The sequence below is a fragment of the Apium graveolens genome, chromosome 11 (genome assembly GCF_009905375.1).
Source record: "Apium graveolens cultivar Ventura chromosome 11, ASM990537v1, whole genome shotgun sequence".
NCBI classification, from domain to species: Eukaryota; Viridiplantae; Streptophyta; class Magnoliopsida; order Apiales; family Apiaceae; genus Apium; species Apium graveolens.
Genome location: NC_133657.1, coordinates 132443817 through 132515905, shown reverse-complemented (window position 1 = coordinate 132515905; position 72089 = coordinate 132443817). Strand labels below are relative to the sequence as shown.

Below are 72089 nucleotides of genomic sequence, written 5' to 3'. Positions count from 1 at the left end.
CCAAGAAACCAACCTGCCTCCAAGAAATTGGCAGCTACCACTTGTGCTTTTCCTGTCAATTTTGCAACCTGCAAAATCTGCATCTGAGTAACCTATTAGTTTAAAATCTGATTCTCTGGGATACCACAATCCCAGATCAGCTGTTTCTTTAAGATACTTGAAAATTCTTTTCACAGCTGTTAAGTGAGGTTCTCTTGGATCTGCTTGAAATCTTGCACAAAGACAGGTAGCATACATGATATCAGGTCTACTAGCAGTTAGATAGAGTAGAGAGCCAATCATACCTCTGTAATCAGTAATATCTATTGATTTACCAGTATCCTTATCCAGTTTTGTCGCAGTGGCCATGGGAGTGGATGCACTTGAACAATCTTGCATTCCAAATTTCTTCAGCAAGTTTCTGGTGTACTTAGTTTGACAAATAAAAGTGCCTTCTTCATTCTGTTTGACATGAAGGCCCAGAAAATAGCTAAGTTCCCCCATCATACTCATCTGATACCTTGACTGCATCAGTTTGGCAAACTTTTTGCAAAGTCTGTCATTTGTAGATCCAAAAATGATATCATCAACATATATCTGGACCAGAAGTAAGTCCTTTCCATGGTTGAGGTAGAACAGTGTTTTGTCTATTGTTCCTCTGTTAAATCCACTTTCCAGAAGAAACTGAGCTAAAGTCTCATACCATACTCTAGGATCTTGCTTAAGTCCATAAAGTGCTTTATCTAGCATGTAGACATAATCTGGATATTTGGAATCAAAAAATCCTGGAGGTTGTTCAACATATACTTCCTCCTCCAATTCTCCATTGAGAAAAGCACTTTTCACATCCATTTGAAAGACAGTAAACTTTTTGTGAGCAGCATAAGCCAAAAATATCCTTATGGCTTCTAACCTAGCAACTGGTGCAAATGTTTCATCATAATCAATTCCCTCCTGTTGAGAATACCCTTTTGCAACCAACCTTGCCTTATTCCTTGTAATTATGCCATCACTGTCAGTTTCGTTTCTGAATACCCACTTTGTACCAACAACAAATCTATTCTTTGGTCTTGGTACTAGGGTCCAGACTTTGTTTCTTTCAAATTCATTTAACTCTTCCTGCATTGCTTGCAACCAATCAACATCTTGAAGAGCTTCTTCCACTTTCTTTGGCTCAGTCTGAGAAAGAAAAGAATTATAAAGACATTCATTTGAAGTACCTGTTCTAGTCTGAGAAAAAAAAGAATTATAAAGACATTCAGGATTTCCAATTATCAAATCAGGTGTATGTGATTTAGTCCACTTCCTTGCAGATGGAAGGTTTTCTCTAGAACTGGATGCTCCCCCATGATCCATGCTGTCTTTATTTTCATTTTCTGATGCTCCCCCTGAAACTATGCTCTCTGAGTTGGATTCTTTAGAATTTAGATTTTCAGTACTATCAGAACTTAGCTTATCAGATCTTGATGAATCAGACTTTGAAGAGCCAGATGTATGTTCTGATGCTTCTTGTGATGTGGTAAGATGTTGAGTATGCTCCCCCTGCATAGGTGCATCTTCCTTTGGCGTAGTCACCACAGTTTCAATAACATCAGAGTTTAATCCATCAGAGTTTGCAGTATCAGGACTTAGATTGTCAGGATTTTCAGTATCAGAATTTGAGTCTTCATTTTCAAATCTCAGCTGATCATGATCAATAAAATCTTCAAGTCCAGTAATTTTCTTGTCATCAAAAGAGACATTGATAGATTCCATGACCACTCTTGTTCACAAATTATAGACTCTGAAGGCTTTTGTGGAAAGTAGATATCCAACAAAGATTCCTTCATCAGCTTTTAGATCAAATTTGGATAGTTGTTCAGGATGAGTCTTGAGAACAAAACACTTGCATCCAAATACATGAAAATACTTCAGATTTGGCTTCTTTTTCTTCACCATCTCATATGGTGTCTTTCCTTGCTTGTTAATGAATGTTGTATTTTGAGTAAAACAAGCAGTCTGCACAGCTTCAGCCCAGAAATAGGTTGGAAGCTTTGCTTCTTCAAGCATTGTATGTGCAGCTTCAATGAGAGTTCTATTCTTCCTTTCAACAACTCCATTTTGCTGTGGAGTTCCAAGAGCAGAGAATTCCTGCTTAATTCCATGGATTTTGCAGAACTCTTCCATTATCAAATTCTTGAACTTAGTGCCATTATCACTCCTTATTGTCTTCATAGAATCTTTGACCAATTTATCCAGTTATTTGACATGATCAATCAAGATAGATGCAGTTTCACTTTTTGTGTGCAAGAAATACACCCATGTGTATCTGGTGAACTCATCCACTATGACCATAACATATTTCTTCTTTACAATAGACATGACATTTACTGGACCAAATAGATCAACATGTAGAAGGTGATAAGGCTCAAGAATTGATGATTCAGTCTTGCTCTTGAATGAAGATTTTCTTTGTTTGGCCTTCTGCAAGAATCACAAAGGCCATCAGGAGCAAATACTGACTTTGGCAGTCCTCTCACAAGATCTTTCTTGACCAACTCATTTATATTGTTGAAATTTAAATTAGAGAGTTTCTTGTGCCAATTCCAGCTTTCTTCAATTGATGTTCTACTCATCAGACAGATTGCAGAACCATCAGTACTTGTTGAAAGCTTAGCTTCATAAATGTTACCACGCCTGTATCCTTTCAGAACAACTTTGCCTTTAGATTTACTCACAACTTCACAGTGTTCTTCAAAGATATCAACCTGATAACCTCTGTCACAGATTTGACTTATACTCAACAGATTGTGTTTAAGTCCTGAGACCAGAGCTACTTCTTTAATGATGACATTCCCAAGATTGATATTGCCATATCCCAAAGTTTTTCCAATGTTGCCATCTCTATAAGAAACACTTGGGCCAGCTTTCTCCACAAAGTCTGATAGCAGGGCTTTATTTCCAGTCATATGTCCTGAACATCCACTGTCCAGAACTAGGATATTTTTCCTGTTACCCTGCAATCACAAAGACCACTAATGATTAGTTTTAAGGACCCAGACTTGCTTGGATCCTTTGGCCTTATCAAGTTTGTTAACATTTGCAGCGGATTTAGCATCAGAGTTTATCTTAACATTTTTCTTATCAGAACTTACACTATCAGACTTTGAATCAGAATTTACACTAGAAGGAACAATGGAAACTTTCTTTAAAGAAGGTTTTATTTGATAATAATCATAGTACAAACTATGATATTCCTTACAAGTATAAATGGAATGCCATAAACTACCATAATGAAAACAAGGATTTTGTGGCTTATATCTAACAGACTGACTCTTAACTCCTGACTTTGAAGGTAAGGAGTTTATGTTCTTATTCTTCCTGCAAAAAGAGGCCAGATGATTAGAACTTCCACAGTTATGACACATTTTCCTAGGAGCTTTAGGAACAGGCTTATAATCATTGCTTTTATTCACACCTTCCTTTCCATTCCTATTTTTCGTAGGTGATTTTACCTTGTTTGCGTTATTAACATCTTTCAGCTTATGCTTAAGCTGCTTCTTAGTCATTAAACCTATGTTTGCTTCAGCTGTCTTTTCCTGTTTAAGTTTGTTAGAAGTTAATATTTCTTTAACTTCTGATTTCTCATTATCAGACTTTACAGTTACAAACTTAACAGGTTTTAACTTTGGCTTTTGCTTAACAACAGACTTAATTTCTACAGTTCCTTTATCATTCTTATCCTCTCCATAACCTAAGCCCTCTTTCCAATTTTCACTACTTAGCAAATTTTGAGTTGTTCTGCCAGAGTTAGTCCAAGTCCTGATAATCTCTCTTTCCTTTTCTAACTCAGTTTTTAGAGATTCATTCATTTTTAGCACTTCATCCCTAACATAAAAAGCATCATCTCTATCCTTCTGAGTTTGATGGAACATAACTAAATCTTTTTCTAAGAAATCATTTCTTTTCTTAAAAGCAAGATTTTCATAAGTTAATCTTTCACATGTTAAAGTTTGATCTCTATAACTAACAAACATGGTTTTAAGATATCTTCTCAACTCATTAATATCATCAGTATGAAAAGCATAAGTAGTCTGAGGTACCTTTGATTCAGCAGCTTCAGAACTGCTTTCTGCACTTGCTTTATCAGCATTTGCCATCAAAGCATAATTCTCCTCACTTTCAGAGTCTGAGGTGTCTGTCCATCTTTTCTTCTTTGTGACAAGAGCCTTGCCTTTGTCACCCTTCACTTTCTTGCAATCAGGAGATATGTGGCCTTTCTCACCACAGTTATAGCATTTGACATTGGTATAATCTCCTCTATCAGACTTTCCTCCTCTGCCCTCAGATCTTCTGAAATTCTTCTTATCAGAACTTTTGCCTTTCCTGGAAAACTTCTTTCCCTTCCTGAACTTCCTGTAAACAATCTTTGTGATCCCTTTAACCATAAGAGCACACAGCTTCATCATCTCCTCATCAGCATCAGTCTCAGGCAAGCTTTCACAATCTGAGTCATCATCACTTTCAGAACTTGATGACTCAGTATCAGACTTTGTGAAAAGAGCTTTACCCTTGTCTTTCCTTGAGGTAGCTGCCTTGGGGGATTCTTCTTCAGCCTTAAGAGCAACTGTCCTTGACTTTCCTCCTTTCCTCTTGCTTCTTTGTTCCATCTCAAGTTCATGAGTCTTGAGCATTCCATAAATTTCATCAAGAGTTATTTCATCAAGATTGTAGTTGTCTCTTATTGTTGTTGCCTTCAAATCCCAGCATTCAGGAAGAGCTAACAGGAATTTTAGGTTTGAATCTTCAAGATCATACTCCTTATTAACCAGTGACAAATCATTCAAGAGTTTGACAAATCTATCATATAAATCAGTCAATGACTCATTAGCCTTTGAGTCAAAGTGTTCATACTCTTGAGTGAGTATTGACTTCCTGTTCTTCTTAATTGTATCAGTTCCCTGACACTTTGTGTCCAGAGCATCCCATATCTCCTTTGCAGTCTTGCAGTTAATTACCCTATTTGACATTACATTATCAATGGCACTATGCAGTAAGTGTCGTACCTTAGCATCCTTAGCAATTGATGCGATATCTTCAGCTGTATAATCACTCTTCTCCTTTGGTACTGTTAGGTCACACTTTCACTGTAGAGGGGGTGAATACAGTGTTTATTACAATCAAATCAAACTTCAAGAACTTATGTAACAGAAAATAAACTTTATTTAATCAATAAACTCTGTTACAATCTGGAACTGTTATCTCTCAGTGATGAACAAAATATCACGAGAGCTGCTAGGGTTATAGTAAATAATATTCTCGATAATGATAACACTTTTAGTGTAAACCCTATGTCTGTGTTTATATACTACACAGTTACAAGATAATCGCTAATTGATATGGAATATAATTCTGCTTCCTAAAATATATCAATCAGATATCTTATATTCCAAGTATTCCATTCTTCACGGAATTCCTTCTTCATGCATATCTCTTCTTATGTTTATCTTGATCTTCTTAACTTTAATCAGCTACTGTCCTTATCTGATCGTCCTTCAGCACTTAAGTTCTGATATCTATCTCCTGATAACATAAGTACTGATATCCCTTAAGTTCTGACTTCCAGTATAAGTACTGATCAGTTAAGTACTGATTTGTTCTGTTCAAATAAGATCTAAACATAAAACATATTAGCCATGACATTATCAAATATATCTAACAATCTCCCCCAACTTGTAAATTAGCAAAATATACAAGTTTAACAGATATTTGATGATGTCAAAAACATTAAGTACAAATGCATGAGAAATAGACAAGATAACTACAACTTACAGTCCTTAAAGTTTTTACCAATTCAACTTCTGATAACAACTTCAATCTGTATAAATGTCAGAATTTAAGCAGTTGTAGATCTTCGACTTGGCTTCATCATTTTCTGATCTCTCTGATGTCAGGAGTTGTTCTGAGATAATTCTTCAACAAACATTTCTCAGCATATCTGAGTTCATCAATCATTCTCCGTTTGACATCTTTAAGCTCTGCAGTATCTTCACCAGTTTGAAATATTGCAGCTCTGAGATCATTAATCTTTGCTTTTCTCAACTCCCGATCTAGTCTTATGACATAAGCTTTGTTAGACTCTAGATTGAATTCAAGCCCCTTAATACCAAGATATGTTCTGATCTGTGCAGTATTAGGCTTCATATCAACAATATCACCATTGTGATTTCTGTACTTTGGAACATATCTGCTGTCAGACTTAACAGAATAAAGTCTTTTCTGTCTCTGAATCTGTTCTTTTAAGTAGTTTGCAGCAGTCTCTGTTATTCTGTCATCCACTTGAAGTAAGAATAATACATGCTCCAATTCTTCAAAATACTTCAATGGAATGGCATTTTGTCTTATATGATAAACCCTACCATCTGTCATGAAATACAACATGATGTATTCTTTCAAGTAGGTATGGTAAACCATCTGTACAGATTCTAGTTGATTCAATCTCTCAGGAGTTGCTCCAATACCCGGTTCACTCAAGGAAGTTGGATCATCAGTAGTGTTGTGTATTCTTCTTTCATCAGCACTTCCCAATCCAGTTTTATCTCTAGCTTCCTTTCCAGTAACTACTCTTGCTTCAAAACCACTTGGAGTAGTCTTCAAAGATTGAGTCTGTTTTGCTTTAGTGAATCCTGGTAGGAGTGTTTTAGATTTATTTTCTGATATCAAGTTAACTTGAGCACTGTCAGAGGTTACTTGCTTCTTCTGAATATCAGAACTTACAATTTCTTGACTCTGAACAACTTGAGCCATGTCAGAGGTTGTTTTAAGAACTTTTCTTGAAGTCAGAGCAAGATTATCTTTTCCATCAGTAATTTCTTCTTCCTCAGGAGGTACATAAGGCTTGATAGGTTCAACAACCTTTTCTTTACCCTTGGATCTTGGATCTATCTGTGGTTGTGATCTAGCCAAAGTTTCTTCAGTATGTATCCTTTCTTTGATCACAATGCCTTTAGGTTTTGGAAGTAACTTTTTACCAGAAGCTTCAGATTTAGATGTGACTTTCTCTGATTTAAGTCTGGCTTCTTCTTCCTTTAAGCTTTCCAAGTCCATCCCTGGATTTTCTTGAAGAAATAACTGTCTTGACATTTCCTCATCAAGATCTAGAAGTTCATCAGAAATTATCCTTTTACCAGAAGCAGAACTCATTCTTTTCCCAGTATCAGAACTTGTTCTGTGACTAGCTTGTCTTGATGTAAACCTTCTACCTTGACTATGACCACTACCCATTCCAGAGTTTCCTTGGTCATCTTTTCCATCATCCTTTCCTTGCAGTGACTTGTTGGTTTTGCATTTGGACTTAATTACCTTCTCCCCCTTTTTGGCATCAGCAGGTAATAAAAGAGAGATAAGTAGTTCCACTGAGGTCTGGATTTCAGTAAGTTGCGATTGCTGAGAAGCTTGATTTGTCAGAATTTGATCAATCTGAGCTTGTTGCTTCTCTTGAGTTTTCTCAATATAAGCAACCCTGTCAATGGTAGGTTGGAAGAACTTTTTCTTATCAAGTTTCCAAACTTGTTCCTGTTTAATAAAGTTCTCCTGAATCTTGTGTAGCTCTGCATGAGTGTTGGAATGAAGACCTTGTAGATGTTTAGTACTCAATGCAGTGACTCTAAGCTGGATTTTAAAATCATCAGAATGTAACATTTCATCAGCTTTAGTCAAGTGCTCAGCAAGATGTAAAGCATTAGGAACACATGAAACTGAGTTCCATTCCTTAGTCCACTCCTGACCTGCAGGAGTTTCACTCCAAGGCACTGGTGCATCCCTGATAACAAACTCCTTTAGCAGTTCAGACTTAGGAAGAGTCAGTGGAGGAGTATGTCCTGAAGGACCTGCTTCATCAGCATCTATAGTTGTAGCAGCTTCACCAGTATCTCCAACATTTGCAGCATCAGAACTTAAAGAATCAGTATCTTGTGATAAGACAACTGTGTGAGTAGCAATGGAAGCTTCAACATCCTCTAATTGCTGATCTGATAATAAGTTCTGATCAACAGCCATATCCTGATGCTCACCTAAAATCTGATCATCAGCATCTTGATGCAGAGAAGGTGTTCGTGATAACTCAGGAGTTTGAACAGCATCAGTAACAGGTGTTGTGGAAGGATTATTTGCTGTTGGAGCTTCTAAGAAAAATATGTCAGGCACAACCAAGTTCTGAATATCAATTTCAGCACGTGTGCCTGGATCAACAAGAGACATAGAAGGTGAATTAGCCTTGTCAGATACAGGTGCCTGAGATGGAGTTGATGGAGAAGAAGTGACTGGAGCAAATTCCTTGTCTTGTGAGATCAGAGATTCCTGATCCCCTTCCTTAGCTGCTTCCTCCTCATCATCTGAAACTGGCCTCTGTGCCCTCTGTTTCTTGTACTTCCTTGTTGATTTGGATTCCTTGGGAGTTTCAGGAACCGACATACGTCTAAGCCTCTTGAGAAGCCTAGAACCCCCAATTGCAGCATCCTTCTGAGAAGTTGCCTTCTCAGCTTCATCTACCACAGGTTCTGAAGAGAGAATCTGATCCTCAGAATCTGAGTCATCTCTCAAAGTAATCCTCCTCTTCTTCTGAGATGTTTGAGGAACAGTCTTTGTTCTCTTTGGCTTAGAGGATGTAGGCTTCACAGTAGGTGCTGAAGAAGAAGGTTGAGCAGTCTGTGAAGTGGAGAGATAAGATTTGAGATAAGTTCTGAGGGTAGGTTGAGTAGAATGAGAAAGAGAGTAAAAGTAAGAAGAGAGATAAAGTATAAAGAAAATAAAAGATTAAAGAAATCTTCTCTCTGTTGTTCTTATACTCTGAAAAAAATGTTACCGTTGGACACCTGTCAGACATGCAGTAATAACGGATAGTTACTGGGCTCGAGAAAACAGGAATGATTACTTACCCAGTTGCCTTGTTTCAAGGAAAAACCATTTCAGTTATCAAGAGACACAGTTTTAATTCAAAATTAAAACCGTTAGCACTGATTGAATTATTTTTCACTGCAACATTAATATTCTGAAAATGAATCATGTTAAAAATGACCGAGATAATTTCGATGAATAAGTGCTGACAAAGAATCAGAACTTAAATAAAGACAAAATTTAAATGGTCATCAGAATATCAAGCAGGATTTAACAACACAGATAAAATAACTCAGAGACAAAATCTTGAAGTAAAAACAGTTTTCATTAATATATCAAGTCAATACATATATGAAATAGAAATTACATCAGTACAAGATTTTTCCCTAAGCTTCTAATTCTAACGTCAACAGCTTTAGTCCTAGCTAAGAAGCCTGACAAAGCTGAGGATGAAGAAGAACAGGAAGAAGACGAGATTAAGTCATCTTCGTCTTCCTATCTTCGACAAACAAGATGGCGAGTCGTATGATTCGCTCTTGCTGACGGATAGCTTCCCGCCTTTCCTCCTCTAGGCGCTCCAGATGGTGATGGTAATCCATCTCGAAGAATAGAAGGTGAGCCAGCACCTCCTGTGGGACAGAGTCCCAGATCTCCTCAGGAATGGCTGTGATATGCCACTCCTGCTGCCACTCGGCACAACTGAGCTCCATTGTGAAGGTTTGTGTGTTCAAAAACATGTTGTATCGAACCATTGTGTTTTTGACAGAAGAAGGAGGATAAGTGTGTGTGATGGAAAGACTAATGTGAAGTGGCTGTGTATATAGGCAAGAGAATGCCAAGAGACGCAAAGATATTTAATGCTGACAGGTAGAATTAATTCTACCTCGTCTCCCGAGACTTTGAAAAAGAATAACAGTCATTGGAAAAGGAATGTGCACATGTAACAAGAGTGAACTGTTCAAGGACGAGTGCCATTATGTTTTAACCATAGACTATTAATCTTCCACTTCAACATTTCGAAATTGAGCTGAGACTGTTACCAAATTTTACTCACAGATAAGTCAAGTAAAGGGTTAGACTGAAAAATCAGAACTTAGACCTATACCAGAACTTAACAGTCATCAGAACATGTCTTAACTCGAACAAGGAATATCTATCTTAGTAAATACTCATCCAAGTTCTTAGTTATGAACGTCAGAACTTAATCATCAGAACGTGTAACTAGAACTTGTCCTCAGAATTTGTGCAAAAGTAACACAATGACTGTTTATCTAAAATAACATAGACCACCACAGAAATTTCATCATTCATATGGAGTGATGTGTGTGTGCATTAAGCTAAATAACAGACAAAGAGTAAAGTCTGATCTACTTCAGTACATCTTAGAAATAAGTCATAATTAAAATTTTGCTAAAGAGCTGTCATTATCCTGAAACCTACTGATAAATGAGTTCATGCATGAGTCCACCTCAACTGTTTTTGTGCTAATTTTATGCATCTTTTGAAATTCTATTTTACAGTGGCTTCTCAGTGTAAGTGAGTCACGACTGTTTATCAGAATTTATGCTATTATCAGAGTATTTCTCCAGTAATCATAGAGTGTGAACAGTCACCAAGAAAATATTTTGCTTTTCTAATGCATATTTACTTAATACCAGCAATGCACTTGGGTCGTCCCATTCACATTTTTACTCTAGATCTCAAAGGAGTACCTGATATTATTCTTTGATTCTTTTTCTTTTTCTTTTGATAAGTGAGGTTTATTAGCACTTAGTACATTCAGCAGTTTCACTAGAATCAGAACTTAAACAGATGAGTAGCATTATTCTAATTTGGGACTTAGTAGTAAGATGAATAAAGTAAACTAAACTAAGCTCAAGTATCAGAATTTGCTTGTGTCATAAGATTTCCACAGAAATAATTACTTCTTTTATGGGATCATTTATTTATTGAAGACTAGTAGGTCAGTATCTAGCACAATTATCCTCATAGGGTTGAATAGTTACTGAAACAGACATATCACTTATCAGAGTTTAGAAACATATATCAGACAACAGTCAGTACTTAAAGACATTTATCAATTAATGCACAGAATATACAAAGAGATTAATTCTGTAAATACTGATCATAAAGTCTGATAACATAGAACAAGTTTAAGCAGATTTAGAGAAAGAACCTGAAATCATTCCAAGTTCATTTACCAATTTTGAAAAGGTAGCTTCACACAGTGGTTTTGTGAAGATATCTGCTACTTGTTGATCTGTGGGAACAAAATGCAATTCCACTGTACCTTCATCTACATGTTCCCTGATGAAATGGTACCTGATGCTGATGTGCTTTGTCATAGAGTGTTGAACTGGATTACCTGTCATAGCAATAGCACTTTGATTATCACAGTAAATAGGGATTTTGAAATATGTTAACCCATAATCCAGTAACTGATTCTTCATCCAAAGAATCTGTGCACAGCAGCTTCCTGCAGCAATATACTCTGCTTCTGCAGTTGATGTGGAAATTGACTTTTGTTTCTTGCTATACCAAGAAACCAACCTGCCTCCAAGAAATTGGCAGCTACCACTTGTGCTTTTCCTGTCAATTTTGCAACCTGCAAAATCTGCATCTGAGTAACCTATTAATTTAAAATCTGATTCTCTAGGATACCATAATCCTAGATCAACTGTTCCTTTAAGATACTTAAAGATTCTTTTTACAGCTGTTAAGTGAGGTTCTCTTGGATCTGCTTGAAATCTTGCACAAAGACAGGTAGCAAACATGATATCTGGTCTACTAGCAGTTAGATAGAGAAGTGAGCCAATCATACCTCTGTAATCAGTAATATCTACTGAATTACCAGTATCCTTATCCAGTTTTGTTGCAGTGGCCATGGGAGTGGATGCACTTGAACAGTCTTGCATTCCAAATTTCTTCAGCAAGTTTCTGGTGTACTTAGATTGACAAATAAAAGTTCCTTCTTCACTCTGCTTGACTTGAAGGCCCAGAAAATAACTAAGTTCTCCCATCATACTCATCTGATATCTTGACTGCATTAGTTTGGCAAACTTTTTGCAAAGTTTGTCATTTGGAGACCCAAAAATAATATCATCAACATAAATCTGGATCAAAAGTAAGTCCTTGCCATGGTTGAGATAGAACAGTGTTTTGTCAATAGTTCCTCTGTTGAATCCACTTTCCAGAAGAAACTGAGCTAAAGTCTCATACCATGCTCTAGGAGCTTGCTTAAGTCCATAAAGTGCTTTATCAAGCCTGTAGACATAATCTGGATGTTTGGAATCTACAAAGCCTGGAGGTTGTTCAACATATACTTCCTCTTCCAATTCTCCATTGAGAAAAGCACTTTTCACATCCATTTGAAAGACAGTAAACTTTTTGTGAGCAGCATAAGCCATGAATATCCTTATGGCTTCTAACCTAGCAACTGGAGCAAATGTTTCATCATAGTCAATTCCCACCTGTTGAGAATATCCTTTTGCAACCAGCCTTGCCTTGTTCCTTACAATTATGCCATCACTGTCAGTTTTGTTTCTGAATACCCACTTTGTACCAACAACCGATCTATTTTTGGGTCTTGGCACTAAGGTCCAGACTTTGTTTCTTTCAAATTCATTCAACTCTTCTTGCATTGCTTGCACCCAATCAGCATCTTGAAGAGCTTCTTCCACTTTCTTTGGCTCAGACTGAGAGAGAAAAGAATTGAAAAGACATTCATTCGAAGTACCTGTTCTAGTTCTGACACCTGCCTCAGGATTTCCAATTATCAAATCAGGTGTATGTGATTTTGTCCACTTCCTTGCAGATGGAAGATTTTCTCTAGAACTGGATGCTCCCCCATGATTCATGCTGTCTTCGGTTTCATTTTCTGATGCTCCCCCTGAAACTATGCTCTCTGAGTTGGATCCTTCAGTATTTAGATTTTCAGTACTGTCAGTACTTGGCTTATCAGAACTTGACAAATCAGAATTTGAAGAGCCAGATGTATGTTCTGATGCTTCTTGAGATATGATAATATCTTGAGTCTGCTCCCCCTGCATTGGTGCATCTTCCTTTGACGTAGTCACCACAGTTTCAATAACATCAGAGTTTAATCCATCAGAATTTATAGTATCAGGACTTAGACTGTCAGGACTTGAGGTATCAGAATATGAATCTTCATTTTCAAATCTCAGCTGATCATGATCAATGCAATCTTCAAGTCCAGTGATCTTCTTGTCATCAAAAGAGACATTGATAGATTCCATGACCACTTTTGTTCTCAAATTATAGACTCTGAAGGCTTTTATAGAAAGTGGATATCCCACAAAGATTCCCTTATCAGCTTTTAAATCAAACTTGGATAGCTGTTCAGGATGAGTCTTGAGAACAAAACACTTACATCCAAATACATGAAAGTATTTGAGATTTGGCTTCTTGTTCTTCACCATCTCATATGGTGTTTTTCCATGCTTGTTAATGAGTGTTGCATTCTTAGTAAAACAAGCAGTCTGCACAGCTTCAGCCCAGAAATAGGTTGGAAGCTTTGCTTCTTCAAGCATTGTTCGTGCAGCTTCAATGAGAGTTCTATTCTTCCTTTCAACAACTCCATTTTGCTGTGGAGTTCCAGGAGCAGAAAATTCCTGCTTTATTCCATGATTTTTGCAGAACTCTTCCATTATCAAATTCTTGAATTCAGTGCCATTATCACTCCTCAAAATTTTCACAGAATCTTTGATCAATTTATCCAGATGTTTGACATGATCAATCAGGATAGATGCAGTTTCACTTTTTGTGTGCAAGAAATACACCCATGTGTATCTGGTGAACTCATCTACTATGACCAACGCATATTTCTTCTTTGCAATAGACATGACATTCACTGGACCAAATAGATCAACATGAAGCAGATAATAAGGCTCAAGAATTGATGAGTCAGTCTTGCTCTTGAACGAAGATTTTCTTTGTTTAGCCTTCTGACATGAGTCACAAAGACCATCAGGAACAAACACTGATTTTGGCAGTCCTCTCACAAGATCTTTCTTGATCAGTTCATTTATCTTGTTGAAGTTTAAATGAGAGAGTTTCTTGTGCCAATTCCAGTTTTCTTCAGTTGAGGCTCTACTCACTAAACAGATTGCAGAACCATCAGAACTTATTGAAAGCTTAGCTTCATAAATGTTACCACGCCTGAATCCCTTCAGAACAATTTTTTCTTTAGATTTACTAACTATTTCACAATGTTCTGCAAAGAAATCAACATGATAACCTCTGTCACAGATTTGACTTATACTCAGTAAGTTGTGTTTAAGTCCTGAGACCAGAGCTACATCTTTAATGATGACATTCCCAAGATTGATATTGCCATATCCCAAAGTTTTTCCAATGTTGCCATCTCCATAAGAAACACTTGGGCCAGCTTTCTCCACAAAGTCTGATAGCAGGGCCTTATTTCCAGTCATATGTCCTGAACATCCACTGTCCAGAACTAAAATATTTTTCCTGTTGCCCTGCAATCAAAAAGGCCACTAATTATTAGTTTTAAGGACCCAGACTTGCTTAGATCCTTTGGCCTTTTTAGGTTTGTTAACATTTGCAGCGGATTTAGCATCAGATTTTATGTTAACAGTTTTCTTATCAGAACTTATACTACCAGACTTTGAATCAGAACTTACACTAGAAGGAACAACAGAAACTTTCTTTAAAGAAGGTTTTATTTGATAATGATCATAGTACAAACTATGATATTCCTTACAAGTATAAATGGAATGCCATAAACTACCACAATGAAAACAAGGATTTTGTGGTTTGTATCTAACAGACTGACTCTTAACTCCTGACTTTGTAGATAGGGAGTTAATATTCTTATTCTTCCTGCAAAAAGAAGCCAGATGGTTAGAACTTCCACAGTTATGACATGCTTTCCTAGGAGCATCAGGAACAGATTTATAGTTATTGCTTTTATTCACACCTTCCTTTCCATTCCTGTTTTTCCTAGGTGATTTTACCTTGTTTGCATTCTTAACATCTTTCAGCTTATGCTTAAGCTGCTTTTTTGTCATTAAGCCTATGTTAACTTCAGCTGTCTTTTCCTGTTTTAGTTTGTCAGAAGCTAATTCCTTTTTAACTTCTGATTTCTCATTTTCAGATTTTTCAGTTACAAACTTAACAGGTTTTAACTTCGGCTTTTGCTTATCAACAGGCTTAATTTCTACAGTTCCTTTTTCATTTTTATTTTCTCCATAGCCTAAGCCCTCTTTCCAGTTTCCACTGCTTAGCAAATTTTGAGTTGTTTTGCCAGAGTTAGTCCAAGTTCTGATAATCTCTCTCTCCTTTTCTAACTCAGTTTTTAGAGATTCATTCATTTTTAGCACTTCATCCCTAACATAAAAAGCATCATCTCTATCCTGCTGAGTTTGATGGAACATGACTAACTCTTTTTCTAAGAAATCATTTCTTTTCCTAAAAGCAAGATTTTCAGAAGTTAATCTTTCACATGTTAAAGTTTGATCTCTATAACTAACAAACATGGTTTTAAGATATCTTCTCAACTCATTAATATCATCAGTATGAAAAGCATAAGTAGTCTGAGGTACCTTTGTTTCAGCAGCTTCAGAACTGCTCTCAGAACTTGATTTATCAGCATTTGCCATCAATGCATAGTTCTCCTCACTTTCAGAGTCTGAGGTGTCTGTCCAGCTTTTCTGTTTTGTGACAAGAGCTTTGCCTTTGTCACTCTTGGTCTTCTTGCAATCAGGAGATATGTGGCCTTTCTCACCACAATTATAACATTTAACATTAGCGTAATCTCCTCTGTCAGACTTTCCTCCTCTTCCTTCAGATCTTCTGAAATTCTTCTTTTCAGAACTTATGCCTTTTCTGGAAAACTTCTTTCCCTTCCTGAACTTCCTGTATGCAATCTTTGTGATTCCTTTCACCATAAGAGCACACAGCTTCATCATCTCCTCATCAGCATTAGTTTCAGGCAAGCTTTCAGACTCTGAGTCATCATCACTCTCATGACTCAGTATCAGACTTTATGATTAGAGCTTTACCCTTGTCTTTCTTTTAGGAAGGTGATTTGGGGGATTCCTCTTCAGCCTTGAGAGCAACTGTCCTTGACTTTCCTCCTTTCCTCTTGCTTCTTTGTTCCATCTCAAGTTCATGAGTCTTGAGCATTCCATAGATTTCATCAAGAGTTGTTTCATCAAGATTGTAGTTGTCTCTTATTGTTGTTGCCTTCAAATCCCAACATTCAGGAAGAGCTAACAGGAATTTAAGGTTTGTATCTTCAAGATCATACTCCTTATTTACTAATGACAAGTCATTCAAGAGTTTGACAAATCTATCATATACATCAGTCAATGACTCATTAGTCCTAGAGTCAAAGTGTTCATACTCTTGAGTGAGTATTGTCTTCCTGTTCTTCTTAACTGTTTCAGTTCCTTAACACCTTGTCTCCAGTGCATCCCATATCTCCTTAGCAGTCTTGCAGTTGATTACCCTGTTTGACATTACATTATCAATGGCACTATGCAATAAGTGTCGTACCTTGGCATCCTTAGCAATAGATGCTATATCTTCAGCAGTGTAATCACTCTTTTCCTTTGGTACGGTCATTGCTGCTTCACCTGCAACTACAACAGCGAGCTTGGTAGGTTTGTGAGGGCCTTCCTTGATTCTATCAAGGTATTCTGGATCTGTTGCTTCCAGAAACATGGTCATCCTTACCTTCCATATGGGATATTCAGATGGTCTCAATATGGGAACTCTGATAGTCTCATATCGACTCTGAGTTGATGTCTTTGATGATTCCTCAGTTTTGGTAGGCTTAGTTGGAGTTTCTGTGTCAGACATGATTGTGTTTGGATCTTTAACTGTATGTGTGTTAACAGAAGGCTCTGATACCACTTGTTAGGTCACACTTTCACTGTAGAGGGGGTGAATACAGTGTTTATTACAATCAAATCAAACTTCAAGAACTTATGTAACAGAAAACAAACTTTATTTAATCAATAAACTCTGTTACAATCTGGAACTGTTATCTCTCAGTGATGAACAAAATATCACGAGAGCTGCTAGGGTTATAGTAAATAATATTCTCGATAATGATAACACTTTTAGTGTAAACCCTATGTCTGTGTTTATATACTACACAGTTACAAGATAATCGCTAATTGATATGGAATATAATTCTGCTTCCTAAAATATATCAATCAGATATCTTCTATTCCAAGTATTCCATTCTTCACGGAATTCCTTCTTCATGCATATCTCTTCTTATGTTTATCTTGATCTTCTTAACTTTAATCAGCTACTGTCCTTATCTGATCGTCCTTCAGCACTTAAGTTCTGATATCTATCTCCTGATAACATAAGTACTGATATCCCTTAAGTTCTGACTTCCAGTATAAGTACTGATCAGTTAAGTACTGATTTGTTCTGTTCAAATAAGATCTAAACATAAAACATATTAGCCATGACATTATCAAATATATCTAACAGGTACAGTCTTTGCTGCTTCACCTGCAACTGCAACAGCGAGCTTGGTTGGTTTGTGAGGTCCTTCCTTGATTCTATCAAGATATTCTGGATCTGTAGCTTCCAGAAACATGGTCATCCTCACCTTCCATATGGCATATTCAGATGGTCTCAGTATGGGAACTCTGATGGTCTCATACCGACTTTGAATTTGTGTCTTTGGAGGTTCTTGAGTTTTGTTAGGCTTAGTTGGAGTTTCTGTGTCAGACATGATTGTGTTTGGATCTTAAACTGTATGTGCGTTAACAGATAGGCTCTGATACCACTTGTTAGGTCACACACACACTGTAGAGGGGGTGAATACAGTGTAAAGTACAATCAAATCAAACTTTAATAACTCAAGTAACAGAAAACAAACTTTATTGAAACAATAAACTCTGTTACAATATGGAACTGTTACCTCTCAGTGATGAACAAATATCACGAGAGCTGCTAGGGTTACAATTAATAATCTTCTCGAATATGATAACACTTATAGTGTAAACCCTATGTCTGTGTTTATATACTATACAGTTACAAGATAATTGCTAATTGATATGGAATATAATTTTGCTTCCTAAAATATATCAATCAGATATCTTTTCTTCCAAGTATTCTATTCTTCATAGAATTCCTTCTTCATGCATATCTCTTCTTATGTTTATCTCGATCTTCTTTCCTTTAATCAGCTGCTGTCCTTATCTGAACGTCCTTCAGTACTTAAGTTCTGATATCCATCTTCTGATGATTATCTCCTGATAATATAAGTGCTGATATCCTTAAGTCCTGACTTCCAGTAAGTACTGATTTATCCTGTTTAAGTAAGATCTGAAAACTAAACATAAATCATATTAGCCATGACATTATCAAATATATCTAACAGGGATTGTCTTACCGATTGTCATACCGATTTTCATACTAGGGAAAACTAGGAATTTAAAACGAATAAATTGGAAAGACAATCGATAGTCATACCGATTGTCATTCTAGTACAAAATGAAAATAGAAATATATATAATATAAGTTTTATAATTGGCAAGACAATTGATTGTCATACCGATTGTCTTGCCAGTATAAAACTATACTGAAAATAAAAGTAAACAAAGTTAAACTGGAATCACTTTCAGCAAGACAATTTTAATAGTCTTGCCGATTGTCATTGCAGTTATATACATAAAAACATAAAAATGATTTTTAAAAATAAAATAAAAATACAAAAAATAACTTAAAACAATATTTACAATTATAGAATAGACAAATAAAGACTAATATAAATATGGCAAAAATGCAGAAAATATTTACAAAATTAAAATATTCAGAAATAACTATATTTTAGTCCAAAAATAGATTTCTTTTGAATTTTAGCAAATAAAATTCATAGAAAAATATTTTTAGAGAAAATAAAATATTCAGAGATATTAAAATTAACAAGTTGAATAAATAAATAAGATAGGATAACAAAATTACATAGAATAAGCAAGAAATATGGTATAAATGATACAATAAATTTGCAAATGAATTTTTCAATCATAAAAAAAATTATTTGTAAATTCATTCAAGAACAGATCTCAGATATTAACTAGATTAATCACAAAAACTATTCAACATACCCAATTTACCAACTAATATGGTAAATGTGGATTCATCAAGAGGTTTAGTGAAAATATCTGCTATTTGTTCTTCTGTTGGAACAAAAAATAGTTCAACAGTACCATTCATGATGTGCACTATAATAAAATGATACCTGATGTCGATGTGCTTGGTCCTCGTGTGCTGCACAGGGTTGTTGGTGATGGCTATTGCACTTGTATTGTCACATAGAATAGGAATTTTGTTCAATACAGAGCCATAGTTCCGTAGCTGGTTCCTAATCCACAAGATCTGAGCATAGCAGCTTCCAGCAATGATATATACAGTCTCGACCGTTGAGTTGGAAACTGTTTGTTATTTCTTGCTGTACCATGAGACTAGCCTGCTACCTAGGAATTGATAACTCCCTGAGGTGCTTTTCCTATCAACAACACTTCCTGCGTAATCTGAATCTGTATATCCAACAAGGTTAAAACCAGATTCTTTAGGGTACCAAATACCTAGATTTGGTGTTCCCTTAAGATATGTCAAGATTCGTTTTACAGCAACGAGATGAATATCTCTAGGATCCGCTTGGAACCTTGCACATAAGCATGTAGCATACATAATATCTGGTCTACTTGCAGTAAGATAGAGTAATGAGCCAATCATACCTCTGTAGCTTGTGTATCTACCTTAATGGAGTTTTCACATGGTCCAAGCTTGATAGCTGTAGATGACGGAGTCCTTGATGATGCAGAATCCTCTGGATTGTACTTTTTGAGGAGTTCCTTGAGATACTTGGATTGAAAAATAAATATTCCATCTAACCTTTGATTTACTTGTAATCCGAGAAAGAACTTCAGCTCTCCCATCATGCTCATTTCAAATTTGATGTGCATTAACTTAGCAAATCTCTTACAGAGATTATCATTAGTAGACCCAAATATTATATCATCCACATAGACTTAGACTAATATAGTATCATTCTTATGTTTTTTAGAAAAGAGAGGTTTGTCTATGACACCTCTAGTAAAGTCATTTTCAATAAGAAATTCAGAAAGAGTGTCATACTATTTTCTCGGAGACTGTTTGAGACCATAGATAGCCTTGAAAAGAAAGTAGACAAAGTCCAAATGATCTGGATCTTCAAAACCAGGAGGTTGCTCTACATATACCTCTTCATCCAACTTTCCATTCAGAAAGGCACTCTTGACATCCATTTGATAAACTTTAAAGTTCGAGAATGCTGCAAATGCCAGAAATATCCTGATGACCTCAAGTCTAGCCACTGGAGCATAGGTTTCATCATAATCAATGCCTTCAGCTTGAGAATACCCTTTAGCTACCATTCTTGCTTTGTTTCTTGTAACCACACCATCTTCATCTAGTTTATTCCTGAATACCCACCAAGTACCAACAGCTTTCTTGTGTGTAGGTCTAGGTACCAGTTTCCAGACTTGTTGATGTTCAAACTAATTGAGTTCATCTTGCATAGCAATCACCCAATCTGGATCAGTCAGTGCTTCCTCAATCTTTTTAGGTTCCATCTCAGAAAGAAATCCTGAGAACAGACATTCATTTTGAGTAGCACGTCTAGTTCTGACTCCAACATCTGGATCACCAATAATTAACTCAAAAGGATGAGCTTTATTCCAGACAGTCTATCTTGGAAGATTTGATCTTGTTGATTCATCTTGAAATACATTGGGACGTTGTGTCCTACTAGTTGATCCTTCAGCATCTCCCCCTGAGTTGTTGCCAGGTTGACTTGATGATTCTCCTTCGGTAGCAGTGGTATCTCCATTGTTACCAATATTTCCATCACCATTACCTTGAGTATCATTATTATTAACAGGCTCTTCACCAGCAGCAACCTCAGGTTCTTGATCATTTTCTGATTCTGAATCTGACATATCATCAAACTTTAGTTTCTCAGAAGGATCATCAGTTTGGATACTTGGGAGTTTAGTGTCATCAAATGTAACATTGACACTTTCAGTTACTTTGTGTTGATCAATGATATACACCATGTATGATCTTCTTCCATAACCAAAAAAAATACTCTCATATGCCTTTGCCTCGAATTTTCCACGACGATCATCTCCATCCTTGAGCACGAAGCATGTGGCACCAAATACATGAAAGTATTTGATAGAAAGTTTCTGTTCATTCATAATCTCATAAGGAGTCTTCATGAGGTCCTTGTTGATTAGAGTTCGATTCTGAGTATAACATGCAGTATTGATAGCTTCAGCCCAAAAGTACATTGGAAGACCTGATTCACTTAACATAGTTCTTGCAGCTTCAATCAATGTACGATTCTTCCTTTCTACCACTCCATTCTGTTGAGGGGTTCTAGGAGCTGAATATTGTCTGACAATCCCTTTGTCTGTACAAAATCCATTGAGAAGTGAATTCTTGAATGCTGTTCCATTATCTGACCTTATTGCTCTAACATGGATATTATAATCTAACTCGATCAACTTGATATGATCAATCACAACTTGTGGTGTTTCATCCTTAGAGTGAAGGAATAAAACCCATGTATACTTGGAATAGTCATCAACTATCACAAGACAGTAACACTTCTTTGATATCGAAAGAACAATAACTGGTCCAAACAAATCCATGTGCAATAACTGAAGAACACCAGTTATGGAGGATGTGTTGGTGCCTTTGTGACTTGCTTTCTTTGACTTTCCTTTCTGGCATGCCTCACACAGTCCTTCTGGGGAGAATTCCAGTTGAGGCAGACCTCTGACCAATTCTCTCTTGACAAGAGAATTGATTGTTTTAAAATTAAGATGGGAAAGTCTCTTATGCCATAGCCAACTCTCGTTTGACGATCCCTTTGCATAGAAAAAATTGACTTCGGGATTACTTCCAGAGTTCATGTCAGCTATGAACAGATTTCCTTTTTGGATTCCCATCAAGAAGGGTTGTTCACTTTTCTTATGCAGGATTTGACACTTCAGCTTGTCGAATAAGACATAGTAGCCCTTATCACAGAACTGACTGATAGTAAGCAGATTGTGTTTAAGTCCTTGCACAATATACATATTATCAATAATAACATTTCCAGCTTGCAAACAGCCATATCCCTCAGTTAAACCTTTGATGTTATCTCCAAAGGTAACCACTGGGCCAACTTCTCAACCACATTTGATAGCAGGGCTCTATCTCCGGTCATATGTCTTGACGATCCGCTGTCAAGAATCCACACTACCGGTTTCACTTGTTTATTGCCCTGCAATACAAATGAATTAGACCTTCTTCGAAACCCAAACTTGGTTGGGTCCGACATACTTGTAGAATTGGCCTTTATCAGGCAAAACAACATTCTTAACTTTTATGTTCTCAACTTTCTCAACGACTGGACATTTGACCTTGTAAACAGCCTTAATAAATTTATGTTTAGGCTTAGGCACAAATGTCTCCTTTCTAGCTTTAGGAGGACTAGCAGTCTTCGACCTATTATGCTTCCTATTATTCACATGCTGACGAGGAGTAGTCTTATCACTAGAAACATGTTTACCATTAAAATAAGCATACATCAAATTAAAAGCACAAGACATGCAATTAGGAACACCACATACTTTATGAGAGGGATTAACAACATGCAAATTATGCATAGTAGACATGGCATTTTTGTTATCCAACTCATGTGTGTCTGAGTTAGTTTCAGTTGCTTTCTCAACTTTGACTGGAACTTTCGACACACTTGGCTTGGAAACAACCTTCTCATTAGCAAGATCTTCAGCACGTATTTCTTCTTGAATAATAAAGGCGGTCTCATCAAATGGTTCATTAATTTATTCTTTATAGAGGGGTTTATCAACACCCTTAAGCACATGTGGTACTTCCCTACCTTTAGCACATACATGAGGAGGGGAGTTTATGTTTAATTCTCCAATAGCAACATTATAATCAAAGCCTATTCCAGATGTTTGATTAATAGCTTGCTTATTGTAGAACTCTTTAGCCTTCGGACAAGAATTGAAGTAAGCTTTAACCTTAGTCTCAAGACCGGTGATCTTTTCTTTCAGAATAGTTTCGAGTTGTCTATAACAGTTAACTCTATTCTCTAAAAAAGATACATGTTCTTTTAAATTGTCTTGATTAATGTGCACAAGTTTTAATTCATTGACCTCTTTCTCAAGGTCTTTAACCTGTTGAATTAACATTTTATTATCACGATGAGCACAATCTAAGGAACCTCCTAAATGATAAACTAATTCAACATCACTAAATTTTACCTCTTTTCTTGACGATGAAGTATTTCCATCAATAGCCATAAGAGCAAGATTCCCAACTTCTTCATCTTCACTGTCAGTATCATCCCAGCTTCTTCCCTTTGCCAGGTAAACCCTTTCAGATTTACTCTTCTGATTTGAATCATAAGAGTTCTTCCTTACTTGCTTTGGCTTCCTGCATTCTGTGGCAAAGTGTCCTAACTCATTGCAGTTAAAGCATCGAATGGTGCACCGATCAACCATCCCTGTTTTGTATCCACCACTGCTGGTGTTAGAGGATGAAGATCCACCTTTATGGAATCTGTTGTAGTTGGACTTGTACTTGAACTTGGGATTCCTCTTGAATCTGACATTGGAGAATCTCTTGACAATCAGGGCCATTGACTCATCTTCCAATTGCTCCAGCTCTTCCAAGGAGTAAAACTCATCACCGGATTGATTTGTAGTAAGAGGATCAAATTCTGCTACTATCATATTTTCCTCAGCCTTGGAAGACTGAACCATTCTCTCTGACTGTTGAGATTGTTGTTATTGTTAGTGTTGTTGTTCAGCTACTAGAGCAGTAGACGTGCTGACCACTCTACCTTTCCCGTAGACTTCTTTCTGCTGAATCTGCTCCAACTCATAGGTTTTTAACACACTATAGAGCCTTTCCAAAGAAATCTCACTCAAATCTCTCGCTTCTCTCATGGAAGTGATTTTATGTTCAAGATGAGTTGGTAGTGTTAAAAGGAACTTTTTGTTGACCTCCTTGATTGAATAATATTTTCCATTTATGTTCAGGTTGTTGATCAATGCATTGTACCTCTCAAACACTTCAATAATTCCTTCTCCTGGATTGGATTTAAAATGGTCATACTCAGAGGTTAGGATCTCTAACTTGTTCTCCCTAAATTCCTCTGTGTCTTCATTACTCACCTCAATAATTTCCAAGATTTGTTTGGAATTTTTTACAGTTCATCACATGTCTGTTCATCAAGGAATCAAGGGAATCAACTAAAATTAATTGAAGGCTGGCATCCAAGGAGGCTTCTTCCTTTTCAGCAGGAGTAAAATCCTCAGGCTCTTTTGCATAGGTTTTAGCTTTGGTAATTACAACATTATCTTCTATAACCTCTGGTTCAATAACCATCAGAATTTTTGGACCCTTCTTTAACACGTCCAGATATTTGGGATTTGCAACTTGTAAAAACAAGAGCATCTTCTTCTTCCACATAATATAATTTTCTTTATCGAATAGTGGAATTTTAACGGTTCCAACTTTTTGTGAAGTCATTATGAATTTTTTAAGAAATAAAAATTCAAGGAGTTGAAAAATCACAAAAGTCTAGGATCTTGATTTGTTCGTTAATCAGAAGGCTCTGATACCAATTGTTAGGTCCCAATATGTTTGTAGAAGGGGGGGTGAATACAAACTATATCTTTTAATCGAATTAAACGCGGAATAAAAAAGTGAAACAAAATTCAAGTTAAATAAAACTATTATTAAACTTGAAAGGTGTTACAACAACGATATCGTTTACAAGGGATTAATCTCAAATAAATTATCACAAATCTAGAATAAATTCGACATGAACTTTTTCTATTTTTGCAATAAAAAGATCAAATGCTAGAAGCAATTTGAGATTAAGTTCTAGGGATTTTGATCCGCTAGATAGTTACACAAGAACAAGATAATGATTTCTAGTGGTTTGGATTTAACTTAGATGACTAGAAATTAATGAACTTGAAATGCAGTTGAGAGATTAAATATTTTGCTGCTGCTGCTTCTTTTGTTCTTGAGTTGGTTGAAATGTATTGAATGAATATCTTTATGATTTTCTGCTGTTGACATTTTTAATTCACTCAATAGGACTGAATTGAGCTGGCAAGATAATCTGTGAATTGGCAAGACAATCAGTGAGACAATCTGTTGATCTGGCAAGACAATCGGCATGACAATTGATTATACTGGTAAGTCAATCGGCATGACTATTGAATGAACTGGCATGACTTTCGGTATGACTATTGAATGAACTGGCATGACTTTTGATATGACAATTGATTGTCATACCAGTTCAAATGATTGTCTTGCTGAATTAATATTGAATATAAATTCAAAATCAATTCTGAAAATTCATAATATTAATTCACAATGAATTAGTCAATTAATTCAGTTAATCAATAAATTAATCTTTGCAGATATAATTTATTTTCTTAATTAAATTATATGACTTAATTAATTAATAGAGAATTAATACTACTTTTGAACATCAACCATTCTTCTGAAAATCTCCTGAAAATTATGAATCAATTCCACCACTTCAATGTTGACACTCAATGTACTGTCTGGTTCATGAGTGACTAACTTCCGTGACGTTTCTTCATGTCTTGACTTTGATAACTTGATTTTCTTCAGATTAAAAACCCTGTAATTATCTGATACCCTGACAAGATCTCGGATACTTGATTAAATCCACAATCTTGATTTATATCACCGAGGCTTGATCAATTTCTTGAACTTCTTCCAGTGAATTAATTCCTCAAGTCTGTAGATGAACAATGTTTCTTAATCCTTTGATAGATGTTACTTTGAGAGATCTCTTTGACGATAGAACCACTATTTACTTGTTACATTCTTATTTGAGTTGAGTTAAATCCTCGAATAAATAAATAGGCTATGACATATGCCTTTCAGAAGCTCTTGAGGATTCTAAGAGAGTTCAAATCGGTAATTGGATGGACCATATCAGATATTAAGGGAAACAACCCTTCTTATTGCATGCATAAAATTCGGCTAGAGGAATGTAGCAAGCCTACTGTTGAGCAACAAAGAAGTTTAAATCCTATCATGAAGGAAGTCTTGATGAAGGAAATTCTTAAGTGGCTGGATGCAGGGATCATCTATCCCATTTCTGACAGTTCTTGGGTGAGTCTAGTTTAGTGTGTACCAAAGAAAAGAGGTATCACAGTCGTTGCTAATGAGAAGAATGAGCTCATTCCTACTCGAACAGTCACGGGGTGGAGAGTTTGCATGAATTACATGAAGCTGAACAAGGCCACGAGAAAAGATCACTTCCCTCTACCGTTTATTGATCAGATGCTTGACAGATTGGCTGGGCATGAGTACTAATGTCTTCTGGATGGTTATTCTAACTATAATCAAATTTGAATTACTCCAGAAGATCAGGAGAAGACAACTTTCACTTGTCCATTTGGTACTTTCGCCTTTAGAAGGGTTTTTTTTGGGTTATGTGGAGCACCGACCACATTTTAGAGATGCATGATGGAAATCTTCTCTGATATGATTGGTCAGAATGTGGAGGTGTTCATGGACGATTTCTCTGTGTTTGGCGATTCATTTGATGAATGCTTTCAGAATCTAGTTGACGTTCTCAAGAAGTGTGTTGAGACCAATCTGATTCTCAATTGGGAGAAATGTCACTTTATGGTGCGACATGGCATTATTCTTGGGCACAAGGTCTCTAGTAAGGGTCTTGAGGTGGACAAAGCAAAAGTGGGGTTCATCGAAAATCTTCCCCCACCAATTTTTGTTAAGGGAGTTCACAGTTTTCTTGGTCATGCGGGCTTCTACAGGCAGTTCATCAAGGACTTCTAAAAAAATTCTAAACCTTTGTGCAATCTTCTAGAGAAGGATGTCCCGTTTTAAGTTTGATGACGAGTGTGTGGTTGCTTTTGAGTTCTTAAAGAAGAGTTTAATCACGACACTTGTCATAACTGCACCTGATTGAAGTGAACCTTTTGAGATGATGTGCAATGCAAGCGACTATGCAGTTGGAGCAGTTCTTGGGCAGAGAAAGAACAATATATTTCATGTGGTCTACTATGCGAGTAAGACCCTAAATGGTGCTCAGCCGAATTATACTACTACGGAGAAAGAACTTTTGGCTATTGTCTATGGTTTTGAGAAATTTCGATCTTATCTGCTTGGGACGAAGGTGACAGTTTTCACTGATCACGCTGCAATTCGAGATCTCGTCTCGAAGCCTAGATTGATCAGATGGGTTCTTTTGCTTCAGGAATTTGATTTCGAGATCAAGGACATAAAATGTATTGAGAAATAAGTCGTTGATCATCTCTCTCATTTAGAGGATCCAAGTGCAACTTCGCTGGATAAGACATTATAAATGAGTCTTTTCCCGATGAGCAGCTGTTTGGAGTGCAAGAGGAAGAACCGTGGTTTTCAGACATTGTGAACTACCTTGTGAGTAATATCATGCCTCTCGACTTGTCATATGCTCAAAGGAAGAAGTTTCTACATGAAGTGAAGTGGTATATGCGGGATGAGCCATTTCTTTTTCGACAAGGAGCTGACTAAATCATCAGGAGATGTATTCCTTACAGCGAAACGGGGGGATCTTGCAAGATTGCCACTCGACGGCTTACAGAGGACATTATGGTGAAGAAAAGACAGCAACTCGTATTCTTCAAGCAGGTTTCTTTTGGCCAACTTTGTTTAAAGATGCTCATCAATTCATTTTGAAATATGATTGATGCTAACGTGTGGGTAATATGTCCAAAAGGGATGAGATGCCTCTTAATGTGCTTCTCGAGGTTGAAGTCTTCGATGTTTGGGGAATTGACTTCATGGGGCCATTTGTCTCATCTTGTAACAATCAGTGTATCTTATTGGTGGTCGATTATGTGTCGAAATGGGTTGAAGTCAAGGCATTGCCAACAAACGATGCGAAGGTAGTGCTTAATTTTCTTCATAAGCAGATATTCACAAGATTTGGAACTCCGAGAGTCATAATCAGTGATGAGGGGTCGCATTTTTGTAATCGCAAGTTCACTGCTATGATGTAAAGGTATAATGTGAATCATCATATTGTTATGACTTATCATCCTCAGACGAATGGTCAAGCTAAGGTATCTAATAGAGAGATCAAGCGCATTTTAGAGAAGGTTGTGTGTCCATTAAGAAAAGATTGTTTTTGAAGCTTGATGAAGTTGTTTGGGCGTATAGAACAACATACAAGACTCCATTGGGAATGTCTCCGTTTCAGTTGGTTTATGGTAAGGGGTGTCATTTGCCGGTGGAGCTCGAGCATAAAGCATATTGGGTTTTGAAGAAGTTGAATCTTGATTTGGTTGCAGCTCAAAAGAAAAGGATGCTTCAATTGAATGAACTCGACGAGTTTCGATTTCAAGCTTATGAAAATAATAAAATGTATAAGTAGAAAGTCAAGAGGTGGCACGATAGGGGTCTAGTGCTCAAATTATTTATGCCGGGGCAACAAGTTCTTTTGTTTAACTTTCATCTCCAAACTGTGTTTCCACATGGAGCGGTAGAGATTTTTGAGAATGATCCATGCCAAGCATTCAAGGTAAATGGTCAGAGGTTGAAGCATTACTATAGTGACACGGTAAATCACGAGGTGGTTAGTGCCGTTTTATTATCCGTTTGATCTCGCATTTCTACGTCAAGCTAACGACGTAAAATAAGCGCTTCTTGGGAGGCAACCCAAGTTTGTTTTACATTAGTAGATAGAGGAAGCAAGGAGAAAGGAGAAAAACACAAAAAAATCAGAAAAATAGAAAATTTCAGGGCCAACTTCAGAAGCTGAGCGCGCCCGCGCTGGAATTCCAGAAACCGAGCGCGCCCGCGCTGATCTAGCGCGCGGCAGCGCTAATTTGGCAGAAGGTGAGCACGTCCGCTTTGGTCTAGCGCGCGGCCGCACCGGGTCCCTGTTTCAGAAAAAAATAAAAGGCAGTTTGTGACGAGAAAATTGGGGTTTTTATTAGAAAATCAATTTCCACCCGATTTTTACTATTCCACATCCCAAATTTACCTCTCCAAATCAAACCCATTATTCCCACTATTCCCCTAATCAATTCCCACTTCTATTCCATATTTAATTATCTTTCAAGCTCCTATATATACACACACACTTATACACAAACGTCTCCACCACTTCTCAAATTATCAAACACAATTCTCTCTCAAACACTTATCTTTTTTCCTCTCTTATTCAATCCTAATGGCACCCAAAAGACAAAGAATGCAAGTAAGCAGCAACACCACTGATTCTTCGAGTGCAGGTGGTGTGAGGCCAAGGTTTTCCACTCCCAAGGCTGAAGCGGAGTATAAAAGGCTTTTCTCAAAGCCTATAGCCATGGAGCGTGGTTTTCTGCCATCTGGAAAGATGGTAAGTTGTTGGAGTTGATCTTGGAGATGGATTGGGTTGTTTTTTGTGAGGCACCCGCTGCTGTGACCATGAGTGTTATTCGTGAGTTCTATGCTAATGCGAAGGTGGAGAAGATTAGTTTTGCCGTGGTTTGGAGGATGACGGTGGAACACAATGCTAGGGCTATAAGGAGAGTGATTGAGTAGCCCGTGAGGAAGCCCGGTTAGGACACTTGGAATGAGAAGACTCCAGAGGAGTTTGATTTAGATTTGATAGTAGCTACTCTTTGTATGTCTGAGACTCATTGGAATCTCAAGAGGGGCACAACTGATTATTCCATGTTTCCTGCTTCGTGCATGAACAGGTTTGCACGTGCTTGGAATTCATTTATCTGTGCTAACATCATGCCATCATCTCATGTGCATGAGATTACTGTAGAGCGTGCTCGTCTATTGTGGGGTATTCTTCAGTGCGAGTATGTGGATTTGGGGATGGTTATCCATCAAGGTATTTTGAGGCTCTTACGAGGAGGTACTACGGGTTCTATACCCTATGCGTCCGTTGTGACGAAGCTGTGTGTGGCAGTTGGTGTTTATTGGCCCGCACATGAGCAGCTACAGCTTCCTAATGCTCCTATCAACAGTTCTACACTATTGAACATGACAGAGTGGTATGGTGCGAAGCCCGATCAAAAGGGGCTTGGTTATTCTTATGACCATCTACCAGGTGGACGGCCAGCTCCTCAGGCATATGTTGGTGGTACGGCGCAGGCAAGCAAGGCACTTTGGAGAGCTAAGTTGGGTGAAGAGGCTGGTCCATCGTAGCAGAAGCAGGAGGAAGCAAGAGCAGATGTTGGAGCTGGTTTGAGTTCGACGCAGTATAGGAGTCTAGCGAGGAGGATGGATGCTATGCATGACATTTATAACAGGTTTGCACGTGATCTTACCCAAGAATTAGGGACTGCTTTTAGAGCCAAAAGTGTTGACATCCAGTGGCCAGTATTTGGTGAGGATTCCGTGTATCACCTCCTGACACGCCCGACACTCTACCCCTTGAGGGTGATGATCCTGATTCCGAGTAGGTATGCCTGATTCCTTACTATTACCTTCACTGAGGACATTAAAAATTTTAAGTTTGGGGTTAGTAGTTGAAGGAATATATTTTGTGTGAGTCGCATATAGTTTGTATATTCATGATAGTTTAGTGCATATAGTTGCATATTTTCCATGTAGTAGTTTTTTTTATTTTTGTAGTTTTTATGATAGTTTGTTCATATAGTTTCATGCATTTGCATAATAACATGATCCCTTAGATGATTTTTTCTGATTGACTTGTGATATTGATGCCAGTGTAGTGATGACGTATTTAGTGATGTTAAGTCTTATCGAATTAATTTGCATGCTAGAGACAATTGTATTTCACTAAGTCTTATAGGTTGCTTGAAGGCTAGATCATGATCATGGCTTATTTATTTGTTGAGGTTTAATCGCTTGTTTATATTTAGAATTTAGGATATTCTCTTAATACTAAATTAGCATGGATATTTAAAAATTGGAGAAAATTGGATTTCATTGCTAGTTGTTGTGCCTAGGTGTCAAATGGCTAGTAGCCAGCTCATTTTAAATGAGTAGTCTAGGGTTGAGCGAGATGGAGCGAAACGCACTCGTTCAGAAATTTATGGAAAAGAGAAAATAAGAGAAAAAAAATAGTGTTATATATAATTGATCACGAGTGGGCTCTTTAGTACTCGAGTTATTAAGTTCTTAGGGGACTTTGTGCCTAGTGACCTAAGGCTTTTATAGTCTGGGATACGCTAACCTAACGCTCGCTACATGGGTACTATTGTATAAGTCTTTTGTGGACCTCACTCATTGCACGGTCAAATAAGTATATTTATGTTGATTATGCATATGAATAAAATCATGTATCCATATAAAACTCAAATATAAGAATTAAAGTGTTATAAGTTATTTTGAGTCTAACCTTGCGATTGCTTTGATGTGTAGTGAGTCATGATTATTGATCTAGTTGTGATAGTATATTTGTAAGAATTGGCACACACGCACGTCTCTGGTTTGTAGGTTAATTTGTGGGGTTTGATTGATCTTTATGTGAATAATTACATTTGTTGAGATGTTGCTTATTGATTGGTTTAGTTATTCTATGGGGATCGTTGCATTCATATAGTTGAATTCATGCATTTTTATTTCTGGTTCTTTGAGTCTGTTTATGCTTGAGAACAAGCATCGATTCAAGTTTGGGGGTATGTTGAGTGGCATTTATGACACTTTATAACGCTCCATTAAGCTTTGAATTGGTGTTTTTTTACTCAAGTTGTTGGTGTTTCAATGTGTTTTCTAGTATTTTTGCATTTCGGGCATTAATCCGGAATTCAGGTGAATTAGCATTGATTTGATGCTAATATGGTGTTAGGATGGTGTCCAAGAAATAAAGCTCGTGAAGACCAATTCATTGCAGCAAGAAAAGAAGAAAAAGTAGATTTTCCAGAAGGTCGGCGCGCCCGCGCTGTCATAGCGCGCGCCCGCGCCCGAAGTACAGAGACACAGCGCGCCCGCGCTGATCAGGCGCGCGCCCACGCCGGGTCAGGATTTTAGAATCCTGATTTTTGTGGGCTTTTGATTGGAGGAGTTCTAATATGCATGGGCTGCTATATATACATAAATAAATGTCAATTTTCAAAAGGAGACATACCAGAGCACAAGGAGAAGGCGTAAGAAGACCGTTTTAGCACAATTCAACAAAGGCGAAGAAGATCTAGTTTACACTTGTGATTCATTGTTATACGTTGTAACTTTGGATGCTAGTTTTCTTATTCGTGAACCTATAATCTTGTTTCGTACTTGGTTTATTATTTATTATGTATAAAGACTACGTTTATTATACCATGCTTTTATTGGAACCCACGTTGATGATGAGTCTGATTATGGGCTAATCGTTATCGTGGGGTTCTAGCGGATTTACTTATGGATAATTTTAGTTAATTTGTTTCGATGTCTTAGTGTGTGGTGATTGTATGATAACCTAGTTTTTGTTGTGCTTATTCATCTTATGAGCGTCGCGAACTTATAAGATAGTGTGTTAATTCTTTATGAAGTGAAAGTGAATTTAAGGGTTTAGAATTTACCACGCTAGCATAGGTTCATGTGTTATTGTTATGAATGATTTGTAGGTAATTTTAACCATCTTACTTGCCCTATGTAATCACGATAGATAACTTGTGCAATAAACCGTTATGTTGTCAAATTCTATATACATATAGGGTCTCAATATAATTGGTGTCTATTCAGCTTCTATCTCTTTTGTGGATGTCTGGTAGTATGGTACTCATACAACGAAAGTTGGCGTTTATCAGTTTCGTGTTATCTAATTAGTGTTATCACCATTACATGCTAAGGTTAAGAACGAAAGGGCTATTGAATGAAGTATTTAATGAAGTTAGAATCCCATATTTGTGTCATATATTATTCAACTCTCTTTAATTTCTTAGTTAATGTTCTCTAGTATAATTCTCAATTGTTAATCATAGTATAATCAAAACCCAAATTGTTATTCGTCTTAGCATTAAATAATAGCCATATCATTGTTCGATAAGTGCATAAATGACATAGTTAATTTAACCGGTCTCTGTGGGAATGAACTAGAAATAATTATATATTACTTGCGATCGCGTATACTTGCGTGAATTATTAGCGCGTGCTTAGCGACTAACAAAAAGCTGGCACATTCTCAAAGTTTAAGATTGAGTTGTTAGAGGATTAACTAAAGCAAGACAGAATCAAACTTCTAGAAGCTCTAACAGGCACACCAATCATAGAGGAACTTGAAATTCTTGTATATCTAAAGGATTTCATTAGAGAAGAATCAAAAGTCCCAGTCTTTGTCTGATGTATGTAACTGTTTAAACTCGAGAAAAAACCTAATGTATAAATGATGTATCTGTATCAATTTTTTATGTAGTAGTCTAACGTTGAAGCTTAGGGTTAGTCTTGTTAACAGGAATGAATTTGTGATAAGCAAGTTGTGCAAGACATGACTATATGATAATAAGACTAAGTCAAATTGACAACCCTCGATAAATTGTATTGTAATCTAAGTTTGCATTTTATATTGTACCACTTAAGTCTGTAAAAATGTCCAAGGGAAGACATGAGTCTTTTTTTTGTAAATAATATCAAGCCTAAGAATCCTATCTGGAAGAAGATCAAGAAGATCATGCCTCAGAGGAATTATGAAGAAGCTTAAAGTTGAATAAATTTGTTTTGGGAATAATATTCTAAGTCAAGATCTCTACAAGTCACAGATTAAGTGTTATAGAGAAGTCATTCGAGAACTCCAGAATGACTTATCGACAAGTCAGAAAAAGATACTAGAGAACTCAGAGATATCGACAAGTCAATTTGAAGACATGAAGAATGGAGATATCGACAAGTCATTTCGTTACTAGAGAACTCTGAGTTATCGATAAGCCAATTTGTCACTAGAGAACTCAGAGTTATTGATAAGGCAATTTGTCACTAGAGAACTCAGAGTTATCGATAAGGCAATTTGTCACTAGAGAACTCAGAGTTATCGATAAGTCAACTTGTCATTAGAGAACTCAGAGTTATCGATAAGCCAAAATGAAGATATGAAGATGGGAGATCACGACAAGCCAAATTCTCTTATAGAGAACTCAAAGACTTCGATAAGTCAAAACAACTGTAGAGTAATTAGAGATCTCGATAAGCCAATATACTTATCGAGATGTTAAGTTCTTTATATACCAAACTGGAGATCTCGAGGTAAAACTCAAAGTACAAAGTGCAGACCAGTTCAATATCCAAGATTATCAATCAACAAACAATCTAATCAGTTGGATTGACAAGTCTACAAAAGCATCTTGAATAGTGCAAGATCAAAGGCCACGATTAATTGGCAAAGTAAAGTCACGGGCGTGGAAGATTAACAAAGATACACTAAGCCAGAAATAGAAAGATTTAATTATCCAAAAATAGGGTTTAATACATGCTGTTGCATGCTGTGTAATAACCAATGTTTACTGTTTTATAAAGTAAACACTGGATGCTTTGTTAGCAGTAACAATTTAGATAAGAAAGATCTTGTATTCTCTCAAGGAAGTAGCTAAACTCTTTATCAACAAAGAGCCTAGAAATTTTGTAGCAAAACATTCTTAATTTTAATATAAAATTAAGAGAGTTTTGAAAAATTTGTGTTCACTGTTTTATTTGTCTAAATTCAGTACTAACACATTTTACTACAACATTTTAATTTACTTTGTTCACCATTAAAAATACTTCAAGAAAAGCAGAAAAACACAAACACACATCACCCCCCCTCTCTGTGTGATTCATTATCTAACATATTCAAATATATTCTTACTGAAATAAGTAGTCATGTGAAAATAAATAAATAATTATTTAAAATAGTTATAACTATTAAATTAGGTGTTAAAATAAGTAGAGTCATAAATTGATTTAAGTACAAAAAAATTCTTAAAAAATAGACATGCCACGTAAATAGGTCACTTGTTTTAATTAGAAAATTTTAATTTAGAATTACTTTAGTTTCTACGATATTCAAAACTTATATACTCAGTAGTATGTATATAATTTCTAACATTTTATTCAATAATAATTATAGTTATGAAAAATGTAACATGTTCTGATTAAAAAGTTAAACTCTTGAATTTTTTTTGATATTTATTTTTAAAATGCCTATAAAATTAAAAAAAAAGTAATAAAATTAACGTGTATAAAAAACACGTACAAATCGACCAAATTTTCAATATTACGTTTATTATAATAATATAGTAGTGGGATAGATCTGACAAAAAATAGTATAAATAGATATCAAGTAGATAACTGATTGCGGCTAACAAACTTTGGTAGTAGGTCTCTCATTGCAAATTTGACTCAAAATGATCATTAGTTAACTTAATTTGATCATTTCGATAAAGTTGAAAATTGAAATTACCAAAAATTAAAAAATGGTAACATAGGATGATAGAGCTTGTTTGGGGCTTTAATATGGTTACTAATTTTTTTTATGTGTCTCACGGAATAATGATTAAATCTGGCTTTAGTTCTCCATACATGAGTTATTTTTCAGATTTTGAAGATCAAAAACGAGATTTTATCATTATTCCATGAGATATATGACAAATTTAATAAATATATTGAAGTGCAGAGCGATCCCTACCCTCCCGTGTTCACATTTTTTAATTTTGGCTAATTTCACTTTTCGACTTTAATGATAAAATTATGTTAATTAATGGTCGCTTTGAATCAAATTTGTAATAAGTACCCTATTTGAGTTTTTTGAACGAAATCAGTCAACTACTCGATATTTAACCTAGGTCTACTCATGAGTTACATAACCCGCAAAATTCGACCCTAAAGTGAGCCGTTCAAGCCGAGCCGTTTAAATGTATGGGTTATTTTTTACATGGGTCGTTTAAAGTGGGTTGGGACAGATTTTACGTAATTGAAACCCTAAACCAACCCAGCCCAACCCGGTTCTATTATTAAACCCAACCCATTTCAAATTTATTACACCCCAACCCTTTTCAAATTCCATTACATCCCTAAAAAACCTAGAAAAATTTTCATATATTAAAAGTTTCAGTATACAACTTAGAATCCTAGCAGTAGCAGTCCCGCTCCTCACCGTGCAAATGCTTGAAACTATATAATTCATACAATTTATAATTCATACAATTAACCTTGCAAAGATTTACTTGAAGTTAAGAGGAAACCTGAATAATAGAGCCGAGCTCAATAATATACATAGATGTCTGAAAATATTTAGATAAGCAACCTGGGAACGTCGTGAACAATTATCAACTAATATAGTTATAAATTATGTCATTCTGTTTAGGACCCGTGAGAATGCATTGATCTAACTTTACTCGTATAATCATACATATTTTTGGTTATATAATTATATTTGTATCCTGAGTTTATGTAACACAATAATTACAGCGGTAAAAATGATTATCATAACTTTATTTATTTCCCCTACAATGATAAAGTATTGGGTAAGCTGCTGCCTTTCTTAGTTGTGTTTATAATTTGTGCTTACACATTCACTTGACCTGTAACTAGGGGTGTACATTCGGTTAACCAAAACCGAAACCGAATTTTTTTTCAATTAACCGAAACCGAAATATGTCAAATATGCCTACCGAAAACCGAACCGATTTTAATTCGGTTAGAAACCGAACCGATATAATTTTTTCGGTTAATAACCGAAAACCGATTTCGAAAACCGAAATTTATTTAAAATATAAAAAATTGACAAAAATAGATATAATTTTTTAGCCAGGATTTTAGAATTAAAAAAAATTATATATAATACAACATGAATGATACATAGAACACATGTTATACAAAGAATAAATGGTGAGTACATGTACATGACATGCAGGGAGTTAATGATCTCCAATAAACTTACATAATAAGCATATCAGAATAAAAATTACCTGTCAATAACTATTTACACCAATTAATTTTTATTTATTTTAATATTAATATGAGCTTAAAATACATGAAATACATAACCTATATACATTCGGTATTAAAAAGTTTCCAGATGTGATTATAAATATAACATATATTAAAGGTATAAATATATATATTAATATTTATTATAATAATATATAAATATTTATTATTATATTATTTCGGTTATTTTTTCGGTTATTTGGTTAACCGCGGTTAATAACCGAATAACCGAATAACCGAATTGTAAAAAATGTGATACCGAAAACCGAACCGAATTACATATTTTGGTTAACCGAACCGAAATTATTTCGGTTATTCGGTTCGGTTTTCGGTTAACCGAACCGAATGCACACCCCTATCTCAAATGAAGGTCCATCTTCTAGGTGGAACGATTTAGTACTCCTTGCATTTGGACATAATTTGTTTGCTGGTAGCAGAACATCATTTCCAGCAATGTTACCGTACATGTCTGAGAGTAGAGTAATAATCTCTTTCACTCTTCCTGTCATGTCAGTATTGGTGACTATCATATACATTTCAGCAGCAGTACTATCTAATTCAGCTGGTCTAAATAATGCCTTAAAGAAAATGTAAGCAAATCTGGATGGGAAATATTTAGAAGATAGTACTGATAAAACCTCAAGATTAAAATCAACATTATTCCTCTGCAACAGTCTAAGTCAAATATGTTATCTAGGCGAGTATATAAAGACGATAACCGAAATAATTTCACAGGCTGTAACAGGACATTGGATGTTTTTCCTCAAAACAAATTGTCGGTAAAGAAACACGAAAAAGACGCTTGCAACCCGATCAACCCAACCTAAACCAACCTAACCTGTCACACAATTTGTAAGGTTGAGTTTTTTTTTTAAAATTAATGATTTGATATTTTTATAACCCGAACTAAAAAAATTGGATCGTTAAAATGATCAAACCAACTCACTTTACTCCGGTGTAGCCCTAATTTAACCCGATAGATAAATGATCAAATTATATGCTATCATTCTATAAAAATAATCATGTGCGACAACTTTCAATATATAGTGAGTCCGACCCAAAATGTTAACCAAGGAGGCACAAGCCACAAAGTATATCTTATTTCGAGTTCGAAGCTTCCTCGTGGAGTAGGAAAGCATTATGAGTCCACGTGTCACTAAACCCATTTGCCAAAAGAGTCCTGACAATATGTATGTCTATCAGCACTTAAACTTACACAAATCAATAATTTCCCAATCATAATCTTTACTTCATAAAATTTCATATCTTACGTGAATCCCCTAGAAAAACACAACAACTAAACCATATTCATCATTTGGTTTCCTCTGCAAACACTGTCTTCTTTCCTGGAAAAAATGCTTAGAATATTCAATAGAAACCTCAAGCGCCTCTGTTCAAGACTCCGGTGGCCGGTTCGACGCAGGCCTAAGCCAAAGATTTTGATCAAAAAGCTTGAAAAATCAAACTCAAAGCTCCAGTTAGAGCATAAAGACTCATCAATCACTAATGGATCAGCAGCAATTCATCCAAATGGATCAAAATCAAGAAAATCGATACGTATAGCCACATTTAATGCTTCCCTCTTCTCCATGGCACCTGTCATTCCAAAGAATGAGTCATTTCCTACTTGTGTTTATGAAAATGGTGATCTAGCAAAGGCTAAAAGCTCTGTTGATGTTAATTTTAGGACTAATTCATTGGTTGATCGTCCGAAAAGTATACTAAAACAGAGTCCTCTGCATCCAACTTCAGTAAATTCTGAGGAGAATTTAACAAAGCAACAAAAGTTTGTGAAATCGAAGTTAAGGGTATCGATAAATTTGCCAGATAATGAGATCTCATTGAAGAGAAGTGGGCAGTTAAGCTTCGTTGAAGACGATAAAATCGACTCTTTGAAGGGAAAAGGCCAGTTGAGATCTAGTATAAGCATGCCTACAAACGGGAAGACAGTGATCAATGGACAGAGTTTTAGGAGTACAAGAACAGTTGTTGAAGTATTGAGAGAGTTGGATGCTGACATTTTAGCTTTACAAGATGTAAAAGCAGAGGAAGAAAAGGATATGAAGCCTTTGTCTGATTTGGCTGCTGCTTTGGGGATGAATTATGTATTTGCAGAAAGTTGGGCACCTGAATATGGGAATGCTATATTGTCTAAATGGCCTATTAAGAGGTCAAGAATTCAGAAGATTTTCGATGACTCTGATTTCAGGTTCGTAAATTCTCATCTCTTTCTTTTTTGTTGCTAATTACTTCCTGAAATTCTATTAGAGAATACTAATGATCATGCAAGTGTTTTCGTGATTTAGGCAATAAGAGTAAGGTTGTTTTGTAAAGATCACTGTATTGATTCTAAAACATTTTGTTTTTCATTTTCCTTGAGGTTTACAGTTTTACCATGTTTTAGGCCGGATGGATAAGGCTTAGAAGGAACTATGCCACAATATTAAGAGAATAGAAAAACATACTTCTGACTCGAGTTTTCTGGGCACAACACAAATGTAAACATAGTAACTAAAAATTACTTTCCTAATAGATTTGCAGTTGTCAGTTTAATGAATTAAAGGTGAAAGTATGTATACACATCTGAAAAGATTACTATTGCTCAAATTTTATCATTAACACGACTCCTAATACATTTCAGATAGTCGATGGATATGTGCGTACATCTTACATTTCAATGTGTTGTTAGGTTTGGTTAGTTATGTGAAGGATGGGTTTTATTTGTGCGTAGCTTTAAACTTCATCTGACCATTTCACCTAAAATTTTGGAGTTATCTGGATTCTGTACTGAGTTATTTGTGTTCTAAATCTCAGTACAAGTCTATAAGGTAGTTCTCATGCTTTCTTTTAAGAGTAGCATTGGCTGTCATAAGATTTGAAAACAGCTGTCTGCTGTAATGTACAACTGAAATTCTACCTACTGCTCAACTTTTTTAGGTTCTTCTCTGTTTTTTCTTAACATGTGATTCCAAATTATTCTGCATAAAATGAGTAACATGTTTTCTTTTACTCTTATAACTTATCCTAGTGTTAGTCAGTCATCTATCAACGCTTGTCCTCAAAGTTGTAACATGCATTACAACATTGTTAATTGTGTCTTAGTTGACTTGAGTGATTAGACAAGAAAGTTATTTGGTTTATCCCTGGTTTTCTATTCATTTTATTATTGTGTTGCTTCTGCTAAATAGTAGTCAGTTCATTTTCTTAAACCTAACACCCCCACTGTTTTATGATACCAGTCGTTTTAGATTTTGGTCCAATTTATTTTTTATGGATGGTTAAAGAATTTGGTCCATGTTATTTTTGACGAGTCACTTTCATCTCAAATTTACAAAATCTCTCTCTCTCTCTCTCTCTCAGTTTTTTCTCATCTTCTAAGTTTATTGTATTTACTATCAATATCTTAATAAATTTTATCTTGCTATAGGTTTTGATCCATCACGATTCTTTGTTCTCTTTTACTGTTTATGATTACGGGAATGCTTTACATATCCATTTGTTGCAGGAAACTAGAACTGAATAATAAGATTCCAAAATTATAAAGAAGAGCTAGGAATGAAAAAAAACTATGAAAATAGAAGACAACAATATTATTGACTCCATATTGATTTGTCTAATAATGATGTAGGAACGTTCTGAAGGCTACAATTGATGTTCCCCAGACAGGAGAAATTGACTTCCACTGCACCCTACTTGATCATCTCGACGAAAACTGGCGAATGAAGCAGATAAATGCCATAATAGGATCCAATGACACTCCTCACATTTTAGCTGGAGGACTTAATTCTCTTGATGAAACAGATTACTCATCAGAGAGATGGAGCGACATTGTAAAGGTAAGAACTCCAACTTCAAAAAAACTTGAACAGTCATACTTATTGTTCACAAATCACAATAGTGTAACACCTATCATGAACTAAATGATGCTAGTTCTAATGGTCTCTACATGAATCAGTATTACGAAGAAATGGGAAAGCCAACACCAAAGCTTGAGGTGATGCGATACTTAAAGAGTAAACAGTATACAGATGCCAAGGACTTTGCAGGAGAGTGTGAGTCAGTAGTCATGATCGCGAAAGGGCAAAGTATGAAAAACTAATCGCAACTTTATATCTGCCTGTTACGTAATGATTTCCTGGCTAGCATGATCATATGATTTGTTCTGTAATGCAGGTGTGCAAGGAACATGTAAATATGGGACTCGGGTTGATTACGTCTTGTTATCACCAGACTCTCCTTACAAGTTTATTCCAGGATCATACTCGGTTTTCTCATCGAAAGGGACTTCTGATCATCACATTGTGAAAGTAGATATAACAAAAGTAGATATGAATTCTCAACAACAACTTGGCACTAGGAGAAAACGCAAAGCGAAGCAACAGAGAATTGTAAAGATAAATAATTCTTCACAATCAACAAAAGGTATATGGAAAACAAACACTATTAAGAGATAATTATTTCATAGACTGTATTTTAACCAGATTTTCTTGATTTGGATTGGATTTGTTTATTTGTTTTTTCTTGTTGGAAATCAGAGTATATAGAAAGGGCTCTTTTAGTTGCGGCAATGTGTTCGATACTACTTTTCCAGTGTGTATATATGATTGAATGAGACAATTCGAAGACTTATTTATGTAAATCTGTATATATAAGAAGTAGTTTTCATTGAAATGATTTGGACCGGGCACAACCAACGGTACAAAACTTTGCATATATTTCATTGCTACTTGGTAGCGGCATTCAAAGTAGATTTAATTGTTGTGACAGATGAATTTATTTTTGTTATTCTTCAAGTATTTATTAACCATAAGATCGAGAGAATCGCACAAATGGTGCCACCACATAGTCCTAGACTGACAGAATGAGATTTAAGCGCTGCTCTTGATTTAGAATACTTAGAGAAAAAAAGAGAACCAAACTCGAAATGTTTAAAAATCTCTAAAGCACAACGTTAGCGAAAAATAGTAAAACTCAATGAGAAAAAACGCTATTTCCCGTCTTCAGTCATCATCTAACGCCTTAAATGAAGAACACAACGTTTCTGTTGCAGAATTAAGCATTCTACTGCATAATAATTTGTGTTCAGCAGGAGTGTTGTTCAGTCATAAAATCCAGCATCTCTTGTAGAACACATCGTTCTGTGTTGCAAAATTCAGAGTTCTGCTGCAGAACTCAACGTTCGATACTTACAAGAAACTACATTTTGGTGTAAAATGTGTGCTCCGCAATAGTGTTCGGGTGAAGGACAAATTTAGCCTATTTTTACACAAAATTAACAAAAATAACCAGTTTCTGAAAAGTTGGTCAACTTTAGCCGATGGGATACCCAACTCTCAGTGGAGTATCCACTTTATACAAGATACCCAACTGGCAGTGGAGTATCCCATATATGAAATACCCAACTACCAGTGGAGTATTCTATACAAATTGGAATACCCAACTGACAGTGGAGTATTCAATCGGCCAAAATTGGCCACTTTTTTCAGAACGGCTATTTTTGTTAAATTTTTTCAAAAATCGGCTATTTTTGTTATTTTTTCATAGGGTTCGATGTTGGTTGGTAAAAATTACAAGTATTAAAGTTGTGAATCGAGCATTTTTGTAAGTTTTACTCCTTCTGCAAGTCTGCAACTACTTCTGAAACTCCAAGAAAATGAAACCAAGTATTCTGATGACTTAGCTTACTATCATAATCACAGGTAACGTAATCTCTAACTCAATTTATTCCTATCCTCCTTCATCTTCAGAGAGATATATAAACATGACTCTTATACAAACGACATTGTATGGTAGATTAAATAGACTGTAAAACAATGAGCTTTCACAGCTGCCTTTTCAAATTTTCATTTCTAATTTGCATCTGCAGTCTTTGTTACATTGCTCTTTCCGATTCTTCTTACCCTCCCATACAAAACCGTGTCTGAGGGTGTGCGAGTGGTGCCATCGCACAGGACCCTCAAGGGGCACATTTTTTTCTATATACATATGTATATATATATATATGTTTACTAAAATAGGAAAAAGAATGTTTAGTAAAATAATATAATTTTTTAATGTTAACAATTTGTAAATGAAAAATAATTAAAAAAAATATTATACATTTAAATAATATTAAATTATTATCTTGAATCAGTCATATTAATTCTCAAAATACTTATATAAAAATTATTTAAAAATGAAAGTTGCATTGTAAATCACCATTAATACTCTAGTTTGACTAGGAAAGCTTCTACTTTTAATGAAAAGTTTATAGTTAACTAATATATTTATATATAGTTATTTTTTATTGGTAACAATATATATTATTATGCATTCAAACAATGATTCAAATTTTAGGTATATTATTCATCTTAAAATATCCAATTTTAATGTATATATTTTATGAAACAAGTCAATTTAATATAAACTAAATTAAATAATGGGTTGAAGAGATCTAAATTATAAGTTTATGTATAAATTAATTTTTATTTGAATATTTTTTGTTTATTAATATTATATCTTACTTTTTTATAAAATAATATATCATAAGTCACATGTATAACTTATCTATTATACATAAATATTTAATTTCTAAAATATAGTATAACATATTAAAATTTACATGTATAACTATTTTTTATTTAATTTTGATTATGTAATAAAATTACTTTTTGTATTTTAATTATTATATTTTGTAACACCCCCAGATCCGGGGTCGGGGATCCGGGTCGTCACGGTCTTTCTTTCCACAATATCACTTCACTTAATTAATAATAAATAACCTTATGCTGTGACCCCACACTAACACACACCATAACCCGTTATAGTCTCAGAGATGAAATTTAAATAAGTACAAGTCTTTGAATCCACAATTTAAAAGTTATTACAACCCAAAATGATTACTTGATAAATTTACAGTTAATTGCCATTATCTGCCACAAGTTATAATTATACATAATTTGATTCTCAAAAGTAGATGGTCTGATCTACAATAGATCTACCTCTGCAGCTATAGCAGCTACAACATCAACGGGAAGACGCGGGACGCTTCCCACACGCTTGCGCTGGGTCTGCTGGAGTCTGGCCATCTTTCCTAACTGTTGTTGTGTGATGAAGAAATAAAGCAAGAGTGAGCCTTACAGCTCGCAAGATAATATATAGTGATAACAATAATATAAGTATCTAAATGGATACTTACTAGAATCTTTTATCGTGTATAAGATAATTACTAGTATATACTTACTAGTATATGAGCCTTCTCATAGTACTCATGAAAGTCTTGGTCAAAAGAAATGAACCAAGTTTGATATCTTAATGTGATGAAGTCGCAAAATATTCAGTATATATACATATATACTTTTCAAAATATTGGAAGTCCTCTTCCATGCATAATATACACAAAATCCCAGTGTATAACTGTATAAAAAAATATCGTTGCAAGGTGATCTCATATATCTAACCTTGTCTCAACGTTTTTCTGAAAATCTTTGTCATTCATAAGACAATTATTAATTAGATATAAGTTTAAAAGATGAGGTTACCAAATACCCCAATATACTTATATCTTTCCCAATACCACTTGAACTACCACCATTCAAGTTACAATCAGTTTCAAAAGTTCATCACATAGATGAGACTACAAGACAAGATTTGAATAGATTCAATCTTTGAAATATTATTGAATGAAATAAAGTTACGAGATACTTTATTTAGTCCCGATATATATATATCCACATATATATATCTCTTAAACATTTCCTGGAACCTCTGTTATGTAAAGTATGAACAGAGTTTGAAACATCCAATGAATTTTGGAAAGGAAAAGAATTTTGGCATAAACCAGATATCTTGCTGATCAGGCAAAGATACCAATAAGTAACCTTTTCTACTGTAGATGGATGAATTCCTCACCGGTCATCACCCTGGCCGCATTAGGACCTCGCGCTAGACCGTTACCCGGCCCCTCACGCGTTGATGGACTGCCACCCAGCCACTTACACTTTCATAGACCGTACCCCGGCCTGTCGCTTATGCCGACTCAATTAGATGGGCTTACTTCCCGAACATTGGGCAAGTAATCAATTCATTTACCAAAACCGCAACCTCGTTGCGAATATAAAACACATCACAGAGCCGGATTCCCCAGGTTTTGAGCGAGTATTTAAATCCCCTTAAAAAGGAAGATCTTAAATATAAAAATGAGTTTTGGGATCCGCTCTAACTTTTAAAAATCATTTTGAAGACTCGAAAACACTTTAAAGAGTGTTTGGAGTAAAGCTGATTTAATGAAGTAAATCAGTCCCCATATATTAGAAAATATCTGAATATTATTATTTAAATAATATTCTCATAAAGAATAATCTTTATAAAAATAATTGAAGTAGAAGTATTAAAACTTATACTTGAAACGAGTATTAAATAACCAAAGATATACTTATATGAAAGTACTATCTTTATTTGAATAATCGAAAATAAGTTTGATTATTTACACCTTATTCTTTAATAAAATAAAGAACAAATCTCAGCAAATAATCGGAGTCATAGATCCTCAAATGAATATTCAAAAATATTCATTAAATAATATAAACCGAGTCATAAGCCCTCGAATGAATATTCAAATATTATTCAAATAATAAAATAAAAAGAGTCATAAGTCCTCGAATGAATATTCGAAATAATATTCAATAATAAAATAAAGGAGTCATAAGTCCTCAGATGAATATTCGAAATAATATTCAATTATAAAATAAAGTTAAAGTTATCGAATAAACCTTATTCGATTAATAGTTTTGAAAACTATAACCATATATATATAAAAATATATATATTATACTCGGGAACATCGACTCCCGGTTTAGAAATATGTTCACCTTTGGGTCCCCTATACTAAGGGTATACGCAACTACTGCTTATCTCTAGCATAGGTATTATGCAACTATAAGCATCGAAATCAACAGATAGATAACCAGATTATGAAACAGACATGCATATATACCATATCAGCATGCTCCAATATATCGCAAAATTTGCTAATAACAATCATGCACTTATCACAAGATAATGCATATACATATATTTACATCACAACAACAGTTATAACGGGTAGAAAACTTGCCTGAGCGACTGGGGGTTACGAATGGCTCGGGACGAGTCTGGTAACCTATAAGCAACAAGTAAGTTGGAATTAAACCAAAGTCACTTGTAAATCTATACCCTAACCAACTCAGACTCTAACGCTCGTTTTGCGCTCACTGATTCGCTTAAGTCACTCGGGTACCCTCGGCTCCACCATTTTTAATAATTTAACCTTTACGAGTTTTAAAGCGATTCCTTCGCGAGTGTCTTACCAACTGCCTAACACACTTACCATAAATGTTTCATACATTAATTAACCCTTTTTGGTCCTTAACCTATGTTTCAAAGTAAGGCGAGGGGAAAAGTTTCGTTCGCGAAACGCCGTTACTTGAAATGGTCGTTTCTCCTAAACCGTGCATCGGAATCGAACGAACTACATATCAAAACGAAGCTCCTAACATGAGCTATCTAAACATGGCAGTGGTCATAATCTAGCAGGGGGTTCTCGGGTCCTAATGTTATGCACAAAAACAGTCCAAAGAAAATCGGACGTTACAACGGCTATGTTTACGCGATTACCAATGTTTAAACTATCCCAATTAACCACCAACCAACTCATAACCATCAATACAACAAAACTTCACCTAAACCATACCACATCAGTCCATAATCTCCAAGGTTTTCAACTCAAACAACCACAATCAAGACCTATGAACTATAATCAAGCTTCAATTACCAAAACACTTCCAAATCAAACCAAACTACTAATAATCACAATCCATGCTTCTCATTTCACAACACCAACCATTAAACTTACTAAAAAATAAAGTAAAGGCTAGGGTTTGAAGTTTATACCTTCCTTGGGAGGTGTTAAGTTGCTAGGAAGCCTTAGGGAGCCTCCTACAAGCTTGATCTTTCCAAAGAAATCAAGAACACAAAGTTAGGCTTTGAAGTTTCTAAAAGTCCGATTTAAAGAACTGTCAAAATGAGGGTCTTACCATGATTATTTGGACGAGACTTGTGAACAAGAGTTGTAGGCCATCTCAATACCTTTCCAATGAGCTATAGAACACAATATTTGAGGGAGAAATGAAGGAGATACAGCAGTTTTAGTGTTCTGGTTCTGTTTTGGCCGAGAGCATGAAGAACAATGCCTTGGTTTCTTTTTGATTTTGATGAAAAATGATTTGCTTGGCTTGGTTGGTTTGATTTTTGTGTTTGTTTTAGTAAATTACCTAGTTGCCCTTGATTTTGTGTGGTTAAAAAGTCACCACATCTCCTTCCTTTTTTGTCATGCTTGTGTCATCCTCATGATGTCATCCTCCCCTCCTTGTCCTCTTTCTATTGGCTGGATGACATCATCCCCACTAATCCCCTTGATTAACTTCCTAATCGTTTGCCTAATGACCGCTGATCTGTTATACGGTTCGCTTAACTTTCGTTTTCGTTTATCGTTTGAGGGATCATACCCGGGATCTTATTACTTAGGTTCCCTTAACCTTTCTCAATATATTATATTCCTTTTATGATCCTCTCCTATAATCCTTTAATTTAAATCCTTTTTATCCTGTTACCTTTTTCTCAAATCTTTCCGTATCTAGTGTATTTCCGGGAAAAATCAAAGTGTTCGGATTTGGATTCTGACGATCTTTACATACACTTATATCCTATATAAAGTACTAATAAAATCTCAGAATATCCATATCAGAACCCCTACATAGTGTGGCATGAAAAGTTTTCTCATTCAGCAAAAACACTATTCATAAGGGTTTCAAAAATTTCCCAAAAATTGGGGTTATTACAGTCTCCCCTCCTTAAAAGGATTCCGTCCCGGAATCAGATAGAAAATGAATAGGGATACTCTCTTAGCATTGCACTTTCTAACTCTCGAGTAAATTTTCCCACATTGTGGTTCTACCATCAAACTCTTACTAGTTTGATAACCCTTCTCCTAAGCACTCGTTCCTTTTTACTCTATACCCTTCCTGGTTGCTCCATATAGGTTACGTCTGGTTGCATGTCTATGCGCTCATATGCCCCTATTTGTCTGGCATCCGAATTACACTTCCTTAACATTGATACGTGGAACACGTTATGAACTTGCTACAGGTTCGGGGGTAGGGCTAGCTCATATGCTAACTTCCCAAACGTCTTAATATATCCAAGGGTCCAACAAATTGTAGACTTAGCTTTCCTTTCTTTCCGAACCTCATCAATCCTTTTCAAGGGTTTCCAAGGGGATACCTATAACATTACTAGGCCCCCTATTTCATACTCTTTGTCCTTTTTTGAGTCAAATCAGCATACCTCTTATGTCCATCTTGGGTTACTACCAGCCGTCCTCTGATTAGATCTATTATATCCCTGGTCCTTTGGACTACTGCGGGTCCGAGCATCTTGCGCTCTACAACTTCATCCTAACATAAGGGAGATCGACATTATCTTCCCTCAAGGATCTCATAAGTTGACACCTCGATAATGATATATGATCTATTGTCGTGATATAACTAAATCCGCGTTAAGTGATCATTCCAAATTCTTTCAAGTCTATTGCACAGACTCTCATTATAGCGTTTAGCATTAGAGCTTTTACTTCTCAATACCCATTCTTTTCTAGTTCGTAATCGCTACAACCTTCCGTTCCTAATATTATACTAGTTATACTTTTGCTCGTTAGCGTTCTATAACCTTTTAATAATCACGTCAACCTTAGTATCACGAATGTGTTCCCATTCCGCATACTACCACCACTTTATTACTCCTTTTTCAGCTGCTTCTATCTTTGGAAGCTTGATCAATCATATAGAAGTAAAGGAATTTGTTGAGAGATCACTATGATCATGAACACTTGTTATATTGCATAGTTAGTACAGAAGGTGGCCAGCCTTTAGTACTTGACAAGCAATTAAACAATAGCTGGTATCCTACTCGGCTTCTATCACACAGATAGATAGTCATTCGGCAATACCTCCCCTTTTGGAAGGGTTGTTCTTCTCAGCTTACATGAAATGAAAAGAAGAGAAAAGAACGAACTGAAGAGAATTGTATATATGAAAAAAATATACTGCCACAAAATATCTGGCTTGGAACCTACCTCTGAACTATAGAGGTTTGTCATAGGAGAACAAAATATATATATATATTTATATCAACATCAAGTATTATAGCATCGTATTTCACATGCCTAAATATTTTTGCTATTCCGTCCATCATTCTATGGACCCATGCTCTTCCTCGAGCTTATAAACAATCACCTTTGAAACTCCCTCGATATCGAAAATTGAACATGGGATCTCATTCTAGACATCATCGTTACTAGAATTCTATGCTTGCACCGCAACCTTCCTCGTATAATAATACGACTTTCTATTGATAAGAAAGAATAAATATTCAATAGGTAGATACTCTACTTAATTAGTCTATCAATGATAACTTATACCCTACCACGACCCGATTAGTGGTACTCAATCTCAACATCCATTCCAATACAACTCTCACGGTTGTAATCAGCTCAATACTCGCAGAATCATTGCTGCCTTACTATGGTCCACCACTGACCTACTGTCGTCATTCATTTTTCCATAAAATCTTAATATCTAACCATACGGAGTCCATACATGTCGTATCAAATCCTTCTAAGGAGGTAACATAATCACCATTTCTGATTCATGAAGAACACTCCTGATCCTGACATACATACATGACATGAAGCAGATAAAAGTGCAGAAGAGTTTCAATCAAAGCAACGATAGCAGGTTAATACTATTCTTAATCATACGCCCTAAATAGAAGAATTAACTCAAGGGTTCATCTAGTCCTTTTTGAAACATGGTCTTGGATTATCTCAAGATAGGACCTTCTAAGATAGATAGCCCGTTCATGGCGATTACACGAATTAAACCTTTACCAACTACTATTACGGTTGGGTATTGCACAGTCATCAGAAGGAATGTCAATCTTCCAAACCATAATTCAACCTTCACATTTTTAACCATCATCACTGTATTCTTTTGGCACACGCGCCTATAATTATCCTCTTACCCTTAAAGTGTCGGCCACCTCTTTGGCCTTTCCTGATAGTAAAATTTCCTTACAGTCAATGTCATTTTAACCACCTCCAAATAAATTTTCTACCTTATTTCCGATCACTGCTTGAGTGAAGATGTTTTCCTTAAAATCAGATGGGAAAAAAAATATCACCATTTTTCCATAAGTTATTGCCTCAGTCTTTAGAGGCTAATCACTGTCAAGACTGACTCTCAATCATACTTAGAACATTTTTTTTTATCTTAAGTCCTAATTGCCCTGAACAATTTCGACCATTACTGGTTCGATCCATACTTTCTCGTGGTTTAACACGTGCCCCACTTGGCATCATTATAATTACGTCATATTTCCTTTATCCACATTTCTATTCTTGAGAATTTTGAATATTACCTTTTTCCTTATAAAACCTCTAAGGTTATCCTTCAATCGTTCCTCCTGTATTCCCTAGATACAGGGCATATCACAATACCATTTACTAATAGTAGAACCATTGTCTATATACTTCTGCAAAATTTCTCCACTGATTCTTAAAGGTTGTTGTTACCTTAACCCTTTCCCAATCATACTGTCAAAACTCATACTGTCCCTATTAAGGGTGACATGCCAACCTTTATGCAGTCCCCTAGGATTCATTTTAAGTTACCAATGTTCTATCCTTAATTCCACCTTTAAAAGGTACCTGCATCCTTCCACGAATAAATCAAGTCATATTTCCTTGATAAGGGTATCTTATTCAATCATTTCCACCTCGATAGTGTATACCGAATTTCACAATAGCATCCTTATTCAAGTTAAGGTCAATCCACATGGCCTCCAAAAGATAAAAATGGTTATTAGCTTTTCTTGCCTAATTTGGTAACGATAACAAGGATGTTCTGGAAGATATTGGTCGTGTTCAACGTGAACTTCTTCTTAATAATTCCTTATTTACTTTTGTTGTTTATCTCAACAGTTACCTCAATGTTGGGATATCTTTCATACCTGGCGTCTCCCTTTCTGGGTATCAAGCCACCGGTCTTACATTTCCCATTCTTGAAGGTCACTTCCTTCATCCAATTTTCTTAATTTCTTACTTTCTTGTCTCCTCAGTCTATCCGCGTCTCAATATTTATCCTTCGAACTATCTCAAGGTTTCCTCGAATCCTCCCAACTTAAAGGGGTACAATATATGTATCTCTTATGCCTTCAACCATCAATTTTAACTCATGGTGGATCATCATCATCCTGACGATTACATACTTTTCTATTTCTATTGCTATGAGTCTTTAGGGTTTCCTCATACCCAACTCCCTTATCATTCCTCAAACTCTATTGCCTTTATATTCCTTTCCACTTCAGTTTCTTTTTATTTTCCTTTCTCTTATCATTATTTCATGAACCAACACAACTTAAGCATTGATTTTAAACATCCCGTCATTCTGGATTCGTGTCCTCAGAACGAATCTTGATAACTTTTACAACTTAGATTCATAATTTATCATACTCGTATGCCTTTGTTCTGGCTCTAAAGCTTTTACACTATCTCCTTATCTTTGGGAATTACTTTCCCGAAAAAAATTGACTGAACTTAAATCAGTTTATTATAATCTCTTGCTCCGTGCCTTCCTTGGCCTTTTACCGGCGGGTGGTCTCTCTCTTAGGAGGGTAAGTGATAAAAACAGTCTTTTGTGATTCGTCAATCATTTAGAATCTCAAATGATTCCTATATTTCCTTTAGCCAGGCTCTTGCCTCGACTGGGTCAGCTTGTTCCTTGGAACTCTGAGAGCTTAGCGATTTAAAGGTCCTGAAAGAATTTCTCACCGCACTGTCTCCTCAGGGTGGTGGTTACTGTAATAACCCCAATTTTTGGGAAATTTTTGAAACCCTTATGAATAGTGTTTTTGCTGAATGAGAAAACTTTTCATGCCACACTATGTAGGGGTTTTGATATGGATATTCTGAGATTTTATTAGTACTTTATATGGGATATAAGTGTATGTAAAGATCGTCAGAATCCAAATCCGAACACTTTGATTTTGATGAAAAATGATTTGCTTGGCTTGGTTGGTTTGATTTTTGTGTTTGTTTTAGTAAATTACCTAGTTGCCCTTGATTTTGTGTGGTTAAAAAGTCACCACATCTCCTTCCTTTTTTGTCATGCTTGTGTCATCCTCATGATGTCATCCTCCCCTCCTTGTCCTCTTTCTATTGGCTGGATGACATCATCCCCACTAATCCCCTTGATTAACTTCCTAATCGTTTGCCTAATGACCGCTGATCTGTTATACGGTTCGCTTAACTTTCGTTTTCGTTTATCGTTTGAGGGATCATACCCGGGATCTTATTACTTAGGTTCCCTTAACCTTTCTCAATATATTATATTCCTTTTATGATCCTCTCCTATAATCCTTTAATTTAAATCCTTTTTACCCCGTTACCTTTTTCTCAAATCTTTCCGTATCTAGTGTATTTCCGGGAAAAATCAAAGTGTTCGGATTTGGATTCTGACGATCTTTACATACACTTATATCCCATATAAAATACTAATAAAATCTCAGAATATCCATATCAGAACCCCTACATAGTGTGGCATGAAAAGTTTTCTCATTCATCAAAAACACTATTCATAAGGGTTTCAAAAATTTCCCAAAAATTGGGGTTATTACATATTTTGTTTATAAACTCCAGATTTTATTATTTCATGTAATTTTTTTAAAAAAAAATTAGTAGGGCACTTTTTTAGAGTTTGAACAGGGCACTTAAAATCTCAAGCACGACTCTGCTCCCATATTTATATTATATGTTAGTATCTCCGGGGTGGAGGGGGGATTTTTAACTAGCTCCTCTTCCCCTACATGTGCAGATGACACGGTCAGGAATCAGGGATTCAAGAATTCAAGATGAGTCGAGTGTCCAGAGCAAAAGACTCATTCATGTTAACTGTACAATTATTATATATAGAGATTGATAAAGCTCAATAGTTTATTAGATGAGAAAAGACAACTTAAGTAGAGTACAAGATAAGAGTCCTCTATAAGAGACATCTCTTTATGATAAGCATAACAGTTCCCGTAACTAGATAAACAAAATAGTTGCATAACAATACTAATTTATCCTAACATGCCCCCTCAAGTTGGACACCGGAGAGGTTAGTCCTAACTTGCAAACCAGAGTGTTAAACCTTCGACAAAACAATGGTTTCCTAAGCACATCAGCAAGTTGATCCTCCGTTGAAACATAAGCAATTCGAAGAAGACCCTTCTGAACTTGCTCCCTTACAAAATGAAAGGCAAGAGCTATATGTTTCATTCTGGAATGGAAAACAGGATTTGAACTCAAACTTTTAGCCCCAAGATTATCGCAATAAAGTACTGGCTGTTGATTTAATTTAACACCCAGTTCAGACAGGAGTGATGATATCCACATGAGTTCAGAGCACGAATCTGCCAAGGCTCGATACTCAGCCTCAGTGGATTACCTTGCCACTGAAGTTTGTTTACGGGACCTCCAGGAAATCGGTGTACAACCAAGATACAACAAGTATCCAGTGGTGGAAACATAGTCATCCCGGTCTCCTGCCCAATCAGCATCAATAAATCCATGCAGCGCAAGCGATCCATTATTACTAATTAATATGCCCTTTTCTCGCGTACCCTTAAGATATCGAAGCAACCGCTTTAAGGCACTCCAATGAACAGAAGTTGGAGAATGCATAAATTGAGAAAGTTTGTTAACCGTAAAACCAATGTCAGGACGAGTCAATGATAAGCACTGCAGACTCCCGAGTATTGTTCTGTACTCAGTTGTTGGACTTGGGAGTAGATGACCAGAATTTCTTCGCAAAGAAGTAGTAGTACACATAGGAGTGGAAATTGATTTGCATTCCATCATGTGAACCTTCGGTAGGAGATCATTAACATATTTCTGTTGATTCAAAAACAAGCCTTTAGGATGTTTGTGGCATTCAACACCAAGAAAGTAAGACAAAATGCCTAAATCCTTAAGCGAAAATCGGTTTGACAACCTAGTAATGATGTCTTCAAGGAGTTGCAATAAAATACCGGTGATGATTATGTCATCGACATAAACCAGGAGATATATAATAACTTTTTCATGTCTATAAATGAACAAGGATGGATCGGCCACAGAATTAATAAACCCAATTTGAAGTAGAAATTTTCGAAGCTCACGGTGCCATGTCCTTGGTGCTTGCTTTAACCCGTATATGCCTTTCTTGAGCTTACATATATAGTGTGGAAAAGCTTTATTAATAAAACCTGGTGGCTGATACATATAGACATCTTCATTTAGTGTACCTTGTAGAAAAACGTTATTGACATCAAGCTGACGCAAGGACCATCCTGAAGACACTACTATTGCAAGGACTGTACGAATCGTAACATGTTTTACTACAGGACTGAAAGTTTTTGTGTAGTCACAACCTGGTCGTTGATGGAAACCCTTGGCAACAAGATGGGCTTTATACTTGTCTAACAATCCTTCAGGGTGAAATTTAACACGAAATACCCACTTGCAACCCACAATATTAATTGCTTCAGTTGGCGGAACCAAGTCCCATGTATTGTTAGAGCAAAGAGCTGCATATTCTAAGGCCATGGCTTGACGCCAATCTGGATCTTTAAGAGCCTGAGTTATGTTTTGGGGTTCTTGATGGGTTTGGATGGACATGGAGGTTCAACTTTTGGATGGGTTTATGAATGTTATTCATCGATTGAGTAATTAGTCGATCAGGTGGTATGTTACGATTATGGTGATCATGATTTGTTCAAATTACTTGGGTTGTGGGAAGAGTAGGAGTGATAAGGATCGGAAGATCTTTTGTGTTTGAATAAGAGGGGATTATAGCTTCATGAGACGGAGCTGTTTGTTTCTGCTCATGAAACGGGTAAACATGTTCAACAAAGGTAACATGTCTAGACGTGTACAATTTGTATGTCTTAGGATCTAAGCAAAAATAAGCACTTTGAGGTAAAGAATTACCCACAAAAACACAAGGAGCTGACTTGGGATTTACCTTGTTTGAAGTGTAAGGTTTTAGCCAAGGAAAACTCAAACAACCAAAATTTTTTAGCTTCTGATAATTGGGTTGCTTTTTAAACAACTTGAAAAATGGAGATTGATTTTGAAGTGTGTGACTGGGCATCATATTGATTAAGTAGACTGCAGTTTGAAATGTAAATGGCCATAAATCTTTAGGAAGTCCGTAGTAGGACATCAATGTGAGACCTGTTTCAGCGATATGCCGATGACGTCTCTCTGAATAACCATTATGTTGTGGGGTATGTGGTGGGGAAGTATGATGAGAGACACCAGTAGATTCTGGGAATGAAGCTAGAGCAGTGTACTCACCTCCATTATCAGAATACAAGATTTTAATTTATGAATAGAAGTACTTTTCAACTATGGCCTTGAAGTTGATAAATGTAGCTTTGGTGTCTGATTTTTATTTCAATGGGTACAACCATATATACTTTGTGAAGTGATCAAAAAATATAATACAATAGCGGTATCCATCAAAAGAAGTAACAGGAGAGGTCCACACATCAGAATAAATGAGTTCTAACGGATAAGTAGAAGACATGGTAGATTGATAAAAAGGTAACTTGTGACTTTTATTGATCGAACAAGAATTAAAAAAATTGGAATTTGAAGAAGTAATGCCTAACTAAAAACTATTTTGCATAAATTTTAAAACTGATGAAGACGGATGTCCTAACTTGTGATGCCAGGATGACTTATTGGAGATTTGAGCAGTAAGGACTTGAGGTGGAACACCATTGACACAACGACCTTTAAGCAGAATTGTTCCCTTTTGTAGATCCTTCACAAGAAAATAAGTAGGTAAGAATTCTACAGATAAGTTATTTTGAAGAGCAAGCTGAGACACATAAATGATATTTTTGGAAATTTGAGGAACATACAAAACATTATCAAAATTAAAGTTTTTAATTTTTGTTTGATAATTAAAAGTTCCAACTCGAGATATTTGCAAACCATTACCACTTCTGAAAATGACTTCATCGGTACCATCACATGGGTAGTGAAGACTGAGATTTTGAATCTCATTTGTTACATGATGGGAGGCACCACTATCGACTAGCCAAGGTTGATTTAAGGGTGCTGGCATTAACTTGTGGTGAAGGTGCATAGTTGTGATTGATTGAGGGACGTGTAGGTGGACATAGATGAGGTGCGGCTTGACAAAAAATAGGATAATAAGCAACAACATGACCTGTTTTACGGCACCATTAACATCGACCATGAAAGGGATGATTTGGGGGACGACTAGAGTAGTGTGAGGGCTGGTATTGTGGTGGTGAAGGATAGTAGGGTTGTGAATTCCATGGACGGATATGCGACATCGTCATTGAAGTATTAGCATTGGATCTGTGCTTAGATTTTGGTTTTGATTGCATCATCATGGCAGTGGCTGGGGCTGCTAAAGGAGAAGACATACTTCAATGCTAATTGTTTCCTTGTTGAAGCTCCTTGTTGATCAATTTTTCATGAAGCTCAGAAAACGAAATTGTAGTTCCGCGATTTTGGACAACATCAATGACGACTTAAAAATTTGAATCCAAACCTTTTAAAATATAGTCAATTATATCCTCAGGATCTTGTGGTTTGTCAAGGGACGCAAGGATGTCCACACACCCTTTGACCTGTTGCATGAATTTGGTAATTGATTGATTACCCTTCTTCAAATTTTTTATTTTCTCTTTCAGTTGATTGATATGCCCCCTGGATGGCTTTGCATATGTTTCTTCAAGAATTTCCCATGCCTCTTGGGTTGTTTCCGCTTGAGTTATCAGTGGCGCCACATTTGATGCCAAGGTTGAAACAAGTGCACCATAGAGGAGTTGATCTTGGCGCATCCATGTGGTTATGCCGGATTTGTTTTTGTGACAGAGTCAGCGGTTACTATCTTTGCTGGGGTTGGATGAGTTCCGTCTACAAATTTGAACAGATCATAACCAACCAAGATAGATTTAATCTGAGCTTTTCACATAATGTAGTTAGTGGGGGTAAGGTTGATTGCATTTGTAAAATGAATTATTATAAATGGTCGAGAGGGTTCAACATCATTTGGTATCTGATTGTTGGTGGTAGCCATTGGAGGCGATAATTTGCTTGTGTTAAATAAAAAATGGATCAAGCTCTGATACCATATAGAGATTGATAAAGCTCAGTGGTTTATTAGATGATAAAAGACAACTTAAATAGAGTACAAGATAAGAGTCCTCTATAAGAGACATCTCTTTATGATAAGCATAACAGTTCCCGTAACAAGATAAACAAAACAGTTGCATAACAATACTAATTTATCCTAACATTATACGTATATATACCACTTAAATCTTTTTATATCTTACCCAACTCGTATTGTCCACCTTCTGCAATATTATATTTTATACTGTAATATACATTTTGTATTTCAGTATAACATTATGCATTATTATAAATCATAAATACATTTACATTTGCACTATATACTACATACCGCAGCATCTAAAAATGTCTAAGATTTAATTGGTGTACATAGAATATTTATCTTTATAAATATAGTATCATAATCGAAAACTTGCTTGGGACTCTTCCTACGAGGCTAAGAAAAAGGGTGAGACAAATAAGACTAAATAAATAGATTTTCTATCATAAATAATTTTATGAAATTAATCTATATAATTAATTTAGAAAGTATCCATTCTTTCCGTTGAATTGTTAACATTTGGTTGTGCACGAAGATTGAAAGATAAGAACAAACCCTTAAAAAAAATATCGTGTGCTGTATAAATACACCATACTCCATAATTCATATATATATATATTGTGTATTATAGGAAGATTAAATTTTTTATACTAATATTTGAATTTCAGATGAAGCTTAAATTCAAATAAATTTCCACATCCAAAAATGTTATAATTTGATTAAATTTGTATTTGAATGAAATCCAAGCTTATAAACAGGACACTTGGCAACTCTTCTTCGTACTCATCGTTATGCATGAAATCTTTGTGGAGTCTAAAGATAAATAATTCATTAATTTGTACTTGACTATTTCGTAATCCAATAATAAAAAGGACTATACATCAAATTAATAAAAAGATCGATTCACATCGACCACATTTAGATCTTTGTCGATGCTTCTTTCGATCAACAAAATATTTTAATACCAATGAGTTCCATATATAATGTGTTTGTATAACTCGAGACATATAACTCCAAACAGAATTAGAGATATCCATCAACACCAATAAAAAATTTAATTCTAAATTCGTCAAAAAAGTTAAAAACACTTAATTTATCACAACAATTCTTAAAGATAAAAAAGATAATATCACCAAACAATTTAAAGAAATAATGGTAAATCATATGACTACCAAAATTTTTAGAAACATACACAAATAAAATTGTCCTTTTACTCCCATGTCATAATTTGTTTTGAGAAACAATAATAGCATCACAAATTTTTCGGTTTCTGAATTTATCAATGAGATCCTGTCTCTAGAAGTTTCATACTAACCCGATCACCGCCCTGCGGATTCCGAACAACCTCTGAAAAATGATTTTGAACAATCGAAATTTGTAACCTGCCTTCTTTTCTCACGGTCTCCAAACTAAATCTGGGCCTACCATTCCTGTTTAAAGTTGACAAAAGTGGGGGGAAAACCCTCACTCTATTCTCGGCCTTTCTGATTCTTGATTTCACCGTCGCCTCGTCCTCGATAACATCGACTCCGCTCTTGATATCCTCATTTCTATTTGAATCTGAAGTAGGTCCATTTGTACCGCTGATCAGTAGAGTATTTTTTCTTGAAAAATAGAGGTTTTTTCGACGAATGAATGTAGGGAGATTTTCCTCACTTTGAATAGACTGTGAATCATCCATGATAGGTAAAATGTATGTCTAAAAATTAATGTAATGAGATAGTATATATAGAAATAATTGAATTTTCTTATAACATTTAAATTTCGTAAATATAAAATCTTAAGAACTAATAAATGTCATAGGATATGATACATATTTGAAGTAATATTTTGAAAGCATAATCTTAATCTAGTATAGGAAGAAATATTGTTACCTAATTTGTGTTTATTTTCGTCTTTATTTTTTGTCTTAACTCGAACACTAATGATTATCTTCATCCGGCCTAATAATATCATTTTGTTAATAACAATATTTTTTTTTGAAAATAATTAATACGTATTTTATACTTAATATCCACCATCTGTACTCATTAATGTAGAGAAAATGCCAAAATAATACAGCTGGCCTAGGTACTTTCTAGAAACTGATCCCCAATATTACCCGTCACAATCTTATTAATGCCAAATCAATGAAGATGAATATGATTCTTAAATCTATTCCACATATCGATAATTTCATAAACTTTTTCCTGTTAATTCTAGAAAAAATAATCATATTTTAAAATATTAAAATATTTTAAAGGTCGGCAATCATATGAAGTTGAGCTAAGAATAAAACCTACAACACGGTAGAGACCGCCAGAAACGCTCTTGCGCGTGGTGCGCTTAAGTCTGGCCATCTTCTTGCTTAACTTCCATGGTTAGATAAAAATAAATAAATAAATGAGCACATAAGCTCAGAAAGTAACTATATAAACAGTTCTATAAGGCAACAATAATTATCATTATCTGAAGCATTCTACTTTCATCTCTAGGTGGCAGTTTATTGGCTAAGTAAAGGTTATGAAAAAGGTTTCGGGATTTCAGGATTCAAGGCTCAAGATTGGGAGAAAACCGACATTCATCACAAATCATTAGCAGGACTCTGAGAGAGTTTCTCAATTGAAAGGAAACATCTAGTCAAGCTTCGAGAATCAATATTAGTGTAAAGTGTCAGGGTTCACAATATTACATCTATAACGAAGATACGAATCATTTCATTTCAATCCATATTAAAGAAGCAAACTGGTTTAAAGATTATATTCATTTTCTCTTTAATAAAACATAAAGGAACCCTTAATTGGAATATCTATCTATTAAATATAATACGGGGCATCAGCCCGTACCGACCTCCATCTGGTCCTTAAGGTACCTATGACATTGTTTCATCCTTATATTGGACTAGCTCCGCTAGCCTCTTATGTGACTGAACTAGTCCCACTAGTCTCTTACGTCTCTATCCAATCCATCAGGAATTTATTTGGAAAACCTTTGTATTGGAAGTAGGAAAAGTTAACTAAGTTCATTTTATCATTACCAAGAATACGAAATCATTCGGACTCATTCAAGTCGAAAATTATTCTTAAGTTCAATTCAAGAATTCAAGGAAAGTGAACGAATCAAAGGTAAACAGGGATCAATACTAAAGATATAGATCAGATAAAAAACAGGGTATATTAGTTCGAGATCAGAATAGTTCCAAAAATCAATACAAATCAAGGTATACGGGTTATCAAAGAATCCAAGTTAATCAAAACATTACATAAGGGGGTTCGTAAAGGTTCTCTTAGGTTTACGAGATCAAAAGATAACAAAGTAATGGAGCAAGGTAATAAGTATCAGGATCAATAGTGTTACTATAAAGGATTAACATGGATTGATAACAAGTTGTTACAAAGAATAATATCAGGGTTTCTCAAAAATCAGTAACAGGTTTATCATAAACATTATAAAGAATCACTACTTATCATGGCATTGGAAATATCCTCTCTATAATCAAATCATAAGAGAAGGCAGAGTTATTTGCCTTAAATAGCTTTCCCGCTTTACGGTTATCGAGCTACTGCCACATACGACCTCTTTTCCTTTACTAGCCTGAATGTCTCTGCTATCCGAATCTACAATCCAACATTAAACCCTAATTAGATACTCGATCACTCTCGACGTTTCTCAGAACGTCTAACGTTTACCCCAATTGCAATAACACTTTAACTTATATACACATGCATCACTCATAGCATGTAATAGCACATACTTTTATACTCTTATATCACCATTTATCCCGTTACTTCACAAATGACAGTTAATCACATAATCTCATGATTTTCACAACTCATTCTTATCAGATCGTATTTACACTTACCCTTAACTAATCAAGTATACACAATTACCTTTTAACATTTAACACATAACACGCAACTCCATCTCAATACATAATTCAACTTCTTAAGACCATACAAACCACATACATGACCCAAAAGCTTATGTAACTCCAACTATCCTTAAAACCATCCTTGTTCACCATTTTTTTATAAAAATTTGAACCAACAAAATCCCCTAATTTGATCAAATCCCAAAATTTTAACATGCAAAAGTCCTTAGTCTCATAAAATCTCAAACCAAGTATTCTTATACCACTTAACATCAATTACCTTTAATATAAGCAACTTTTTCCCCCTTATTAATAAAAATTCGAACCCCAAACATCATGACAAAACCAAATAAAATCACATGCAACCAATTAGAATTAACATGCATACTACTAAACTTCAACTATCTTTAAAAACCATTTCCCCACATAATTGTTTTTATCAAAAATCGAACCTAGCATATGCCAGAATTGAATAAAATCTTGGAAATCAACACGCAACCAATCAACTCGACATACAAGGCTAAAAATCACTAATCCATCTTGAATTAACCCTTATTCTAGTCATTTAAACCATTTTCCTTCAAAAACGAAAGTAAATATAAGTTGATCATACTAAAACTTTACATGCATGCAAGGAAACAAGTTTAAAAAAAAGTTTAGATATATTATCGGACTCATGTACATCATCGTCCCCGTCGGCTCACCATGGGTTCACCGTCGATGGTGGCAAAACACGGTGGTGCCCCGTTTCGGAGTTTCCAACCGTAGTTCCACCTTGAATCAATTTTTGACACTAAAACAAGCGTGCAATCATAGAATCATCATCAAAACCATAAAAACATCAAACCCCTTCTTGATTTCTCTAAAACTGAACCGAAGAATCAAATAACCCAACTTGGGGTTTCTCCAAAACTCAAATACAATAACATGCATCCACATATATACATACAAGAAGCAAAATCTTACATATATCTGGTTTTAGAATCAATAATGGATGAAAAATGAGAGAGAGATTGAAGAGAGAGAGTGTAGAGAGAGGGAGAGAAGAAGCCGAGAATGAGAGAGAAAAGGAGAGAGAAGAGAGAATCAGTGGGGAGAAGAAAGAAAAGAAAAGGGGGTGGGGGTATATATAATGGATTGGTAGGGGTAGATGGGTTCTTTTCCAATCTCTAGAATCTTCTTTTCTTTTTCTTTTAAAAACCTATAAATCTCACTTTATCAAAATATAAAACATCCTTATCAAATTAGAAAATATATTCAATCTTATTTTTTAACTAAAGAGCATAAAATTAGCTCTCCTATCATATTTTAAAATAAATTTTTAAGCAAATAGATTATTTAATATGAATTTTACAAATAAATCCAAATAATAGAAGTAAACTTCATAAAATCATTTTAAAATATCAAAATATCAAAATAAGTCCAACTTCTATTTTTAAAAGTCCTTTGGAATATTTTAAAGATAATAAAGCAAATCTCGCACCTCGATTACATTTCTATAATTTTATAAAAATGTTTAAAGATTAATAAAATCCTTATAAATCCTTTTATAAATATTTAAAATTCCACAAATCTCAAATTTGAACATGCACACGTTAATCAACATGCAAATACACAATATCATCAAATATATTTCACATTCATATTCTTAAACAGTTTTAATCCCTTTTAATTACGGGTTCCGTTCAACTTGACGGCCCGATGACACATCTTAATTCCTCAGCTGACTCATCGAACTGGAACGAGTTATATTACGTTCTCAGTTACTATTATACAAAAATGAAAATTAACCACAAAATCATTTAACCTTTTATTTATTCACGTAGATTCATAATTACAGCACAAAACTATACTTTATTCACTTAATCACGTCGCGAAATTCCCAGTCGCTACAACAAATGTGTATATTTTTAAAACAATAAAACAAGGAAAAATTAAGACAATGGTAAATTTCATAAATATTTCATAAATATGTATAATGTTGGGTATGTATTCACACACAAGGGAGGGTTGAGTGTGTGATAAAGATTTTTAAACTAAAGTTGAGAACTAGAAACTTATTTTTTTATGCTAAGAGTTTTGTAACAATTTATATAATTGTGTAAATAATACACGAAAATTAAAAGCACAAATACGACCTTCCAGTTGGTTTGTAATAAACAATTTAAAAATGCCAGAATCTCAAAATTCAAGACTATAAATTCTGAACTTCTTTCTCAGTAACTTACAAATAGAGCATTTTCTTTCGATATTCACTCTTGATCTTTGTATCTCTTATTCTTATATTTTAGAATGAAAGGAGTGCATGCTTTATAAGTCAACATTACACTTGTGACATAATTACCCCTTATAGCCTAATAACTTTGCACAAAAGATTTGTCTTTGTCCACTATTTTCGGAATTTGCAAGTTCGGACACCATGATATTTCCGTTACACATCTTTTTTCCATTTTATATATTATCCTAGCCCTTGATCTCTGAGTAAAATCCAAGTTTTAATTACAGGATTGCCATATGTTATTCATGTAATTCAATAACAATCAACTTAGGTTAATTTGTAGAAGGGGGTTGAATATAAATTGAACTTTTCAAGTTAATTCGTATCTGGGAAATAAAATATGAACATATGTTTTAAATTTTCAGGTGGTTTGTTTTTCGACTTACCACCTGAGATTTATTTGAAGAAATAAGTTGTTATAATTACAAATGTAATCTCATAGCTGCGGTTTATATTGTTTCATTCAGAGAAAGATATCTCTCTCTAAAGATCTCTGAGAATGTAAAACCTATTTCTTAAGTAAAACATCTTCTTCTACTTGGTTTATATATAACCAAGTTACAATGCTTGCTAGATAATGCATAACGTTAGGAGAAAATGCTCTACGTCGGAATCAGGATCTGCTGGGAATCAGGATGTGTCAACCATCAGGATTTGCATCAGGATGAAGATAATGATCAGGATATGACTGAGTGTCAGGAGTATAGAGCAAATTAGGATCTACTGATTTACACAGTTCCAGTAATTGATGAGTAGTTTAGTGTCAATTCCTGATTTATAAGAACATAGCTGTTAATTGAGATATGTATAGAAACAAGATAAATATCTTTTTGACATATATTGTAATTGATAGAGCATTTGTGTATTATATGTTAGATATATTTGAGATGTCATGTCTAATCTGTTGTGTTTAGTTTCAGAACTTAATATCAGGACCTCCTGTAAATTAGAACTTACTGAAGTCAGAACTTTTATCAGAACTTAAGGCCGTCAGGATTTATATCAGGACTTAAGTGCGGATACTTCAGATAAGGGAAGCAACTGATTTACAGGAAAGGATCGTGACTAAAACAATAGAAGATATGCTTGAAGAGTTAGAAGACTAGAAGACTTGTAGAAGATAATATCTGATTTATATATCTTAGGAGACATAATTATATTCCATATCAATTAGAAGATATCTTGTAACTGTATACTATATAAATACAGCTTAGGGTTTACACTATATGTGTTATCATTCATGAGGAGATTATACATTGTAACCTAGCAGCTCTTAGTGATATTGTTCATCACTGAGAGAGAACAACTGTTCTATGTAATAAAGTTTATTGAATATACTTGATTATTGTTACATACTTGTGTTTGAAATCGATTTGATTGTATAAACACTATATTCAACCCCCTTTTATAGTGTTGTGTGACCTAACAAGTGGTATCGGAGCCTCTCTATTGATATACAAACAGTGATATCCAGTTTACAATCATGTCTGAAGAAACACAAACCCCAACTAAGCCCACCAAAACTCAAGATACTCAAAACAATCAAACCCACAGTCGATATGAAACCATTAGGGTTCCCATACTGAAATCATCTGAGTATCCTATTTGGAAGGTAAAGATGGCTATATTTCTGGAAGCCACAGATCCAGAATACCTTGATATAATTAATGATGGGCCATATAAGCCTACCAAGCTTTATGTTGCATTTGCTGATCAACCATCAAAGATGATACCAAAGGAGAAAGATGATTACACAGCTGAAGACATCTCATCTATTGCCAAGGATGCAAGGGTAAGGCATCTGTTGCATAGTGTAATTGACAATGTCATGTCAAACATGGTAATTGGATGCAAGACTGCAAAGGAGATATGGGATGCTTTAGAGACAAGATGCCAGAGAACTGATGTAATAAAAAAGAATAGGAAGACAATACTCACACAAGAGTATGAGCACTTTGACTCAAAAGCTGATGAGTCATTAACTAATTTATATGACTGGTTTGCCAAACTCTTGAATGATCTGTCATTGATGGACAAGGAATATGATCTTGAAGATTCAAATCTAAAATTCCTCTTAGCTCTTCCTGAAAATTGGGATTTGAAGTCTACTACCATAAGAGATAACTATGACCTTACTGAAACTACACTTGATGAAATTTATGGTATGCTCAAGACTCATGAACTTGAGATGGATCAAAGAAGCAAAAGGCATGGAAAAAAGTCAAAGACAGTTGCTCTTAAAGCTGATGAGGAATCTCCTAAAGTGATTGTCTCAAAGAGGGGCAACGGAAAGGCTCTCATCATACAGTCTGATTCAGAATCATCATATTCTATTGATGATGATTCAGAATCTGAAAATATATCTGAAATGGATGTTGATACAGAGATGATGCAACTGTGTGCTCTTATGGTAAAGGGTATCACAAAGATAGCCTACAAGAAATTCAAAAAGGGCAAGAAGTTTTCCAGGAAAGGTGGAAGTTCTGAAAAGAAAGGGTTCAAAAAGTCTGATGGCAAAGGAGGAAAGTCTGACAGAGGAGACACCTCAAATGTCAAATGCTACAATTATGGTGAAAGAGGCCACATCTCTCCTGACTGCAAGAAAGGAAAAAGTGATAAAGGCCAGACACTTATCACAAAGAAGAAAAACTGGGCAGACACTTCAGATTCTGAAGATGAGGTGAACTATGCCTTGATGGCAAATGCTGATAGCAGTACTGATGCTGCTGAATTGAAGGTACCTCAATCAACTTTTGCTTTTCATACTGATGATATTTATGAGCTAATATTATATCTTAAAACCATGTTCATAGTTTTAGAGATCAGACTTTAAGAAATGAAAGATTAACATCTGAAAGTCTTGCTCTTAGAAACAGAAATGATTATTTAGAAAAAGAGTTAGTTATGTTCCATCAAACTTAGAAAGAAAGAGATGAGGCTTTGTATGTTAGAGATGAAATGCTAAAATTGAATAAATCTCTTAAATCTGAACTGGAAAAGGAAAAGGAGATAATCAAAACTTGGACTAACTCTGGAAGAACAACTCTAAAAATCTTAGAAAATGGAAATTGGAAAGAAGGACTAGGTTATCTAGATGATAAAGAAGAAAAGCAAAACTGTGTCATCTAAACCAAACTTTACCAAGAAAGCTGAAAAGCCTAAAATTAATCCTGTCAAGTTTGTGTCAAATTATGAAAAGTCAAAATCTGAAAAGGTGATAGACTCTAAAATAGAAGTCAAAGAAAAGTCAACTTCTGACAAATTAAAACAGGACAAACCAGCTTCAGTAAACATAGGTTTAATGACAAAAAAACAGTTGAAGCATAAGCTAAAAGAGATTAGAAATGTGAACAAGGTAAAGGAAGCTAGAAAAAATAGGAATGGAAAGGAAGGTGTGAATAAAAGCAGTAATTATATGCCTCTTCCTAATGCTCCTAGAAAGAAATGTTATAACTGTGGAAATACTAACCATCTTGCTTCTTTTTTCAGGAAAAATAAAGATATAAACTCTTTACCTCCTAGATCAGGAGTTAAGAGTCATTCTGTTAGGTTTAAACCATAAAATCCTTGTTTTCATTGTGGTAGTTTATGGCATTCTATTTATACTTATAAGGAATATCATAGTTTGTACTATGATTATTATCAAATAAAACCTTCTTTAAAGAAAGTTAGTGTAATTCCTTCGAGTGTAAATTCTGATGCAAAGTCTGATATAAAGTCTGATAAGAAGCATGTTAGCATAAACTATGAAATTAAATCCGCTGCAAATGCTAACAAACTTAAAAATGCCAAAGGATCCAAGCAAGTCTGGGTCCTTAAAACTAACCAATAGTGGTCTTTGTGATTGCAGGGCAGCAGGATGAACATCCTAGTCCTGGACAGTGGATGTCCAGGACATATGACTGGAAATAAAGCCCTGCTATCAGACTTTGTGGAGAAAGCTGGCCCAGGAGTTTCTTATGGAGATGGCAATGTGACGCCCTCAATCTCGGGGTTAGGAAATGAGCACTCACACACCTTTTATCTAATAATTAAATAAGCATAAACCCCGATTAACTACTAACAGGATCAATAGGATAAAGTATGAGACAAGATTACAACTACCAATTATAAAATATAACTTACAGCCCCAAAATATTATTAAATAAACAATATCGATTCCGGCAGGGAACCGACCGATGACCCATTGTATCTTTAAACATTTCCTTCTAGGCGCGAGCTCACTCAAAAATACCACTACCTGCTCTGGCAACCGGAAGCCCTCAATACGGTAGGGACCACCAGGTACGCTCTTACGAGTAGTGCGCCTAAGCCTGGCCATCTTCTTGCTTAACTGCCATGGTTAGATTAAAACAAAACATATGAGTATAAAACTCAGCAAGTAACTATAGAGCAGTTCTACGATATCAAATCATAATATACTTTACCAAACTCAGGGCATTCTACTTTATTTCTTCTAGGTGGCAGATTTCCAGCTTTTGGGTTAAGGAAAGGTTTTGAAGGATAATGTGGGGCTTTCAAGAAACAAGGCTCAATGCAGGACGAAAGCCGACATTCATCACAAATCATTAAAGGATCAGAATAGATCCTTCAAAAGAGGAAAGCAACAGTATTTAATTATATGGGATCAATCATATGATCAACAGAATTAAGAATCAGGATTCTCGAGTTTTAAGCTTCACATTAACATAATCAACTCTTTTCAAAATAATGTAAACCATTTTCATTTTCAAGAATCAATTTACTGAACAGAAAGTTTCAGTTCCCTTTTAAATAATCATTTAGAACCCTTGATTGGATCACTTTATCTTTCCATTTCATTATAATACAGGTGATCAGCCCGTACCGACCTCCATCCGATCTTTAAGGTACCAATCGGCATAATTTCAGCCTTAAGTTGGACTAGCCCCGCTAGCCTCTTACCATGACTGGACTAGTCCCACTTGCCTCTTACGTCCCAATCCAATCCATCAGAAATTCGTTTGGAAAACCTTGAGTTGGAAAAATAAATAGTTTTTCTAAAATCCATTTTATCATTACCAAGAATATGAAATCATTCAGACTCTTTCGAGTCGAAACTCATTCTTAAGTCAGATTTTAAGAAAACAAGTTCAGGAAGTGATTCAAGGATAAACAAGGAACAACTCTTAAGGATTCTGTATCAAGGATAACAAGGCATTTAAGTTAGAAGGATCAACATCTGTCTAGGGATCAATAGGGTGATCAGGAAATAAAGTATCATTAAACAGGGTTCACAAGGATAATTATAGGGTTCAATACGATTCATGGCTTAATAAATAACTTGAACAGAAAGGACAGATTATCAAAGGGTCGAATTAGTAAGCTTATCAATAACAGTTTATCAAGATCAAAAGCAGGGTGTCTCAAATCAATATCAGGGTTTCACAAGTTAAACAGTTCCATACTCTACATGGTATGAACAACATTCTCTTTATAATCATTTACACAAGTAATCAGAGTTACTTGCCTGAATTTGCTTTCCTGAAGGTTGAACTACTGCCACCTAGTATATCATTTCATTTCCTAGCCTGAATGCCCTCACGCTCCGAATCTACAATAAAACCAAAACCTTAATCAGTTTCTCAACTCTCGTTCTCAAAATGATCACTCAATACGATAACTCGATTATATCCTTGACTCGAGTATACAAATATAGCTTATACACATAAGCACATAGCACATAGCACATTCCTTTCTCGTAACTTTTATATCCTTATATACTTAACAATTGAAGCGTACTTGCTTAACCTTAGCTATTTCTCAAATCACACTAATATAACTCTTACGAGTACATGATTTATTCATAACCAAACCTTTACGACCATAGCTATCACTTATAGCTCTTTTAAATAACAAACGATTTAATTCCCTTTTTCTTTTATTTCTTAATTCGAACCATAACAACAACCAATCACACAAATGAATCACATATCTCCTAGGATTTCACATGCAATCACTTAATAAGGGATTAGAACCGATTCATTCATTTCCCTACTTGTATTCTATTCGGCCATTCACATAAAACACACCCATGTATATTGAAATTCACCTTGTATAGTCAAACACAAATAATGAAAGTTACAAGAGTCATTTACGCAATTAAACTTCATCCTTTTTAATCAAAAATCCGAATCATAATCTCGAAAATCAGCATCTTCTTCTAACTATACAAGTTCGAACACAAACACCACCCAATCATTGTCATGCAATCAAGTTCTCACTAGCCACTAAGATAATTAGCAAAGAAATCAACTTAATTCTCTTTTTTTTAAGCATAAGACCCATTCGGGTTTTCCAATAATCATGCATACAAGGATAAATTTTGACATGCAAGGTCTTAAATTACATTCCCAACTTGCTTTAAACCTTTACTAAGTCATTCAATTCATTTAAACACCAAAACCAAGCATCACCTAGTGACTCCAACTTTAATTAACTCATTTAATCAACATGCATTCACTTAATCATCAAGAAAATCTCTTCTAAATCCATTTTTTATTCAGCAAAATCAAGATTCATAACTCAAGGATTAAACGTTGACATGCATAACTTGTTCTTCTTTAAAACTAACATGCAATCACATTTTTCACTAATTAGGCTTATCATTTACTAAGATCAAGTCATCAAACCCAATTTCCTTTTTAATTAGCACAAAGCCGAATTATAAACCCAACATGCAACCTTAAATTTTGATTTCCTAAACATCAAATGACTTTTACACACATCAATAATCAAAACAAACCTATCTCCAATCACATATTCAAGTTTTAAAGGAATTATCCACAACTCTTTTGATCTTTTCAAAAACCAAACATGCAAGGCTTTAAAATTCAAATCAACATATCGTAAAAACTCCACAGGCTCTCCTTGGATCATAGCCGGTGGTGGTCGAACTTAAGAGAGCCTGCAACGGGTCTCCTCTCGAGTTCATGACCCCAAAATCTCTTGGATTCACTCGTATAGTTTTTTATCAAGAAATCAATTTCCTTGAACACAACCGTAGTGATCAATCATCAAAACAATTATACAACACTTACATGCAAATGGAAATTGAGATGTATACCAAAAATAGAGACTAAAGAGAGTAATATCTTTGAGTTTGAGTGAGGTTTGAGTGTTGCATGCAAGAGAGAGAGATGAGAGATGGAGAGAGCCGAGAGAGAGAGAGAGTAGCCGAGAGGAAGAGAGTGAAAAAGAAAGAGAAGGGGAGTGGGGTGCACGGGGAAGAAAAGGAAAGGGGGGGGGAGAAAGTGAATTTATACACCAACAAAACAAGGGCAAATTTGTACTTTACTAATTCCTTTTTATGCTTATTTGTTCCTTTCTTTTTACTCAAATATAACAAAAATCAAATGTAAAATATATCTCTCTCGGAAAATCAGAAATTATTGCAAGTGACAATTTTTAACACGTAGATCTCGAAATTAGCTTTTTAACCATTACTCATAATAGATTTTTGAGCGGACGGTTGATTTTATATGAATTTCGCAAGCTCGTCTTAATAATAACATTTTTCCACATAAAAATCAATTTAAAATGCAAAGACCACCAAATAAATCCACTCATCATTTTTAAAAAGTCTCTAGGACTACTATGAAGATAACAAAACAAATCCCATGCTTTTATCTTACTCGGATAATTTTATAATAATATGCGAAGGTTAAATAAACCTTTATTTAAATCACATAATTCCTTTAAATTCATAAAAATGTCACAGGGAATATAGTCATGCACACAGACAAGCAATCACACATATACGATCACATAACAACTCAGGTCTGATCATATAATTTGTCCCTCTTTAATCTTGATCCTTTTCTACGCGTACCGGGTCACGTTCAGTCTGACGGCCCAACGCTCAGCATTTCGATTACGCTTCTCATTATCTTTACCAATCGACTCGTCACTTAGGATGAAATACTTTATTTAAACACTAATTTCATTCAATTACATTTAATTCACATTTTTATATTCTTCAATTCCTTATTAGGTAGGGTTCCGTTCTACCTGACGGCCCGACAACACAGCTCAACTCCTAAACTGACTCTTTAAATTGGAATGTTTTTATTTACGCTATTATATTCTTATATACAGAAAAGAAAATTAATCAGAACTTAGTCACATAATTATAATCACATCACATAAAGCATACTTTATTCACTTAATTACGTCACAAAATTTTCAGTCGTCACAATCTAGCCTCCTTAAAAGGATTCTGTCCCCAAAATCTAATCTAAGCAAATAGATGAGGATACTTTTCTTTCATTTCGCTTTCTAATTCCCAAGTCGATTCTTCGACTAATGGATTTCTCCATAACACTCTAACTAGAGGTACAACTTTATTTCTAAGCGTCCTCTCTTTTCGGTCTAAAATTCGAACTGGCTATTCCACATAGGACAAATCTGGTTGGATTTCCACTGGTTCCAACCCAATCACATGGCTCACATCAGCATTATATTTCTTCAGAAGAGATACATGAAATACATTATGCAGATGTTGCATTTGTGGAGGTAGCGCCAACTCATATGCCACGTTCCCAACTCGACGCAATACTTCAAATGGTCCGATATACCTAGGACTCAACTTTCCTTTCTTTCTGAATCGGGTTAAACCTTTCCAAGGAGATATCTTTAACAAGACTTTGTCTCCAGATTCGAATTGCATATCTTTTCGTTCTAGATTTGCGTACTTTACTTGGCGATCTTGAGCTGCAATTAATCTTTTTTGAATCATCTCTACCTTTTCCTTCGTTTGTTGAACTAGCTTTGGGCCAATTAATTTGCGCTCACC

General features: G+C 35.3%; 1 protein-coding gene across 1 annotated transcript; it reads left to right on the top strand.

The window, feature by feature from the left end:
• The first annotated feature begins 37948 nt into the window (after nt 1-37948).
• LOC141695026 (uncharacterized) lies at nt 37949-41542 on the top strand. The gene is made up of 4 exons (XM_074499251.1): nt 37949-39046; nt 40466-40673; nt 40793-40922; nt 41011-41542. The coding sequence occupies exons 1-4, from the start codon at nt 38193-38195 to the stop codon at nt 41289-41291; spliced, it is 1473 nt and encodes a 490-aa protein (XP_074355352.1). The 5' UTR covers nt 37949-38192; the 3' UTR covers nt 41292-41542.
• Nucleotides 41543-72089: the final 30547 nt, after the last annotated feature.

Coding starts and splice junctions, on each gene's coding strand:
- LOC141695026 (XM_074499251.1), top strand. CDS start 38,193: ATGCTTAGAATATTCAATAGAAACCTCAAGCGCCTCTGTTCAAGACTC. Junction 39,047..40,465: donor TTCGATGACTCTGATTTCAG/GTTCGTAAATTC, acceptor ATAATGATGTAG/GAACGTTCTGAAGGCTACAA. Junction 40,674..40,792: donor GATGGAGCGACATTGTAAAG/GTAAGAACTCCA, acceptor TACATGAATCAG/TATTACGAAGAAATGGGAAA.